Genomic DNA, 72,089 nt, shown 5'->3' on the forward strand with positions numbered 1-72,089 from the left:
TGAAATTAATTATTTGAGAAAATGACAGATAACTTGTCAAAACCGATTAATTTTGTTTTTGCACTGGATGTATATATATTAAATATCTATGCTTTTACTTAGAGGCTATTGTAATCTTTTTCAACACATGACATTGTAATCAACAACATCATTTTAACGTCACCCAACCACAAAATAAAGAAAGAAAGTTACACGTAATCAAGAGTTAAAGATAAATTTTGCGTGTCTACGGTCCACACACAACCACTTCAACTTATCTTAGCTTATGTCCCTAATAATTGTTACTTGCTCCGTAATTTTTACTTGTCCATTATTCTAAAAATTTTATTTTTACTTGTCACTTTTAACATATCAAGAGAAAATATATTTTTTTTCCTGTTATGCCCATAGTATTAATTACTCATTTTAAATTATTTTTCAAATCTATTAAAAATATGCATCAATTAATATGAATATCATGGTAAATTATGCACTTCATTTATTATTTTTTGATGAGTGTGCAAAATGCATAGTGGATAAGTAAAAATTAACGGACGAAGTATTTGTTAATTCGCCAAATGATTGACTAATTTAATATTGTATGCTAAGATAAGAGTTTAAATTAGAATAAAAGAGTTTTCAAAAGATAAAAGTGCCACTTGTCACTTATTCTTAAGTTTGAAGCTCTATTACGTTTACATGCTCCTTCCACTTATGTTGTTGAATAACTTAGACGACATAATTTCGTGAAATATATAATAACATTATCATATTTGTCTATTTGTGCGACTCTATGTTGCAAGATATCACCAAAGTCATTCTTATATACTGAGAAATTACAAAGTCATTCTTATATACTGAGAAATTACAAAGTCATTCTTATATACTGAGAAATTACAACAACAATAACAAACTCAGTTTAATTTTATAAGTGATGTCTCGAAAAGATAAAGTGTACGCAGACCTTATCCCAACCTTAAAAGGACGATAAGTGCTCAACCTGACAAAGTTAGACTATGTCTTAAACATAAGGGATAATTTTGGCTAAATCTATGTATTACTAATGCAAGTATTAGATATACAACATATTTGGTATTATCCTATGTATAACTAATACACAACAAACCATGGTATTAGTAATACCAAGGCTATTAATGCATACATTAGTAAGGTTAAAGACAAAATTGTCCTTAAAGTCCGTTAAAGCTTAATATGGAGGGTATTTTTGTAAGCAACTAATTTTCCTAAAATAATGCATTTTAATTTTTAATACACCACACCAAACAGTTTATAAGAAACAATTCCTTGCATAACTAATACTTGTATTATTAATCTGTGCATTACTAATACACCTTATTCAACACTATTCTTATACACCCTAACAAACGACCCCTATAAATCCTATTCTCGAAGAGCTTAACTTATACTATGCATTATACTATTAGTATTTATTCATTATAACATATTTACTTCATATATTATAAAGTTATGAAATTAATTTAGCATACTTAAACAGTTCGTTGTTTTAAGTTATGAAATTACGAAGAGAAAAGTAATTGACTGTACAAAAGTTATGAAATTGGAAAATGAGAATAAACAATATAAGACGAGGAGGAAAAAATATAGGGAAAAGGGCCAAATATATCCCTCTACTTTCGGATATTATCTACATTTAACCTTTGTATACTATTCGGCCAAACTTATCCTTACCGTTATATCCGGCCAAATTTACCCCTACCATTAGTAAAATTTTAAAAATTACCCATTAATTTGTTAAGTAATCCAAAATCTCCCAGTTTCCTTTTATTTAAATCACTTGTTGTCTTGTTCTTCTTGCTCCACTTTTCAGAAATTACTATTGATGTGAATGCTAAAGGTACTGAACTATACAAATTATTTATGGGTATTTTAAATTACCAATGCGCCCACTTCTATTCTTGTAATAATGAGTTTGGAATTGGTTTAAAATTTTATTTATTTTTCAATCACATATACACCGTCGAATTCAATGGGTCTATTAATTGTGTATTATATGCCGCTGATCATCATGTATGTACATGTATATTCGAATATATTTTGTTATTGTCTGGTTAGTATAGAGTTCGATCGACTAACTCAAGAAGAGTGCACAATGCGTAGACATTTGATTAAAGCAAAGTTAAATCCGACAATGTAAAGTCTCTAAGAAATTTCAACTTCTATCACTCATACTTGCAAAGTCTTCCTCCCTTTGGAGCAACGAATTCATTAAAGTTGGGATGTTGTAAATATTTTTAAAATTTATACAAGTTATCTAATTTAGATTCTTCAATTTCCTATACTTTATTTACTAACCGTTATATTATTTTGATATTTCTTTCTCTTATTTTTTGTTCCAATTAAGAAAGCAAGTAAATGTCAATTATTTCGAAAATAATAAATGAATAAGAATAAGTGACTTAATTAAAATAATTTGGGAGATTTTAGGACACCTAACAGACTAAAAGGTAATTTTTAAAAGTTTGTTGATGATAAGAATAAATTTGGCCGAATAGTATAACGATTGAAATAAATTTAGGCGGATAGTATAATAGAGGTTAAATATAAACAATATTCGAAAGTAAAAGAAGCATTTTGGCCCTTTTTCCAAAATTATAAATAGACATCGTGTTCAATCCTTTCAAGACAATCTTCCGCATACCACATAAAAACACACACCTTTTTCTCTCTCCTCTCTGTCTTCTCTCTCTCATTGGTAATCTGGACCAGCTGGTACGAGGAAGCAATTAAGGGAGAAATGTGATAAAAATCAATGGATTCAACCCGCGATTCTCTGGTAATTCAACAAACTCAATCTTCCCTTTTTGTTTTATATATAAATTTCTGGGTATTTATTGATCTGTTATGATTTCTTCAGAGTTCGAGTTCATTAACAATCTCAGAGAAAATATGTGCTGCATTTTTCCCAATAATAGCACTCATTGAAGCTCTAATCTACGCTGCTTCTGGTTGCTTGGAATGTCAGCATTTGTACCGTCCCAACAAGAAGAAGTTGGGTTATGATTATACGGACCTTGCTCGTCTTGCCACCGAATCTCGATGTATTTCATATTCCCCTTTTCCTTTTTCTTTTCTTCTTTTTGCTGAAAATTTGATTTTTTGTTATCATTGTGAAATTTGATTTTGCAGTTAATGTAAATGAAGTGGAAGCACTATACGAGTTGTTTAAAAAGTTGAGTTGTTCTATCATTGATGATGGTTTGATACATAAGGTGAGTGTGTTTCCTTTTTTCCTTTGCTTTTGTTGTTATTACTCCTTTATTACTTGATTTGAGACCTCCTTTATCTCAATTGATAGTTTGGGATAACAATGTTCTTTATTCCTTCTTTAAATATCAGTTCTGCTAAGTTTTTAGGTCTTTGAGTGGCCTTTCCCCTTTCCTTTTTTACTTTTTTTTTCTAACTGAAGTATATGCAGAAGTTTGAAAATATCGTTATGTTGTTTTAATCTTTTGCTTTCTTTTCAGGAAGAGCTTCAGCTAGCATTATTTCAAACTCCATATGGTGAGAATCTCTTTTTGGACCGGGTAAATGCTCTAAAACTTCTGTTCCTACTTCATCTCATGTTCTCTCTTGGAAAATCTCTCTCCTTTACCATAATAATAATGATAATGCAAGCACATTATATGTGGCTAATGTTAGAATTGAATTTCCTAAAAATACCACTTTAGGTGCACTTTGATGCTTCAGCTGAAAAAGACAGGTTACTGTTGTTGTTACAAACTGGCTATCTGCGGTCATGGATCAGTAAATCTGGATGCATCGGATTGATTATACTTTTCCTGACCACAAGCTGATGCCAAATAAACTGATAACTTGATGTTTGTAGTGTATTTTATTCACTCTGTAAATTTCAGTCGAACTCATTTGCATTCCTCATTATGTTGAACAGGTATCATTGTATGATTCTGCAGACAAACCCTAAACCTAGTGCTACATAAGACAATCATTCCGACCTTTTAGCAACCTTATTTGTTCCATCTGAATTTTGTCTTTACTCTAAATAAGTCAAGCAACTGTGTGTTAATTTTTGTGGTTCTTTAAGTGTAGTATCTTGTTCAAACTATATTGAGGACCCGCTCCTTTCTAGCGGTTGACATACAAATTGGAGAGAGCTTAAAAGTGAAGAAAGGGTTATAAGAAATCTGCCTTGCATCAACTTTGGCTGACCTTATTTCTTTATCAAGAAATGGTCTCTAGTTTCATGTTAATGAGCTTTCCAGTTCCTTTTCTGCAGGTTTTTGATCTTTTTGATGAAAAGCAGAATGGAGTCATTGGGTTTGAGGAATTTATCCATGCACTTAATATCTTCCATCCCTATGCTCCAATAGAAGACAAAATAGACTGTAAGGGGTGCAAGGCGTTCTCTTAGTTAATAGTAACTCAAGTCATCTGATGCTTGTAACTCATTGTAATCACTTTTTTTTTGGTTCTCTTGCAGTTGCCTTTAGGTTGTATGATTTACGACAAACTGGGTTCATTGAGCGAGAAGAAGTGAGTAAACAAGTTTGAAATTCTTTTTTAATTTACTCCAAAAATGTGATAGTACCAGATGCTTTTAAAATAACTACCTTCGAATTAAGTCTCGCAATAACTGATAACCTGCACTCTTTAGTGTTTAAGTTCTATTCAGAAATGCTGGGAATGTTTGGAATATAGATTTTTCTTCCATAATTGCACGCTATAAACTATATATGACTTCAACTAGTTGCCACCGATGTGAACCTTTAACTTATTAAAAGAAGAAATAAGTTGCCACCAATGTGAACCTAGAAAGTTGATTGGTTCTGAAACTGAAGCTAGAATATAGATCTGATGATGTCTCAAAAATTATTCTGGATGAAAAATGATTGATTTGTAAAGTCAGATGGGAATGTGATTGCAAGTGATTATTCATAACCTCAGAATAGATTATACATCTGAAAATATCAAACTATGGTTTTTTTCCCTTTAAGTGGGACAGAAGAGGGAGACCACACAAGGGTTCATATAGGATATTTACCATAAGTCAATTACTTCAACTTATTAAATGCTGTTATAGCTGATATATGAGAAGTACAAGTGTCGAAGTTGATAATATTTTGCCAGCAGTTAAGATGCTATGAGGACCAATTCTTGATAGCATTATATATTTAGAAAGTGCGTTGAACTTGCAAGCTTTCCTACACCTGCACCATCTGATGTGATCAATTCCATACCTGATAAATACTGATCCTAGACTTGATCAGAAGTCATCATTTATCCTTCTATTAAGCAAGAATGCCATCCTTTTTTCTTCAGTTGTTGAGTCAGTGCATTTGAAATAAAGACACTCAGTTTCATGCAGTACTAGTTAATATAAAGTACATATATGAATCATTGTTGTAGCTACTGAAAGTTTGTGCACATGTTGATGCAATAAAGGTTGCAATCCATAGATAGCGTTTGAGTTTACGGTAACTGAAATTGGGAATGTTTAGTCTAGGTTGTGAGTCCTTGGGTGGGGGAGAGAGAAGAGGCTGCTTCCAGAAAAGCGTGACCAATCTTTCGTTGAACTCCCTATGTATGCAACAACAACAACAACAACCCAGTATAATCCCACAAGTGGGGTTTGGAGAACTCCCTATGTATGCTTTCAATTATTTTAACTTTCAGCAGAATCTCCTTGCAGGTTCTGTATATTAAAGTTCACATCTAATTTAATTCTATAGTTCTATGTACTTTTATCAAAAGAATTGATCGGAAAGTTTCCTCATTTAGGTTAAGCAAATGGTAATTGCTATTTTGATGGAATCTGAAATGAAACTATCTGATGAACTGGTAGAGGAAATTATTGATAAGGTATGCTTTCGTCAAGGTGAATCTTTTCTCTGAACCTATGTCTGCAAAATCATAATATTTATGTCTCCATGTTTCTGACAGACATTTGCTGATGCTGATTCCGATGGGGATGGTAAGATTGATAAGAAGGACTGGCAAGACTTCGCTATTAGACACCCCTCATTGCTGAAGAACATGACCCTTCCCTATTTGAAGTATGTTTACTGTTCTTCTCTATCGTGGCGTCTGTGCTTTTATTATTGTTGATTCAATCTCCATGCAAACCACCGGATATTAGGTCTGAATTTGAGATCTTTACTAGTCTTGCTGTCTTTCTTTCTTCTCTCTTCGGTTTCTCTTTCACCATACTTGTTGTGCTAAGTAGGAAGGGAGGGGGGAAATAAAATGAAGGAGAAACTAAACCCCCAATGACCACTCAAAAAGAAAAAAAAAAACATTCTCATTTGGTTCGGAAGAGAATAATTGAAGGTCAATAGGGAAAAAAGATTCTGGCGTTTCGATCCCCAAATAAAAGAAGGAAGCTTGTGGTACCTACTCATTATCTCCTGAGCAGTCAAAAATTTCTGGACACAAGATATGAACATCCTTTATCTTTTGTATTCCTTTTCCTTTGTCTTTTGCCTTTGAACTCTATTCTGTTTGGTGGGTCATCTGATCGGTCAAATTCTCTCCTCTCACAGGAGGCCTTATTTTGTGGCCAAAATAAAATTGGCGTTGTTTTGCTTCATCTCTTTGGTAATAAATCAGAGAAGTAAAAATTTTTCCGTGTTCTCTTCCTACACGTTAATGCGCTTTCGTGAAAACCCTTGCATTTCCCAGTCAGAAGGAAACCTTCGCAAATATTGATTTCTTGTGCTTCATTTTACAGGGACATCACTACTGCATTCCCAAGTTTTGTTTTTCATACACAGGTTGAGGACTCGGAGAAAAGCCATTTGTTGTGACAAGTGGTGTACTAGATCATAGCGTTGCGATGTGATTGGAGCTGGGAATTCCTTTAATCTGGGTAAATACTTTCAGTCATTGCAAGAAATGTCCTCCATTATAGCAGGGGACATGCTGATCATCAAGTCTAAAGCAGCAGCCAGCGGCTTTTCTTCTGGTGAAATGGCCTAAGCTGCCATCGGCATCTCATTTATTTTCACAATCAATCTGTAAAATTTCTTGTATATGATGGTGTTTAAGAGTATTGATTAGTGAATCTTCAAATGTATTCCCCCCCAAACCTATGCAATCTAGTTAGAATATGCTGTGTACTTACCCCCACCCCACCCCACCATCAAAAGAAGAAAAAAAAAAACAATTTCCATGTATATATATTTTTGCCATTATTGTTTCTTTTGGTTATGAAATGCTGGTCTGTTCTTATTCTACACCACTGCTGTGTAGGAGATCTTGCTATTTTTCAATCAATTAGAAAGTATGTTCTTTAGTGTCAAGTGGCTGTTTCTTTATAGTCTTCACATGCTTACAGTTCAGAATCCTTCCTTTTCATGAATTGCCAGTTAGATGGCTTCTACGTGTGGTACAGTAATCTGACTGTCTGAGTCAGAACGTTCTATTCTTTTTAGAGTATTTATCTTTGACATGATCATTTGGTTGAGTTTTTTTAATGCCATTAGCTAAATGTACAATGAATGTAAATAAACTTTTAAAGAGTCACTGGTTCACAGACAAGATAAGATGGGAACATATAGCACAACATATTATAATAAGCATTAAGGGATTTTGTAATTCAGATCGAGTTAAAGATGTCAATCAGTATATGCCACCGAAAGCGTTTTCTGTAAATGTAATAAAACAAAATTAACAGGTACACTTGATTTTTAATATGTAAGAAAGACTTTTAAACAAAAATAAATTGTAAAATTCAGAACAATTAAAATATTAAGAGAGAATAGTAAAATAATTATATGAGAAAAATGTTATGAACTCTTTCATGACCCATATTGGTGAAATTTCAGTTTTCAACTTTTGTGTCTGAACTAATTATGGATCAACTAATGGCTACACTTATTAAAATTCTCTTTGCTTTTGCTAAAAGAAAAACAAAATCATGTTGTTAAAATATTCTGACTTCACTGGAGTTTTTTTGGCTCAGAAATAGATATTTAGAGACACATCCTTGCCTTCCCAGGAAGAAAGGTATGGGGTCTCCCTTACTTAAGCTCCGTTGTTTAATTCTTCTGGGAATTTTCGTCATTCATTTGATAATATTGACTTTGTACTTACTCTATCTAGTCAAATACATGGAACACCTTTGAAAACTTGTTGAACAGTATTATTCTATAATGGTGCTGTCCGGCCAACTTGCAGTTGCTGAAGCCCTCGGCAGGCAAAAGAGAACCAGACGAACTGAAGATCTTAATAGCCAGAGGAAAAGAAAGCAAAAGCGATTCCCGTTGCGGGCAAAATGGGAGTTGTCTAAATCGTGAAACGGGATTGTGGGAGAGCAATACAAGCGTCGTGCAACTAGGCGAAGCGGTCTGAATGCTGCACCCTAGATAGCGAAAGTCCAATAACCGCACCTCTATTAATCTACTAGATATCTGCTATCTCCCATGAGCATAGGTATTGAACAACTCTACCTACGAAGACTTGAGCAGATGAAAAGAAATCACCTAATATTTTTGTCTCTGCTAGAATTTGTACTGTCGTCTCTTATGATTTTCACTCACTTCATTGACTGCTAGACTAAAGTGTTGCTTGAATATAGTGTTATTCACAAGAATATTCTATGGTTCATATAAATGGATGGTTATGGCACTAATATTATGTGTCTTGTCTTTTTTTAAAAGATTTTAGACAGCAGGGTTCAAACCTTGTGATGTCAACAGATAGATTTCAATATGGTGGCCTTTAGGCAATGGAAGGCTACAAAATGTGGAGCATGATGAAGTTCATGAAAGGCACTGGTAAAAGCTCAGTATTAAGGGTAATTCGATAAGAAAGGAAAACAATTATCCAGAATATTAACTTATCATTTTGGAGGTTTCTTGTTTTATAAGGGGTCTGTCACGTCCCAAACTACCCCTAGACGTGACTGGCACTCAACGAACACCGCCCGCCTTTACTCTTGACCTTTTATATAATCATTGAGAGAAATACGAACAAGTTCAAACGTATTTAAAATTACTAAATACGAAATTATTATCCAACTAAAACCATAATCTATAAGCTAAATACCTACACGGTCCCTTAAACTTGGTCTCAATTTCTATTTAGACACTTTAACTAAGAGCAGTACCTATTAAACACTCCAACACAAGCAAAAGTATATCTTCTTTTTCTTTTTTTATTTGTTTTAAAATATTTCTTTTTCTCCACATATACAACAACCACCAACATTCACCGTGTAACCACCAGACTACCACCACTCTTCATCCATTACCGCCACCATTCACCATCATTCCCCAAAGATCGATCAGTCGCAAATATGTGACATCCTATTAAAAAAAATACACCATCTTCTTCCTCACCACATTCTACCACCACTCACCATTGTTCAAAGATAAAAGATTTTAAAGTTCGAATGCTAGAATTTGAGAATCTGAGACTCTTCAAAATTAACCTGCTTTATACCAGAAATCAGAGGCAAAACCACCACAATATTAAAGAAAATAGAGAGAAACCCAGCAACAAAAACCCACAATTTCACCTACTCAGAAATCAAAATGGATTCTTTATATCAAAATCAAGCAATTTCAAAAGTGAAGAGACATAATTTCGTGAATCACAACATACCCCACGAAATTGAAAAAAAAAACTTGGAAGCTCGAAAATAATACTGGCCGGCGAAGTCAAGCCAATCATTATTCCTCCAATAAGATCGATCAACTGGAATTGAAAAAAAAAAAATAGATTTATCTTCCAATATTTTCTCGTTTTCTCCTTAAAGAAAAAACAATCAAATGTTATCGACTTGCGGTAGTCTCACAACGATGGATATAGCAGGTTGTGGATTTTCTTGTTATTTTTGTTGGCCATAAAATTGGGTAGACATTTAAGATGGAATGCAGAAGAAATGGAGGACTTTAGAAATTGGGGGAATAATAAGTAAAGTAGAATCTTAACATATGGTACTTTTATTGGGTGATGAAAGGTGGAGAGAGATAAGGAAAGTAGACGGGGTGAGGGGATGTTGCTTGGGAGGAAAAATAATCTTTGTCTGTTTTTAGTTTTTAGTGTTTTCTTTTGCTGACATGTCATTTTCTTATTGGTCTTATTAGCATGGTCAATAGCAAGTAGCATCCACGCACTTATGTATGTTTAGAGTTGTCAAATATGTGTTTAATATGCACATATGGGATGAAATTAAAGTGTTTACTGGCCTAGTTAAAATGCCTAAATGGAAATTGAAGTCAAGTTTAAGGGTCCGTCTACGTATTTGGCCTAATCTATTTATAAAATCTAGTGAACACTCAAATAATAAATCTCTAACTCAAATTCCATACTAAGACCGTTGAGCATCTAATAGAGTGATAGAAGTTTAAGTGACAGGCATGCAAACTCGAAAGAAATAATAGATATAAGATAGGTAGAGCTGAAACAACAGCCTCCACGAATAATGCGGCGGCTCACCTCACCAATAGAATCCACTCAACGAACGCCTTACTCACTAGCCTCGTCCTCAGCAACAATATCTGTATGGACATGTAGGTAATGAGTGAGTTATACATAAATATAACCGAGTAAGATCCTCGACCCTCCACTCTGAATACCTCTGGAACAAGTGTTAGAAAATACAAACACACAACGAGCACAGAAATAATATGCACAGAAATCCTTCACCATATAATTACTCTATAAGGTCCAAACAATTATTCAACAACAATACTATATATATCTCAACACAATCTACACTAAGGACTTGTCATTAACGGCAGTGCAGGAAATTAACCAAACACCCTAACGAGTCCACGACAGAATACACAATGCCCCAAATCTACCACGGCGGCATACACAGTGCCCCAGACATATTACGGTGGCATACACAATGCCCCAAAAATATCACGGCGATGAAGAAATAATTTCTAACGCCCAACGCCATAGCGCGAGGCTACGCCACATCACACCATACCACAAAGTACTTATTAAATAATTTCAGCTTTTTACAAAATAATATATATTTGCGGCTGGTCAAAGACCACCGATTCTGCCAAGCGCATGCTCGTCCCAACACATGGATCAGACAGACAAAATATACTTTCAAAATGAATTTTGGAAAAGCAAGTATCAAAGCTTAAAGTCTCACTTACCTCGTCAACGACAAGTTTCCCAACCTTGCGACTTCTAGAACACCAACCAAACAACTTTCAATGGCCTCAATCTATCCAAAATATTAATTAACAATATCAATTATACTAGACGGACCAATTTCTTATATTAGAGTACAATTTGTTACTCGGCATGTGACCTATTAACTAGTCGACTAATCTTTTAGTTACACAGATATTCAAAAACACATTAAAGCTCATTCGGACTTTTATTCCTAAGTAGAATATGATAGTATCGGTTTCATAAACACATGTGAATCTGTCCATGAAGAATGAAGTGTAAGTCTATATTTCATGAATATATAAATACAATTAATCCAACGTTGGATGAAATTTTCTGGAACAGATTCCTATGCCAAGTATTCCGATTCCATAATACCAATCCTAAAGAGCTTTGTTCTTATTAAATAGTAAGGTTCCATTATAAGATTCTATGTATTTTCCCAAAGTTTTCTAGGTACGTATCTGCCATGGCCACTATGTATTCAAAATAATTCTTGTCATCATTACAAATAACTTTAACTACCCTTAGTTTAATTCTAGGAATATGAAGTTAATGTTATACCTGGATAGCAATTTGAGTTGCAAAAGCAGTCGACTCTCCTAGTTCTCGGTTTCGACAATGCTACTGCACCAAGAGACAAATTGTAACCTTTTCTTCCAAATTATGTGTGCGGCCGATTAGTGTATCTATAGATATTTAAAAACTGACTAAATTAATTGAATCGATCTATATGTTTCTTTTAATAAAATCGTAGATTTTTATATATATTTATAATCGTACCGATAATTAGAATAGATTTTTTATTTTATGAAAATAAACCGAAAAAAATATCGAACTGTACCGAATAAATTTACATGTGAAAAATATATTTATATATTGAGTTTAAAAATAATAAAGCATTAAATATTCCTTGGGTCTTGGAATTATGAAAACAGTTACAAGCTAACAAGTAATTAAACTCAAAATACTAATTCTCAAACCTATTATGCTACTCCTATTGAAACTAATTATTTTCAGCATATTAGCGATTATGAGTAGCAAACTACAATGTAATATGTTTCTTTTCGTATGATTTAAATTTATCTTTTTGAATATTTAATTTTCTATAGACTTTATTCTTGAGTCCTAGTCCCAACTTGGTTAATATCTTTCCACTCGTGTGATTTAAATTTACTTTGTATTAATTTGCTTTAGTTTCTTTTACGTTGTTGTATAATATTGATGGATCTATACTCTAACCATCTTTCATGCTTTCTTAGTTCATCATCCTTTAAAATATACAAAATGTCTAGAGAGTTTTGCTAAGTCCTATAAAAGTACGTATGTTACTCCATTCTACTTCTACTAGTGCCTTTTACATGATATTTAAGAAAAATACCGAAAATTAACCGAACCGTAACGATACCAAAGAGAAACCGATATGATTGGGACAGTTTCGAAAAGTCTAATTTTGGTTATACATAATAAAATAACCAAAAAAATTGATATGGTATAAAATTTATAAAATAACCGGCCGAACCAAACCATCGACACCCCTACCGCCGACTAATCCCTTATGTATATGCATTAGTTAATCACCTTACCCTCTAACTTAAGTCTTTGTACGTGGGCCAGCACGGAAATAATGTGGGCCTAGCACATTCTTTTTATCATTATTTATTATTCTAATTATTTTTATTACCCAACTAAATGTGTAATATTAGGCTCACTAATTATTTAATTAATCTCAATCTCACAAATAATAAGTATATTGTTATGAAATAAAAGCAATTTAGTAAAACATGAACAAGAAATGGAGATAGAGAGAAGGAAGAAATTTTATTTTTTCTTCAATTGTGTGTTTTTTCCATCTATTATAAGGCTTTAATATAGGCATGAAAAGTAAAAAATATGTCATTAAACATTTGAGATCATGTGGAGATTATGGAGTTACAATCATAACTCTATAAATATTATAGTAGTAAAAGTTATTGAGATAATGGAGAAGAGTAGTGAGCATTACTCCTTTGGTGGTTATGGACATCCACCATAATTCAAGATTTTATAACACTCCCCCTTGGATGTCCATAGATAATATGCCTCGTTAAAACCTTACTAAGAAAAAACCCCGTAGAAAAAAAATTTAGTGAAGGAAAAAGAGTACACATATCTGTAATACGTTTTATTTGTTGTCTCGTTAAAAACCTTACCAGAAAAACCTAGTGGGACAAAACCTAGGCTAAGGGGAAAAGAGTACAACGCGTATATTACTCCCCCTCATGAAAACATCACTTAATATCTCGAAGACGACGCATTCTAATCTTCTGTCTCAACTTCTCAAATGTTCAAGTTGATAATGCCTTAGTGAACAGATCAACCAAATTTTCCCATGAACGAATCTGTTGAACATTAATTTCACTATTTTGTTGAAGATCATGCGTGAAAAAGAACTTTGGTGAAATGTGTTTTGTTCTGTCTCCTTTGATGTATCCTCATTTTAGTTGAGCAATGCAAGCAACATTTGTCTTCATATAGTGTAGTTGGATTATCTTTTTTCATAAGAAAACCACATATTTCCTGAATATGCTGAGTCATTGATCGCAACCAAACATATTCCATACTAGCTTCATGAATAGCTATTATCTCAGCATGATTTAAAGCTGTGACAACTATTGTTTGTTTCATTGAACGCCATGATATAGTTGTACCTCCATATGTAAACAAATAACCTGTTTGATATAGGGCTTTATCTGGATCAGACGAAATCCGCATCGGCATAGCCAATCATTTCTAACTTGAACTCATTAGAATAAAACAATCCTATATCTAGAGTTCCCCGAAGATATCTAAATGTATGCTTAACACCATTCCAATGTCTTCTTGTTGGGGAGGAGCTGAATCTTGCTAATAAGCTTACTGCAAAAGCAATATCTGGTCGGGTATTATTGGCAAGATACATCAATGCCCCAATTGCACTAAGATATAGAGTTTCATCACCAACGAGCTCTTGATCATTTTCTTGAGGCCGAAATGGATCTTTATTTATGTCAAGCGATCTCACAACCATTGGGGGTACTAAATAGATGTGCATTATCCATATAAAATCACTTTAAAACCTTTTCAGTGTATGTTGATTGATGGGGGAAAAAATCCATTTGTTACATGTTCAATTTGTAGGCCAATTGCCACACATCTATTGTGTATTGAGGTACTTGTTTTATCAATTGTTAATATCTTGGCATGACTTGAACCAATAATTGACAGTCTTGTGAAAGTATAATATGGCAGTGCCCTCATATATAAATAGATTGTTTGAAGAATGAACTTCAGAAAATACCTGCATTTGCATAACCAACAAAACCTTGACAATATTTTTTAGAATAAACAAATCTATATCAATGATTCCTAATATTCCAATATCTTCATATATGAATAAAATTGTATCTCACTAGCATATTGTATACTCATGGTCCTAGCAAGATACATTAGTATACCAATTACAATAGATACAAAAACAAATTATGTACGTCACGACTGCTCTAATCCACATAAGAATTTGTTGAAGCTTTATTTAATAAATTTCTTGAAAACCTTAATATGCTTCAGAACAATTTAAATCCTTCAATGATTTCCATTATACGCATATCAAGTTTTTCATGTGTTGCCAGATTAAAATTTGAAATGACTACATCCACCATAGGAGAACATGTCTCTATATAATCAATGCAGGATCTTTACAAATCTTCTTGTGACACAAGTCGTCTTTATGTCTATCAACTTGACTTTTTTCGCACAAGAACACATTTATACCCCCAATGGCTTTATACTTTCAGGTGTTGGGACTATCCGTCGAACTTCACATTTTTCAGGTGAAGTCAATTTTCATTGCGTATTTTTTATATGGTCAATCATTTATCCGTCTAAATTTCATGACAGATTTGAGCTCAAGATCCTCGTCAATATTAATAATATCGAGCGCTACATTATATTAACAACATCATCGATGATCATTTTGCATCGGTTCTATCATCACTCAATAAAGACAAAACTTATCGAGATCTCATTATTTACAGGTACCTGAGTCTCTCCCGTGAGGTCTTATGAAGTGTTATGTCATGGTGCTCTTCTAGAGCACTTGCCTCCTTATTATGACCATCTTGAACATTTTCTGCTCTCCTTCTTCAAGGAGTTTTATCTTTGGAACCGATTGGTCTATTAAGCTTCCTGCGTGCTATAGACTCTGTCCCTTATGGACTTTATTTTATTTGAAGCATTAACAATTGAAATATAACATTTAGCTTTGGGTCAGCAAATACAACTAGCAATATAAATGAATTATCACTTGAACTTCAAGTGCACATTTTCTTATACGAGGATCTAGGTGTACTCATAATAATTCATTCCATGTATTATTTTTTTAAGCTGTCCATATTCTCCCCTAATATTGGGATCACCTACACATATCCTCAACCTTCTTTGGATACCCATTTTTGTGCATTGTGGTGGAACAATTAATTCTTATAGCACATTCATATTTCTAGATGAAAATTATTCGGTTCTTGACCCTGAACCAATTATGATAGGGAGAACGTATCATAACTTGGCTAGATGCGTACAAGTATTATTGTATATTAAATAATATATCGCATACCAAATTTTATTTTGGCAATTTTGTTCTCATAACCAATGATTTAGCTGTAATTGGAGGCATACAATTTCTGCTAAACTAACTTGGATTTAAACCAACATTATCAAGATAAATCATCATAATTTATATTCTGGAACTATACTCTAATAATTTGAGCAAGTAACCTTGCAAAAACCAAACTGCAAGTTGATAACAAATGCACATGTGACCATAGAATAGATACATCTATTAAAATCATATAATAGTAAACGGTCCACATGTCAGGTGACTGGATCCATATATTTATCACCTTTTATTCGTTCCAGAAATCAAGGGATTCAATCCCAACCTTAACTGATATATCATGAGAATAAGCAGCACAAGTGAATTCTTAAAGAATCTTCTATTTCTTCAATATATGCCAATGTAATTCTCAATTAATATTTCGCATCATAATTGAACCGGGATGGCCAACCGGTCATGCCTACTAATATTTGTTTCAGTAAACCTCTAGTTTACTTGTGACATGTGATTCCATCATCATGCTTATACTTGTGTAGTACAAATAGAAGAAAAGTCGGGTAACATTTTATATTTACCCGATATGAATTATAGTAATTTGAAGATATTCAATATTTCTTTCATTTATTGTCTCAATATGCCAATCACTATGGCTTGTACATTTGAAACTCAAAAAGTTTATTTTGAGACTTACTACAATTAATGTCATGAATAATTTTACCCTTCGGGTAGTAACAAATTAGCTCTTCCGGAGCTCTTAATTGATTTTGTACTATAAGATCTTTTGTCACACTATCCATATGGTGAATATATCCTTTACGGAGAAAATCATATAATAATTATTGTCATGGTCAAATCATCATATGCAAAATCATTTCTTGCTTTAATTTTGCCTTTAATAACTTTTATAACGCATGCCAAGATATTTTTGGCGTATCACATGTACGTGACCAAGGATATATTCATGTAACCACACAATAATATTTATTCTCTTTATTTCACTCAAACCTCCCTTAGAGGTGAGTTGAGAGTTGTGGGGTATTCATCCAATCATGCATTGTATGTCTTTATTCATTACTTTTATCACATATTTTCATATTCACATTCATGAATGGGTCTGCATTCTCAATATTTATCACAAGTCACATTCTCTTCAAAGAATGGAGTATAGTCATAGCTATGTGCTTTATTATTTTTCATACCAATTTGATGGTAAACATGGCCTTCACCTTTTGAAGGATATATTTTGAGAACCATTATTGTTCTCCCTTTTTATAATGACCATAATGATAACTATTATTATTTTTTCATTTGTTTGGCACCCCCACGTTCATTGGTCAATCACTTATCTTCATTTAGACTTATTATGCACCGCTACCACATTCACTTCAAGAATGGAGCAAATCAAGTGGGACTTCATGCTTTTTCATGAAAAATATATTATGTTTATTTAGTCACCATTATATCATGAATATGGTATATTGAGACTTAAACTCAATACCTTACCAATATAAAGGCATGTTAGGCCATAATAAATTGGGACTCAAACCCAAATCTTATCATCATTGAGCATCAGGACTCGAACTCCATGTCTTACTCTCATGGTGCGCTGGGACTTAAACCCACCATCTTACCCTTAATCAATGTTATCACAGTATTCCGTCATCATACAACTTTTAAGTATTACCCATTTTAATGGTTATAAATATAAACTCGGTCTAGTGATAAATAAAATTTAAGAATTTGCATCACTTTATCACATATTTAATTTGATGCAGCATATGAACTATATTATTAGAAGAGAAAGCCAATTAGTGGGTATCCATATAACCTAATAACTTAATCAAGATGTTAAAGCACATCAAATGCTATTGGTCACCCAAAATTGTTATTATTTTTTTTTAAAGATGATTTTCGAAAAATAATCAACCTAGATAGACTATATGTGCATCTAATTAATTAGTATGGATCATAATATAATTGACATTATTTTCATGTGCCCAAAGCAAAAAATTAACGTAATATATTGCCTTTGTCAAAATAGAAAACTAAGTGTATAGTTTTTCACTCTAAAAAGTTTTTTATTTCCTTCTCAAAGAAGCAATAGAATCATATTAGAAAGCCAAACAAAAATTGAAAAGTAAAATCTCAATCCAACATGATTATGTGACATAAGTATTATGAGTTAGAAAATCACCTTTTCCGGATTAACAGTATTTAGCTCTAACATGTTTGAAATTTAATTTCATGGAAACTCTAGGATATAGTAATTATTATATTCGTAATATACATATCTTATAGAACCACTAAAGTTTTTTTAATGAACTAAATATTAGCATCTGACGGGCCTACCTTGTTTCATCTACACCAAGCTAACATATAACTCCTTTTCACTTTTTGTTAATATCAACCAATAATAAAACATTAGATAGAGCTATTAATAAACCAAAATCACGGGTTCATTTGGTAAGAGCACGTAAGCGTATATTTTTGTTTTCTTTCTTTGGTATTGGACAGTGAGAAAAGCACAAAGAGAAAATGACAAATATCAAACATTCATTAAATTACTTATTAGCTTGATAGGTTTCTATTTGGTTCATGGTTGTCAGACTAAGAGTATTAAGGCATTAAGCAATATATTCTAGAGAAGAAACCACTCAATAATAAATATATATCACTTAATTGTCATCCTTATTTGTACGTTAAATAGAGCATGGTTATTATAAATGGGGAATCGGTAAAATCAAAAGAAGTAGATTTCATCTACACAAACACATGTTGCAATACCTATAAGCATACCTTATTTTGAACTTATGTTCTTGGTTGCATTACTTATTCTTTCGCAATTCGTGCTGATAACGTATTATGAAATAAAAGTAATTTAGTAAAACATGAACAAGAAATGGAGATAGAGAGAAGGAAGAGATTTTATTTCTTCTTCAATTGTGTGTTCTTTCCATCTATTACAAGGCTTTTATATAGGCATGAAGAGTGAAGAAATATGTCATTGAATATGGCATTAAGCATTTGAGATCATGGGGAGATTATGGAGTTACAATCATAACTCCATAAGTATTATAGTAGTGAAAGTTATGGAGATAATGGAGAAGAGTAGTGAGCATTACTCCTTTGATGGTTATGGACATCCACCATAATTCAAGATTTTATAACATTTATCAAAATATTTTGGGTTATTACAGGGTCAGAACATATTTAGGAACGTTTTCCAATGAAGAGACTTTCCCCACTCTTCAGGAATAACTAGAGCTTAATAATCAGCAATCCACATTTACCTTGTCATCTGTTTGTCAATTTTCATTTGGTACTGGAAATTTGGGTATCAAATGTACACTTTCTGTTCACAAGAAGTGTCATGATGCAGTTCTGCGTATCAAGAATTTAAAAAGTTTTAATCTTGTAGCAGGTGTGATACAAGAAATCTAGGAATCCAACAGATTTTTGACACAGTAAGTACCAAAAACAAACCATGCTAAAAGAAGAAGTGAGAAAGCCAATAGTGCTACCAAAAAAGGCAATCCCACCATGAAAATGCCAAAGCATACAACTAGAATAAAAGGTGAAAATGATCTCAAGATTGAGATGTTGTCAACCCAATGTCCTTTGAACAATAAAAGAGCTCCAACATTGATCATGTTCCAGTCCATTGATCCACCATAAGAGAGCCTGTTCAGGCAATTAGCGAGAAACGAATAGCTGTTGCATGTGAATAAGTTATACGATTTGTGCTCAAAATGACGGATACTTGATTGAATGGCATCATCCCAAGTAACTGCAGACCCAAACTCTGTGTGTTTATAGCCATGCTTGCATGTGTGCGCAGCAAGGTTTCGTGGAAAGCAGCACTGTCAAGGAATTCAACATTCAACAATTCTGTCAGTATTCTATTGGTAAGATAAATCAGCTCTATTGCTTAAGCAATGTCTAGCATGTGAATGAAAATACAACGCCAATGCACTAAGGGAGATAGGAGTGGTTAGTGCGTGGAATACAGGAATAATGCTACAACTAACTGTTGAAAATATAATGAATTAACAAAACAGTATGCTCTCTAACAATTTAAACTTTGAGATGAGGTAGTTACATAATATAACATGATATCCGAGTAGGCAAAGGTCCTGAATTCAATTATCATTGCCACACATTATCAAAACGAATTCACATGTTTAGCTCACACACGAGGGGGCGTACTGAAAACATAATGAATTAACTAAAATTGAGTTCTCTTATTGCTGCTGCCCTTCCTTTTATTTTTCCTGAGCCGGGTGGTCTTTCGGAAACAGCCTCTCTTCTAGAAAGGTAGGGGTAAGGTATACGTACATACTACCCTCCCCAGACCCAACTTATGGGATTACACAGGGTCTGTTGTGTTCTCTCTAACAACTTAAACCTTTAAATGTGGTGGCCACACAATTCAACAATAACAATTCAAAGGCTTAGAGCATGTCACAAGAAGTTATACCTGCTTTCTGTCTAGTTGAAGGTATTTGGCCACAGAACCGAATGCAAAATCATCAACATTAATAAAGTTGGAACCAGAAAAGCCGACAGCAGTACCATCCTCTGTGCATATTCCTACATGTCCAATGAAAGGTGCCAACCATGAGACCACTGGTAGAGGAGTCCACACTAAACAACAGGGGAACTTAGCATTCTCTGGATCTATTTCGTTAAGAGGCCAAAATTCATGCTGAACGTCTTCGACTGTTCTTCTGTTCTCCACTTTGTAGGCAGGTTCCAAATCCATTAAAGAAAGTCCTCCTGATGGCATAGGGCAATATACAGTTTTGCAGTCATGAAAAAGAGGTTTCTGTTGCAAGAAAAGGAGAAAAACAAAAGTCAGTTGAGGCAGCTATCAAACGACATTAGGTGTCAATTGTCCTATGTTATACAACTGCACCAACTGATCAGGCAGATGTAGCATCAACATCGATGGCTGATGATGGTTAAAGAAGTTTAAAAATGAAGATAAAACATCTAAAAATAATAAGAAACTTCATTGGATACAACTCGTATTCATCAATTCTAAGAAATGGGAAAGTTCTCTTCCATATAAAATGCGGTAACTGATACCATTCCTACAAGCGTACAGTTAAAGACTGGTTTCAGTAAAATTTCAATCACAGCTTAGAGAATTGTACTCTCTTTCTAGAGTTTTGAATGCATGGTCTCAGTGTCCCTACTTAGCATGGAATATTAAATCTTCACAATAATCTGCTCTACAGCTCACAGCAAACTTTCTGTCGATTCCCTTTCTTCCATAGTGATCCTTTGCACTCTTGCTATTAAATTTTTAAACCCAGGTTTGTGCTTCCTTATAAAAAAGGAACATGGAATATTAGATCTTCACAATGATCTGCTCTATAGCTCACTGCAAAAAAATTGTGTCGATCTCTTTCTTCCACAGGAATCCTTTGCGCTCTTGCTATTCAATATTTAAATCCAGGTTTGTGCTTGCCATTTGAGCTGCATATGTAGTATTTTGGTATTCTTGTGAAATGACTAAGTAAATCTTTTCTTAGAATTCTCTGAGTTGTTTCTTAACTTAAAAAAAATCAAAGTATTTCTCTGGTGATTCCGAATCCTGCTCTTTTGGGTTTCATTTTTTGGATAGTGAGAAGTGGCTTCTAGAAGTAGGCAACACTTGATCTGCTTATAGCTTTGAAGAACGACAAACAAATGACAGGTACTGGCAAAACGTATGTTTTGTATTCAATCACACTGGATGATTTCACACTACTATGTTTTCCATTGACTGACAAATTATAATTTTATTGCTAACACAACATCAAGAAAGAGCCTGAAACGTTACAAAAGAAAGCATGGTATGCTAGAAATGCAAGAAATCCAAGAATTCCAACATTTGATCTGAATCATATACAGCCTGTCTACTACACCAAAAATACTAGTTTTGTAGACATTTGAACTTTACAAAAGACGAGGATAACAGTTAGCCTATCACTTCTCCTTAACCATACTGTCCAGGATACATGTGGAGGGATGATTTCAGAGTATTTAACCCTAATAAAGTGTGCCAGTAGTGCAATGGAATCATCATCTAGATAGGAATCAACATTCCCTATCAACAAGTTGCCTCGAGCAAAAGATATTGTGTGAATGAATGACACTATACCTCTATAATTGAAGTCAAATATGAGCCACAAGAAGTGGTGCTTGGAAAACAGAAGAAGCATTTTTAGCATTAAATTACTAGGTATGTTCAATAGTCCATGACATTGTAGATCTGAAGTAGCAAGAAACTAAACAGATATAATACTGCCTCGGAATAATTTCCCAACCTATTTCAACTAACAGACAGGAAAAGAATCTGAAGGGGTTTTAACCTTTCTATCCCAGTTGTGTTCTGTCATACGCATTTCCTATTATTTAAGTTCCAAACTTCCAATACTAGTGTTCTTATAAGTCACGTGCCCAAACATTTATAGAGTCTCGAGTCAGAGGGGGATGGCATTACAACAGATCCGCAGGAAACGGGATGGGGAGCTCATTGGGTGCTGAGATTCAGGGAAAACCTACTGGATTGAGAAATAGACGAATTACAATGTTTGATTGACTTCTTTACAAATAGAATCAACACTACTAGCTAGGACACTTGGAGATGGAGATTGGAGAGAGAAAGAAGTGGGATGCTCTCAGTTAAATCATACTTCCACAGATTTTCTGGTGATAAATAGTCAGGCTCCCAATACCTATTGGACATGATTCCTAGGGCACCAAGGAATATGGCTTTTTTACGTGGTTTGTAAAGGGGGTCATCTTAACAGCTGAGAACTTGAGGGAAAAAAAAGATCATACATGTCAGTTGGTGCTTCATGTATTGATGCACAAACATGTGGACGGCCAACTATTGCATTTTCATGCTGTTACCAGATTGTAGTTGACGGAAACAGGGGCGGAACCACGGTGTTGCTTATAGATTCAGGTGAACCTAGTAGCTTTTGCTTAAACCTTGCATATACACATAAGAAATCCACCAAATATGTATAGATATTTGACTATGGACCCATATGTTATTGTAGTATGAACTTGAGGTCGTTGTAGGAACCCATAAAACTCAAATCCTAGATCTTCCTCTAGATGGAAACTGGTCCTGAGTACAGTGATACTACTACTATATCAATGCAAAAAAAATAAGTGTAAACAATAAGATTTTCTGCATTGTATTTTGATGAATTTTGCACTGATATAACTTCCTTTTGGCTTCTTACTGGACAATTTGAGAAGCTGCTAACTAGGACTTACTAAAATTATACTGGGTGATTTGGAACTCTCCGGGAGTCGTTGTGACTTTGGGTATTGTAGGCGGATTAGAGTTGATGAAGTTGAGGGGGCTATGCGTAAGATGAGTAGGGGCATAGCGACCGGGCCGGATAAAATTCCGGTGGAGTTTTGGAAGAATGCGAGCAAGGCAGGCTTGGAGTGGCTCACTAGGTTATTTAATGTCATTTTTAGAACGAAGAAGATGCCCGGAGAGTGGAGGTGGAGCACGATGGTTCCTGTATACAAGAACAAGGGTGATATCCAAAATTGCAATAATTATCGGGGTATCAAGCTGCTTAGCCATACTATGAAAGTCTGGGAGAGAGTGGTAGAGCTAATGGTGAGGAGGAGTGTGTCTATTGCCGAGAACCAGTTTGGGTTTATGCGGGGGCGTTCGACTACAGAAGCCATCCACCTTGTTAGGAGATTGATGGAGCAGTATAGAGAGAGAAAAAAGGACTTGCATATGGTATTCATCGACTTAAAAAAGGCGTACGATAAAGCTCCGAGGGAAGTTTTGTGGAGATGTTTGGAGGCTAGAGGTGTATCTATTGCCTACGTTAGGTTGATTAAGGACATGTATGATGGAGTAAAGACCCGAGTGAGGACGGTAGGTGGGGACTCGAACCATTTTTTAGTTATGACGGGGTCGCATCAGGGGTTGGCACTCAGCCCTTTTTTGTTTGCTATGGTGATGGACATACTGACGCGCCACATCCAAGGGGAGGTGCCGTGGTGTATGCTATTTGCAGATGATATTGTATTGATTGACGAGACGCGAGACGGTGTGAACACGCAATTAGAAGTATGGAGGCAGACCCTGGAATCTAAAGGTTTCAAGTTGAGCAGGACCAAGACAGAATACTTGGAGTGTAAGTTCAGTGGCGAGACTCAAGGAGGGGAAGGCCTAGGAGAGGGAGTTTTAAGTACCTTGGGTCTATTATTCAGGGGATGAGGAGATTGATGAAGATGTCACACATCGTATTGGGGCGGGATGGATGAAATGGAGACTCGCTTCCAGTGTTTTGTGTGACAAGAAGGTGCCACTGAAACTTAAGGGTAAGTTCTACAGAGTGGTGATCAGATCAATGATGTTGTATGGGGCTGAGTGTTGGCCAGTTAAGATCGCTCATGTCCAGAAGATGAAGGTAGCAGAGATGAGGATGTTGAGATGGATGTGCGAGCACACCAGGTTAAATAGGATCAGAAATGAGGTTATTCGCGACAAGGTGAGTGTGGCCCCTATTGAGGACAAGATGCGGGAAGCGCGGCTTAGATGGTTTGGTCATGTTAGGAGGAGGAGCACAGACGTCCCGATGAGGAGGTGTGAGAGGTTGACATTGGAGAGCCTACGGAGAGGTAGAGGCAGGTCAAAGAAGAGGTGGGGAGAGGTGATTAGGCAAGACATGGCGCAGCTTCAGCTGACCGAGGACATGACTTCGAGGATTAGGGTAGTATAGTAAGTAGTCTTGAGTGTTCATATCAGTAGTATTGGCATGTAGTCTCGCTTTATGTTGGTAGTAGGTTTTTATGACTAACCGTTGTTTTCTTTCATTGTTGATCACCTTACTGTCTTGTTGTTTTTATTCTGCTTTTATATGGCATTTTGGTATTGTCCCTTCTTGTCTATATTTTCATTAATGTGGTGCTTAATGCTTTTCTGAGCCGAGGGTTTATTGGAAACAACCTCTCTATCCTCACAAGGTAGGGGTAAGATTTGCGTACACATTACCCTCCCCAGACCCCACAGTGTGGGATAATAATGGGTATGTTATTGTTGTTGTTGTTGTTGTTGACCTAACCCCACTCCCCAGCCACCCCGATTAACTTTATTGGATGTTAATTGGTCACATTTTATTCATAAAATGGCTTGGATTGGTATTAGTTTGGATGCGGCAAATTCATTCTATTAGATCTAGGACGTACATTCGATCTTATAAGTACCTTGTGTTAGAATTGAGAACATCTTCTCCTTTTTGCAGCTTAAAATGAGAGAATCTTAACTTCATAGTTAGTTAAGACTGCATTGCACTCCCTCCCAAGAGTATCTCATATTTGCAGACTATCTGCCTAAATAAGAAATATACCAAATTCATATAACCAACGATTTAGTAGAGAATTCAATAGGTTTATTTCACTTGGTCACTGACTACAGTGCTTTGTCATCTTCCTCCATCAAAGCATGAAGGAAAAATAATTTATTATAAATCTCTGAATGATCTCTACAATTCTTTATTTCCTCCACAAAACTCGACACATAAAATAAGCTAGTAATACCTCTATTTATAATAGTACGAAACCTATGTCAACTAGAAACATGGAAGCCTATTCCTATATTAATTCTGACTACAAATCCTATTTAGACATGAATTAAATAAATCAAATCCTAAATAACTAAGGTTTCCTACTACAACTTTGAATTAGTTTTCCAACATTCTCCCGTAATTCAAAGTTGTATACGTCTGACTTGTTTGTATTGTTGTCTTGGAGAACTTTTTTCCAAATTCTACTTTTGTTGAAATATATGTCTCCAACCCTCGTTGATGTACTTTGCCACCAACAACCAATTTTGTTGAACCACTTGTCTTCAACTCTCGTTGATGCACTTTGTCACAAACACTCAATTTTGTTGAAGTACCTGTCTTCAACTCTCGTTGATACACTTTGTCACCAACACCCTATTTTTGTTGAAACACCTGTCTCCAACTCCCATTGATGCACTTTGTCACCAACGCCCGATTTTGTTGAATTACCTGTCTTCAACTCCCGTTGATGCACTTTGTCACCAACGTTGATGCACTTTGTCATCAAACACCCAATTTTGTTGAAACACCTAATCAACTTCCAACTTTTTAAAACCTTTCTCCAACTTTTAAGAAGAGTTTCTTCTTGTGCCATATTTCTTTACACCTCATTAAACTTGTTTTTTTTCTTGAATCTGTTTTGAAATTTTTTACCGAATAATCTACTTTTGTTGACAACTATCTATAATTTTACCAACATATTTTTTTTGGCCAGACGGGCAGCACGCATTGCCTAGTGCCGCCCGCCAACAGCGGAAGCTACTTGATTCTCTCCCAAGATCGTAGAAGTTCTGATACCAATATGAAGGAAAAGTATTTTATTATTAATCTCTGAAAGCTCTCTACAATGCTTTATTTCCTCCACAAATCTCCACACATAAAATAAGCTAGTAATACCCCTATTTATAATAGTACAAAACCTATGTCAACTAGAAACATGAAAGTCTATTCCTATATTAATTCTGGCTACAAATCTTATTTAGACATGAATTAAATAAATCAAATCCTAAATAACTAAGGTTTCGTACTACAATTTTGAATTAGTTTTCCAACAAAGCAACAGAAGATTCTCAAAGATGAAATCAAAAGCGTTTTTGATAGTTAGCAACATTGTTGATATGTTCACAAATTTAATCCATTTTTCTTACTTGATTTAAAATATCAATGAAACAGACCCAAGACTGACATCTTGATGTATACTGATAATAAACAAAGATGGAAGAATCAACTAACTAAATTTCAAGAATGAAAAATAGGAAAATGCACCTGCAAATAGTCGGTAAATGGGGCACGGAATTAAAATGATAAAACTCAGCAGCTGGTAATTTACAAGACAAGAAGATGATGAAACTATACCCGAAGAAGAAAGTTGTATAGTTTTATACTTCCAAATTGTTCTTGAAAATGGCAAATAGGAGTGATGAAGAAGAACGGCAAAATATTTGGCTGATTTCTTTTCGCATTTATTCATCATTTTAATATCTTCTACTTTCAGATATGGGGGGAAAACGGAAGTTGGGTTAGATACATGAACCTGGCAACCCCGACCCCCCCCCCCCCCCCCCCCCAAAAAAAAAATAAAGAAGCAACGTTCGCCTCCTAACTACCTGTGGTCCCCACTTTATCTGTGATACTTTTGATATTTTTTTGTTCATTTTTTTTATTTTGCCACATAAACAAAGTTGAATTCTTAATGGATTATTATTCTATCGTACTTAAGTTTGAGCTTCTATATGTTTTCCTCAATATTTTAATACAACATGCTTCCATAATTATTTTTCAAATGCCAATCTAAACTAAAGGGGAGATCAAGTGTTTCTTTAATCCCTATTTATATGACATCCTTGCTATTTTAACACATTCGAAAATATTTTGACTCATTCTCATTAGAATACCATTTCATAACTTTCATTAAATTAACATTGAACTATCAAACTATTATATTAGACAAAGTATTTGGTCAAGTGTTAGAATAATTATTGACAAAAATAAATTATTTTAATATTTTTTCTACCAACACTTATCTGTAAAAAATTAACATCTTAAACTCTGCATCAATTGAATAAAACAAAACTAAAAGAGTACTTTTACTGTGCATTCATATTTTGAAAAAGGAAAAAAGATGTGAACGACGTATTTGAATGTAGGTAAGACTTATGCTTATACATGAGGATTTAGGATATTTCAACTAGGAGAATTATGTATAATATCATCTCTCTTTGGCAAGTAACCAAATTAAAAAAACAATAAAATCTGATCTTCGAAAAAGAGGTCCTCACCAAATTTAAAAAGTTAGAGAGAGAAAAATGAGAAAAAAGTTCAATGAATGGGGTGAAGTTTCAACGGTGATATAAAAAATTGCAAAATTGCAACCACAAAACATGTATTTGACTTAAAGAGATTAACTATATGTGTAGTCGAATTAAAAAGTATTAATTAAAGGAACATAGACACAAAAGAAGCTTCCAGAAGGTGAACTTCCATCCTTGTGACATTTCTACTGTTACTTGGAACCTTCCTTAGGTTTCATACATTGAATATTGAATTATTGGTCATAATATCTTTTTATAATTGTAGTATTCTTACACACAACTGGACTAATTCTACGGCCACGAGCAACAAGTAAAACATATGAGATTTCTCAATTCACTTTATAATGGAAAATATTTTTCGTAAAAATATTTTCTTGAAAAATAAATAGTAATTTTATTTATTTATTGGTGTTTGGTACGCAAATTAAGAAAAATAACTTCTCAATAGTATTCATAAATAATTTAGATACAGTAAACATGAAGTCATAAACTTTCGAACCAACAATCTTTCGAACCCACAAATATCATAAACTTCCGAACCGCTAAACTTTCGAAATCGCGAAATTTCGAACCCGTAAAATTTATAATTTCTAAACCCGTAAACTTCCGAACACATAAATCTCCGAACTCATAACTTTGAAACTTGTAAAATTTCGAACATGTAAAATGAAAGATGAAAAAACTAAAACTGAAAATATATAAAAAAGGGAGGAGAAAAACAAAAAAAATAAAAAATTGAAATTACAAAAAAAAAAGTGAAAAAAAATGTGCGGGGTGGAGGGCAATGGGGTGGGGCGGGGTGGGGGGAGGGGTGGGTGGTGCAAAAAAAAATAGAAATTTGAAAATTACAAAAAAAAAAGTAAAAAAAAAACATTTTTTTGTGCGGGATGGGGGGCAGTGGGTGGGTGGTGGGGTGGGGATGGGTGGTGCAGAAAAAATGAAAAAACAGAAATTTGAAATTAAATTTTTTTTTTTTTGCGGGATGTAGAGTGGATGGTGACGAAAAAAAACTAAAATTTAAAAAAAAAAAAACTTTTTGGAGAGAGGGGGTAGGGTTAGGTGGATAGGTATGAGGGTGTGGGGTAGGTGGGTGAGGGTGGGGAAGGTTGAGAAGGAGTTTTAGAAAATATTTTTCCTTCTCTTGATAATATTTTCCTCGAGAAAAATGAATTAATAAGAAAAATATTTTTCAAAACATTTAACCCAACAAAATTGGAAAACATTTTCCATCTTACCAAACATCCTAACGTATTAAAAACACATCGTTTTGTTTGCGATTGTGGTCATCTATCTATATGCTTGATAAAGACAGTCTAATTTCTTCATCTTTTCCCTTTTTAACTTTTAAGTAATGTTTAAGAACAATTATTGCTATGTCACCAGAGACGAGAGGACGTGTCAATACCAACAACTACTTATTCGTCATAAATTGATCGTCAACTTATCGTAAATCCTTCTCTATTATTAGCTTCTCTTTCTTTATTTGAACTTAAGACTGACAATGTATGCAAGTCTTCTTTTTCTTTTTTCTTGCATTTCACATAAATGATCTTTCTCCATACACAATTAGCAAGTAAATTTCATGCTTGGGTTGGCACTTCCATGGAATACGACATATCTGGAATAAAATGTTTTTCTTGTTAACAATCTCACTTGTGTTTTAAGGTCACATTTTTTATATGGAGATCATTTGTTTGTGTTTGGTCAAAGATAACTGCAAGTGGAAAATAAAGTATAAAGATACTTTTTGATGTTTGACTATACAGGTGAGGTGAGGTAGACATAACATAAGGTACATGATAACATATACAGACAAGTAAATGAAGAAGAATGGGTAGCAGTTAGTAGTTATGAATTAAGGAGTAACAGGTTCACCACAGAATGCATCTGGTTCAAATGATCTTGCAGACTCATCATTGTATACTCCTGGTACTGATCTACCACCACCTTCTTCTGATGGTATATAAACATCCTTTTCGCGGTTCTCGACATTGACGAAAATGAGGACACACACAAGCAATGATGTGGCAAGAACCACCAATGTGTTCTTTAATCTACTCAGAACAGGCTTCACCTGCACACGAGCCCAGAAAAACGTAGAGTCACTTCACAATTCCATCGGTCACTCGGAAAGACTACCATCCCAGGGAAACAAATTTTACACTGAAAACCTTTTCCTATATTTCCTGGCTGTCAGCTTACAAGGATCTTTCGTTCCAAGGTTCAGAGTCAATTATATTAGGCACTTACGAGCAATCTGAGTCTTTTTGTATTGAATTGTGATGAATCAAATAGGGTAAAAAGTACTATCATTTGTGCTTGACAATGCATGGAACAAAATCTGCTGATTCAATTACTAAGATCTGCCGTCCTTACCTATGTTGCTCTGACTCTCCGAAATGTCGTGGGGTGCATGTCGGATCCTCCAAACGTAGGGTATTTTGGAGGATTCGACACGGGTGTGACAGTATTTTGGATAGTCAGCGCAACATAGGTCCTTATTAGACTATGCCAGAAGAAGATGTCATGACCAAGTACAATAGAAAAATCACCAGAATGCTAGCTGTTCCTACATAACTAATGCATCATATTTCAAGCAATAACCTAGGTCAATACCTTTTATTTAGAAAAGAAATATACCACAACGTTGCCGGACACTGAGATAGTTTATCCAAGTTAGCAAGTTTGAATTACTTACAGAGAAAGAACCCAAAAGGCGATCTCGTGCCAAAACTTCAGGAGTCTTCACCCATATCTGCAATGAAAAATCTCCTTCAAGTACCCCACGGATATCTCATCAGAAAATAATTTGGACTAGCCTAGTATACTATCAAATTGCATGCATGAAACAACCATTTAGCCTAAGCTATATTCATCAGCAAAGAAAAATCTCCTTCAAGTACCAAAGGATGTGGAGATCTTCCCATCCAAAATAGCTTATAACTATCAAACTATATGATGATATAAGCATTTCGCCTAAGCTATATTCTTCCATTCAACCCAAAGTAACTGTTTCTACAGCTCTTTCCTCTCCCCTGAATCACCAGATCCCATCCGAAGTATGGCGACATATATACAACAGATGATTCCGTTAACCATAGAACAGATGATTCCTCGGGGAACAAACAAGATTAATCACTGGAATATCAGCAAAGCAAAACAATTTTGGTCACAAACAAGACTTGCAGTTCTAGCCAGCAGGCAGTTCCTTCTAGGCTAAACTTATGTTTTAGGGCAACACTCAAGACCAAGAACTAGCTAGCTGGAAGGTGCAGCTGAACATATCAAAGCAAGGCCAGACCTTGCCACTCCTAGAACGGAATTGGACCTAAACTATGTTTGGTAAGGGTAAAATGAGTAAGAGCATGAATGGAAAAGGAGCTGGGACATTTTCTTTGCTTGGTTAAAAGGTAAGAGATAAGAAGTAAAATTGAAGGGTAACCTTTCACATCATCTTTTCAATATATTGAAATTATATTATAGGGGTCAAGAGAAGGTAATGGTTTTGGTTCACTAAGTCCTACCATAGCACAAAGTAAAGGATCAATATTTCCCCTGGAGAAAAAAAATCAACTAATCCGAATCCATGCTCATACTTTGAACCCATAGCGTAGGAATACCAGCTCATGTAGCAATACCAGCTCAAGCTAAGGTCCAAGAGAAATTCCACCAGTGCATTATCAATGGAGGTCATGCCTCTGGTTCGTTTTGTATAATTTTCCTAAAGTGGCCTATTTGATCTGTAGTAGCCTTGATGACCTTCAGATCGGCATAAAGAGCACAATAGCACCATCATTGCTACAATGCGTGGAACTGTATTCATATTACTTCCTCAACAACGTTACTGTTCACAGACGCCACTTATGGGATTTGTTGTTGTAACAATGTTATTGTTCAACATAGAATTATCTGCTCTTTACATCAAAATCCAACTTCCAAATAAAACTCTTCCATAATGAGAAAGTAAAATGATTATTAATCGATGCTATAATGTAGCTGCATATTTCTTGAACAAGATTTACTCAGGCTCCACTTTCTTCTATTCCTAACTATGAATTTGAGAGGTACTAATCAATATTTTGGTAAATAGAAATCAATAGGCAACTTCCAGTAAATCATTATATTAGACCCATCACCAACTACTACTACTAAATCATACCAACCCCACGGTAATTGGGATCATGAATCTTCTACATCCCTTTCGCTCCATTTAGGCACATTTCTTTCCAACTAGTACTGCTAATCCTAATAAAAATCAGAACTTTTCACAAAAGAGAAGTAAAATACTCTCTGCAGCTAAAAAGTGCTGGCAAAAAGCCAAGTATCATTCATTAAAGTATTAATTCATTAAGTCCAATGCCATTAGCTAAAGGTACTAACTTTCCAAATAAATAACAACTTCAAATGCATACATTCAAGAAAACTTAAGAATTAGTACCTGCCCATCGTACCATCCTGTCTCTTCATCTATCACCAAGCAAACCCAAAAAAGAAAATAATTAGTTGACACGACTACCCAAAATATATTAATAAAAACTCAATCCAACAAAAAAAGTACGAAAATTACATTCAACAGTGGCACTGAGCAATCTGTTACCAACATAAGCCCAACCAAGATACATTCTCACAACAGCCAAAGTAACCACAATAACACCACCAGAAACAGCACCCAAGAATGGTTTAAGGGGCTCGGGTTCGGGTCCAACCGACCCGAATAAGTTGACGGGCAGGCCCACAAAGAGTGCAAAAGCAAGCCCAGTAGCAAAAAGACGGGAGCAGTACTCAACCAAGTCACCGGAAGCCCATGAAAATGGGAAAGAATCAGAAAGGGCCTTGAATTCGTTAACGGGCTGCTGCTCAAGTGGGACCGGGCACTCAGTTTCTGGTAAAGGGTTGTTATTTCTGAAAGATGAAAAGGGTATTCTTGGAATAAATCTTTGGTTATGAAAATGGTGGATTTTAAGATTATGGGTTGATGAAAAAGGAAAAGAGACAGATGGGTTTTGTAAGAATGGTTTTAGGGGGTGAAGAACCAGTGTTGTTGTGGCCATTTGCTAAGTCCACTTACTATTTTTCTTTTTTGATTTGATTTTGAAATAGTTAGTAGTTATAATAAGGTTTATGTTGTGTACATTTCTTTTCTCTTTTTGTTTTTTTTGCTTGTGATGTTGGACTTGTGTTGATTCATCGTGGAAAAGTCTATGGTGATAGACTGATAGTGAATGGAAAAAATATCAAGAGTTGAGTGTACGTGGAGAACTGGAAATACCATTCTGCCCAAGTTAGTTCTCTAATAGATATAGGAGTAATTAACTATGGCTAAGTATGGTTAGGTAATGGTAGTGTATATAAGCTAAAAGATGTGTTATGCATTCATTGATTGGTACAAATAACAAATGTGAATAAATTTTTCCTTATCTTTTCACTCTTTCTATTCGACTTTATATGATACTATTACTAATTGAGAAGTTGAACAATGGTTTTTTTTCCCACAACAACATTTTTAAAAAAGTCTTTTAAAAATTTTAATTATAAAAAGTTGTGTTTGATAATAATTTTAATGCCGTTTCCGCTTATCGGATGTTCGAAATGAGACCAAAATTAGAAGATTTGACAAAATACTAATAGTACTCTGATGCTTTGTTTGCTTATTGTTGGCAATTCGTAGAATAACATTCAGGTAAAAGTTAATACCCCTAGTTAAGATTTTTTTTATCAGAATATGACCCTTCCAAGTGTTGGGGTCGGGGTTTCGGCTAGCTGGTGCATGGATTACTCACTTAACCCAAATATGTAGTATTGATTTAGTGGTTAACCAGTTAAGATTAAAGAACTAAGATCAGAACTTCCATTTTCAAAGTGATCAAAACATGAGTTTGTTGTTCTTCTTAATAGTGTGTTGTTGTGTACTAGTGAATCTCCAAAAGTTAAGACTATGTAATTATTACACTGATATTCCTACCACTTGACCAGACGAAATTACTTGCTCAGCTACAAGCTAACAATTTCGTAAACAGATTCAAATATCCGTTTGCAACAAATAATCCAACAAGTTAAAAGGAGTCAACAATTTGCAATTTTGAATTTGTAGGCACTTGCTCTCAATTTGGCTACAGCCTACGAAGTGTAAGAGAAAGTAAGCTTGTTCCAAAACCATTTAAACAATGACAACACAGCCAAAAGAGAAGAGTTCACCCACAAAAGTAGTTGGGGCATTTTAATACCTCTTTGGCAATGGGTTGAATCCGCAGGGGCATAAGCTCCTTACTCAAATTGGTGGCTCTACCCCTTAGCAAATAAGTTTAGCACTGTACAAGTATGACTATACACAAAACTGTCTTTAGCATATAAGCACAACAAAGAGAAGGAAGATGGTAATGCAGGAAATTTTCCTCATTTCCATTTATTCTTCTGTTGGTACACAACCTGCAGAGGCCGACTGTTTACAATTGCTTCCTTTGACGACCTTCACAGAATTGAGACTTCTCCTCTGCTGCTCGTTTTTTGAACTCATTACATATCTCAACGGTAGTACATTCATCAGCCTAAAATACTAACTAAAAATGATTTTATTTCCTTTTCTTTTCTTTTTTTTCCTTTTCCTTTTACATAGTTCAAGTCCCATACAACGATCCCTATGACCTAACTTCAACTACTGCACTTCGTGCAGCCATTGATTTGGAGATATCTGCTTGTTTCTGAATTGGTTGCGTTGAGTCCCCACTTCGAATGAACCAACTGCTTCCAATCCAGGGCTTTCTTGTGTGCTTCTTTGCATCTACAAGACTTTGCAATCAATTCTCAGTTGCTCTGGCTCTTTGAGCCTAGCAACAACCTTCTGTTATTATTACAACAATACCTAACCTGTCAACCTTATTGCTGATTTGTACAAGTTTCAAATCCCTGGACATTAAGACGCTGAAGACACTTGAGACGAGTTATGATCTGCCCAAAAGAAGGGCGCGCTTGAGAATTTCTGCAGGAGAAGAAGGACATTAGTCATTTAATACAAAGAAAAACTGCAGCAATTCTCAGACTGTGCACATCTCAACACTCTTGTGGACACGAACAAGTCTGAAAATCTACTCGTGAAATTATATCAGAGTTGAATAGACGCACTGATTCCAACAGTCGCTTATAATCTCTGCAACTATGGGATCAACAGTTGCAGGAATATCAAGGCGTCTACCCTGAAAACCAACAGCTCCAACGACCTGCATTGAGTTCATCCCTGACCATGGCACTTTAAGAGTTGTCAACTCCCAAAATATTACACCAAAACTGTACACATCGGATCTGCAAACCAGGCAATCAAACTCATTTAATAAAATTCAAAACTAATAACCATAACAAAGTTGAGCACCATGACGGATATGAATAAAGAGCAAACTTACTTTTCATTGGATGGTTCATTCCTTAAAACTTCTGGTGCCATCCATTCAGCCTGCAATTAATGGAATGCCATTAGCAAATTTGAAGATTTCAGTCCTCTTTCTCACCCTATTTAGCCATACTTTGTCAGCTTTTTGTTTTTGTTCTAAATGGGTATGGAGCAGTAGAAAAGAGGCCTGGAAAAGATGGCATAAACTGAGTCATAAAAGTGAACATGCAATCACCGTTCCGGCCGTTGACTTTGAAGAGAGAAATGTGTGGTGCTTCATGCGAGACATCCCAAAATCACAAACCTTCAAGCATGGCAGAAGCATGGATTGTTGTAAGCAAAAGCTTAGTTCTCACAAATTTTATAGGCTATTATTTACAAGATTCAAGGCAGACGCACCTTAACAACCCAATTTTTATCAACAAGAAGATTTGGAGTCTTCAAATCTCGATGCACAATGACAGGGTTGCTTGTGTGCAAGTAATTCATTCCTTTGGCCTACACGAAGTTGATAATTAGCAAACAGGTAACTAAAACTGAAACAAACCCAGGGATTCACTACCCAATAAATACCACATCAAGTGCCATCCGCATACGCCTTTTCTCATCAATTTGGATATTTGGACGATGCAGTAACCTATATAAACTTCCCCTGCACCAAAAATACAGGTATCAGATACACTTAAAGACAAGAAGAGAAAACAAAATTGATATATTACTTAATAGTAACAAACACGATATACTAAAAAGTATCTTGGCATCACTAGCAATACAGCTATAGATGATATAAGAGCTTCTTGCATGTTTAAACTATATACCCGTTTGCTCTCCAAAAAGCAAAGAAATAACAAGAGCATGATTTCGTGAACGCATTACAAAGATTTGAATGCACACAAGGAAAAAGGTATAAGTCACAACTGATCCGGCAACAATGCCCAAAATATCCTGGGACGAGAATGGCTTGAAAAACGTATCCCATGAGCCAAGATTAGAAAGCCAAGGCTAAACATTTAAGAGATGGGCCAACTTTCAACCGTAGCATGTTAGTAATGTGCAAGTAGAAAAGAGTTCTCAACCTTGGCAAGAACTCAGTCAGTATAGAGAGATTTGGGGGGCGAGTTACAGCTCCCATGAAGAGAACAACATTAGGATGTCTCAGCCTCAACATAATTTCAATCTGCAAAACGAAATGCACACAGGGTCCTTAAATTTCAGGAAAGCTCATAAAGCACTAAGTACTACTCCACATCACATCTTTGTCTATGTACAACTTACTTCACATTTAAACTGTGCAAGGGCATCACTTGTAATATCCTGATTCATGAATTTCTTCACGGCAACTTCCTGCAATGCGGTAACATTAATTACGTTCACTTAAGTTTACAGAAAAAGTGTGTTAAATAACTATACAATACTACAGTCAACATTCCAGACCACTCTCATGCTACTTGCACAGAGGTGCTGGATGCTAGTCTATTTCTTTCATTACTTAAACTATCAGTTCAAAGTAATGGATGGACAGTGGGTGAACCACATGTCAACTTTCAAGGACACCTCCAACCACAAACCAAAACAAAGATTTGACATGATACCAGAGAACACAGAGACTACGAAAAAGCTATATTATTCAACTTACCATCTACATGATTGTTAGAGAATGTACATGTCCCACATTGATTCTGTAAACATTTCAAAAGGGATTTATAAAGGCCGTTCGCTATTTCACCAATTACCTTTGTATTTTGAATTGGGTGCTCCAATTCTTTCACATGGTGTTAGAGACATATTTTGGTAAACCCGTTATTAGAACCTATGTTATCACTCTGCGCTTCTTTCAACTAAACCTATTGAGCCACTCTGGACTTATCTCTTTCAATCCAATCCACCGAGCCATTATCTACTCTCTGTTGTAGGCACATTCCTTAACATTTGAGCCTTCTCTTTCAACCCCATGTCTATTTCTCATCCTGACGAGCTTACTCTCTCTGATTCGTGCATTCTCTTCAGCCTGTACTCGGCCTATTTCTCTGCTCCAAACCTACTCTCTAGTCAGTCAAGCAATTTTAATTTCTCAACAGTTAAACCCGTGAAAAAGAAAATCTTCAAGTTGACATGCAGACTTAGGAAACATGTCTCATATTGGTCGACAAGGATTCACAATGGAGTTTATATATGTCTTAGAACTCTTTTTAATCCAACATTATGTCACTTGAATTGATGTTTTCGGTCCAAAAACATGAGATTTGGAGACTTGAGTGCCCTGATTATTTGAGAACCTCAGTTGGAGGTTCTAACAACTTAGCTTGGCTTCTTCTGCTGTAAGCGTCACGGTGTCCATGATCACCTAACTAAACAGGCTAGATTGTGGATGAAAAGGCCCGAGCACATGGGGTAAATGCTGATTTCTAAATTGTGCAGTTATTTTTGTTGACGGACATGTTTCGACCATTCCAAACTTGTTACTTATAGCCTGTTTGGCCAAGCTTCTAAAATCAGCTTATTTTGAGAAGTGCTTTTCTCAAAAGTACATTTTTAAAAAGTGCTTTTTAAAAAAGTGTTTTTGGTGAGAAGCAGTTTGTGTTTGGCTAATTAATTTGAAAAGCACTTTTGAGCAATAATTAGTGTTTGGCCAAGCTTTTGAAAACTGCTTCTAAGTGTATCTTTCTCAAAAGTGCTTCTCAGAAAAGTGCTTTTGGAGAGAAGCTACTTTTTTTTGCTTCTTAAAAACTGCTTCTACTTCTCCTCAAAAGCACTTTTTTTCCTTCCAAAAGCTTGGCCAAACACCTCAATTTTTGGCCAAAAGTGCTTTTGGCTAAAAAAAGCACTTTTGGCCCAAAAATAAGCTTGGCCAAACAGGCTATTAGTTTGGGTTAAGGCCCGTGCTTAATATACTAAAGATGTTCCCCACTTTTATGATATTTCTAGAATGAGTAACTTGAAAAAGAAGGAATCAGACATGTCTACTTATTAGGCACAAGTTCAAGCAGTTATGAAGGATTTTAATAAGTTGATGCCAGTCACCGCCAGTGTTTAATAAGCAATTAGAACAGCGACAAAAAGGTTCTTAGTTCTCATACTTGATAGGCTTCCAAATGATCTTGACTCAGGGCAAGACCAGATTTTGGCTAGTCCCAATATGCCTCCAGTGGATGAGGTGTTCTCCCGCTTATTACCTCTTACTGCTCCTAGCCACACAGTGGTCCTTCACCATTTCTAGCATCACAGACGGTAGAGAATCTAGGTGGAGGTTGCTTGGGAAATTCTTGACCTAAGTGCACTCATTGTTATAAAATTGGTTATACTCGTGAGAAGTGCTTTCTCTTTACATGGTCAACCGCCAAGGAAGGCTCATGTTGCCCAGACTAATTCCATTGGTAATCCGAGCAATCAGACATTCTCTTTTTCTAAGGCAGAGTTTGAATGACGTCCTCCAGTATCCGGTGAGTGAACAGAACCATGGCCTGTATCTCTCAGCCCTCCACTCTTAGACCTTGGGTGAGTGACTCAAGTGCCTCTGGTGATATACTTGGTAATGAATTACTTTTTCTACTATCTCCTTTTCAGTCTCTTCCAACAGTCACAGGCTACTGGCACACCGACTATGCTGGAATTGGTCAATCACCTACAACTATGCCTACTCTTTTTCCAAAAATTGTATTCTATCCATTCTCCCTAATTCTTCATTATTATCTAGGATTCTTCATCTTCTACTGAATTTAGTTTGAGGGCATTTAAATAGCTAAATTAAAGAATTAAGTTCTATTTTTCTTTTGTTTTGCTGGAGAAGGATCTTAGAGTGTCTAGGCTTGGGCCAGGAGGGTTCTCAATAAGTTCTTCAAAAAATCTGATTCAGGCCCTAAAATCCTAAAATGAAGAAGATTCTGTTTTTTCGTTTAAGTTCTTTTCTTTCTAAAAGAATATATCTGATTAAGTTTAATTTGGGGAGCTAGGCAAAAGAAGTTGAAAACCCAAGTAACAGAAGGGAAAACTTTTAACTGCCCCTTCTTTTCTCCTTGCAATAGTTTCTAAACATCAGGTTTCATATGCTACTTCCATTTTTGGTTTTATACTACTTCACAATCTCTTCAATCTTAAGGAGGATAAAAGTAGCTCACAAAATTGAAGGTGAATTGGAATGCATGATCTAAGATAAATGGAAAATGAAAAAAAGTGGTTAAAACGTTAAGCTAGGTGTAGATTGATTTGGCATAGAGAAACCATCATTACTACATGTACAAGATATTTCCCGTCATGTGAATGTATATGTTTGCATTCTTATCCAAAAAGAAAGTGTATATGTATGCAATCAGGAGCAAATGCTCAACTAGGGTCTGGCTGAACTAATTTTAGACGTTGTGAGGTGCTTAAGTAAGGAGAGAAGTAGGAAAGAGGAGTAATGAAGTGCATAGGTGAGAGTTAATTTGCAACTTAGGGACTATGGGAAGAAACGAACTCGTGAAGAAAATATCAGCTTATCTATTAAGCTACATATAGAGACCAAAAAAGAGATCTTATCTTTACTGCATACTATTATCTGAAGGAACAGTTGGCTTGAGTGCTACTGCAAGTCCAATGACTTCTAAATTAGCTTTATCATCTTCTATTCCAAGCATATCACGTAGGAAAACAGATAACTTTATGCAGCAGTGCTGCTAAAATTATAGACTGGAAACCCTAACTATCCTTCCCCTTAGAATCATGAGAACCACATACGATTCCGTGCTGCATTACTTTTTGTTTCTCTTTTCCTTTGTCATTGTCCTTCACAAATCACATCTTTTGAAATATCTTCGATGAGAAGTACAAGCTACCTAAATATTTTGTCATGTCATTGATTATACAGAGTGCACTAAGAAGCGTGTATGCACCCAAATGTAGTGTTAATAGTTCCTACTGTTTCAGAATACAAGGAAAAGATTGACAATACATATATGAATTTTATAACACTCTCCAATTTGAAAGAACTCTTCAGAAAATTAGAAAACTAATCCATGAAAAAGACAAATTCATTTTGCTTTCTTAGGAAAATGGAACATACAGAAAAGGGACTTGTCAAATAGAGCTGATGCACTATGGTTCTTATTCTACTCAGGATAGACGATAGATATACAAATCAGAAATATGACTTACTGTGCCATTCCATTCTGCACGGTATACCTCGCCAAATGACCCTGAAAAGTCACCTCAGTGTTATTATGTTGAGCATTCCATCTTAAAGATATTCAGTTTTTCACATTCACTTCAGTCAGAGACAAATAACTAATTTACATGGTAAACTGTAGAAACAAATAATCTGCTTCCTAAAAGTAAGCAAATAAAAGGACTTCAATCCTCATAGGTGAGGGAAGGGGGAAATCTGTAGCAAAGTACTAAAAGTCCCTACTCAAACAATATTACTGGAGGCACTCAACCCAAAATTTTGCCCTGTGAATGAAGTTGTGATAGTTAATTGGTAGTGGCCAGTGACGACAAAGTATACTTCTTATAGAATTGGAGTGTTCATAATACAAAAAAGGGGTACTATGATAACTTTCGGTAATATGATTTTTAAAAGACATTGACATATATAACACCATTCTGTTTCCAGAAATTGGTCCAAAAATGAACTGAATTTGGAATGGCAGTAGTGTATTGATCATGTTAAGAAAGGTAATGCATTCAGCTATTATCAATTAGATGGAGGGGATCTAAAGCCCCAAGAGTTGGCTAAGTAACTAATAGCACATACATAAAATAAAAGATCTTATCACCTGCCAATTCACCCTAACCCAATGTACAAGTTACAATTTGCCAAAAGAATAAAAGCAGTTAAACCAACACAAAAGACAGTTTTGACAAGTACCTAATCTAACAAAGTCATCTAAATACGTCTATTTTACACCTTATTATTCATATAAATTCACATATGACCTATTACCAGAAATATTCTCAAAGTAGGAAATTCTAAAATGAATAAGCCTGAAAACACATAAACTAGGACAAAGAAAATGACTGACTTTTTTGTTTATGAACAAGTTTAACAACATCAATAGAAATGGTTTTTTACAGAGCATAAAAGTATGATGCTGCTCTATTATCTGAAAACATACTAAATAGCTGAGCACACATTAGTATGTACACAGTTTTATTTTTATTAAAGGTAATGAAGAATAACAGTAAACCTTACATCATTTGGTAACTGCATATGAACTGTCAGCTACATAGTTTAAGAATAACATACAAAACTATTCCGTCTGCCATTTTTCTTCAATCATTTTAAAACAAGATAGCTGTACTCATATGTCTACTACAGAAAGGCAAAAGGTGTAAGCTTAAATTTGATTTTAGATATAGCCACAGAGACTTTTTTCCAAGGTTGCACTGCCCATCCATGTACAATCACAGAAAATGAACTTAAAGCACTGGGTCTTACCAATACCAATACGTTCACCAACATGGAGATCTTCCCATGGAATTTCCCACTCTGCCACCCCGCGTAGCATTGGAAGCTGCTCCTTCTGCACCGTGTAAGACTTGGACTGAATGCAAGTAACTATTTCCCTTGCTTTACTAGCTGATTCTTTGTCTTTGTATGCACAGTTGTTATCTGAAATATTTCCAAACTTCTCCCTATAGCATTTATCACCTTCATCAAGCAAAACAACTTTCAGATTGTTCTTTTAGAATGGCGATAAGCAAAGAAATCCACAAAAAAGGAAATTGAATCTAACTAGGCTAATTTAGGGGATGGAGAATAAAGATAGGGAATAGAGACTATCAATTCTTTTCCAAATTGGAATCCTTATAAGAAGTCTATGGGATCATATGGATGCTTGTCCCCATTTTGACTCTTGTATGAGGAATCACAATAGGTGTACCAGTAATTGTTTGGTTAGAAAGAGAAATATTTGCAGGAATACAACAACGTATCGGCATACGTTGTTAAATAGAAATAAGGAATGTCAGTCGTTGATAATTTAGTCATCAGCCCGTTGTTTTCGAATGGGGCCATTCAAGGATGTAAAATATCACAGTGTGATAAAGAATCAATTAAAAAAGATTCCCTAATTCCAATTAGGAATTCATTTCACGAAGATGGATAAATTAAAATCCAAGAAAAGCTCCATCACCAGTTTGGATTGTTTCATCCATTCTACTTCTAACAGGTGGGAAACTCTCACCTGAAGTATCATTTAATGCATTGTCTCCAGGTGCAGTAACAGTATACTCCTGTTTGGGCTGCAAAATGCCGGTTTCATAGGTGATGCTGTAAGGGAACTGCATCCCGGTGAAGGCTATAAGAGACTGATTGTTATTTTCTGAACTTTGTCTAGTACCAACAACCCTATTCTCTGATAATTGATTTTTTCCAGCAACAACTCCTAAAATCAAATCTGATTGTAAATACATTTGACTCTCTGGAAAAACATCTCGAAGTTTAACATCTGTGTTTTCTGCAGGACAGTTCACATGCTCATAAGCTTCTCTAGCTTGCGTTATCTGTGCCATGGATGTATTATCATGGGAAACTGCTGAAGTGTCACATAATCTAGCTGATGATGGAAGGAGATTTCCACAGTCATGCTCAAACTTCGTGCTTCCAGTTCTAACTGAACTATTTCCACTACCGCCCTTTGCTTCAATGCAGTAGAAAGCTGGTTCAGCCCTTGAAATCCATGTATTGGCAGTTCCATGAGCAGCAGTAACTGAACCTGATTCCGTCCCAGTTTGTGTGTCAAATACCGGAATTGAAATGATAGTACCACCAGCAGGAAGTGGTGTAACACTGTGCACGTCTACTGCATAACTTTGTAACTGACCACTTGATGCCTCGGTGGGAATCAGGGCACCCGGTGCACCCATTAAATCAATTATATATTCACTGCACGTTAAACCAATAATCAGTCAGATCCTACTGGAAAATTTCCTAAATTTTCATGGTCGTAATTCTACAGAGAGAAGGTTAAAGAACTAAACAGAAGATAAAGGCAAACGAACTGACAAATAGCAAATATCCTACATGAAAATAGCCAGCCGACAGTAAACTTTTGACTAATTACTTGGCAACAGAAAAGAGATTGTACAGTGGGAAATAAACAGTACTAGTTTTTATTGACAAGTATAAACAGTACTTTTTTTTGACAAGTATAAACAGTACTAAATTTTACAAAGACGAATTTGGGTATGCCTTAACTTCATCTACTTGATAACCGAAACAAGAAAGAAGAAAAACTAAAACGGTTATTCTCGCAAAATAATATAAATCTGCAAGTATTTAAGTATAGCAGTAGTCTCAATGCAGAAAGTTCAACAAACTTGTTTCAAAATCAAAAGCATATCTGCTCAGTCGCTCAAGCAGCTCTATACTTAAAATGAGAACAGGCTAAAAGGAGTGCAACATCTTTTTCGAAGCTAGCATTTACCCATCTAAAACCCTCTAAACCTTACACCTGCGCTGTATGATTTTCAACAGGGTGTGTGAGAAATAAAACAAGGAAGAAGGAATTGAGAGTGTTAAATCCCACATTGGTTGAGGGAATGGATTGTGGACTTGGGTAATCCCCCGTCATGAGCTAATTTTTTGGGTGAGTTAGGTGCAAGGTCCATTTCTTCACGTGACATCAAAGCCACACCCATCAATTCATGTTGTTGTGAATCTCATGTTGGGCCCTTGTGTGTTATTCATGCTCCAATTGTCCAGTTTTGGGTGTAAGGGGGGATGTTAAGTGCCACATCGGTTGAGGAAATGAGTTGTGGTCTCCTTATAGGGTCCTGAGCAATCCCCCCCCCCCCCCCAAAGCTAATTTTTGGAGTTGAGTTACGCCCCAAGGTCCATGGATGAAAAGATTTAAAAGAGAGAGAGAGATCAGAAACTCGATAGCCACTGTGAAAGCTTTTCTTAGAAATACTACTTTTGAGAAAGCAAAACAAAATTTACTCTTAAAAAAGTTCAAAACACAAACCAATATTTTCAGCAAACACTATAGTTCACATATACATCCAGGAAATATGCCCATCAAAAAATTGTTTACCTTCCATTGTCAAATTTGATCAAATTAACAGCTCCATCATCAGTGCCAGTATAGTAACTTCCCTTAACGAGCTTGCATGGCAAGTTGATTCTATCAGCAAGTACCTATCAGCAGATTAAATGATCCATATTGGTTAGAAGCATGAGTCTGGGAAAGACACCAACAGAAATCAGAGAAAATGGTGACTTCTTTAGAAAAGAAAACAACCCAGCAATGAACTAGTACAGAAGAGAAAGTCAATCATTTACCCTTGGAAGTCAGAAATTTTCCATATTTTCCATTCGATCACAAAAGGAGTAAATACATTGAAAAACAATAGAATTAGCGCTGCTTTTCATTTTGAATAAGATGCCTGATGCCCTTATGCTAAAGCATGAATTTCACCACTGAACCTAGACAGACATGCAAAGATCTATTTGAAGTAAATAATGGGTGCTACAGATGATAAAAATGTGGAAGTTAGCCCAGGAATACTTCGATTCTGAATACTTAAATGGTAATGAGTACCAAATCATTTGATACTGAATCCAACACCGATTTATCCTAAAGCAAGTTAATCATCCATATCAATCTAGTAAAGAAATGTAAGGGAAGATTGAAGCTGTTGTCACCTTAAAGAGTAAGGCCCTATGTCGTGAATGTCCAATATCAAGACAGCCAAGAGGAAGAATGATAGAGTTCAACGAAATTCTTAGCTCATAACTCCTTGCAGTCCACCTCTTCGACATCTCTTCTGCGTCATTAACAGGACCTCCCATTCTATTAGCAACAAGCTCAGCAATTTTCTCAACTAAAAAACTTGTAACCGGGACCTTCTTCAAAGCTCGGCATTCCCGGGACATGAAGTACACTCTCTCCTCAAGCTGCCGCAGTTCCATATCAGCTGCACGGTTTACTAAGATAACTTCGTAATTAACATTATCCAAAACTGAAACTGCTTTTAGATCCACTAATAAAGGCATCTTCCCCTGAACCACACCACTGGAATTAATTCCATAAACATCATAGAATCCATCCACCACTTTCTCATCATAATTTACGACATTATAGTTCTGCATTAACACCAAGTAGGAGGTTTAGTACCAATTGAAACTTAAGATGCAAAAATTAAGTAAAGAATACAGGAAACAAAACGCTAAATAGAGACAGCCCTAATTCTGCTAAAAGTTAAACAAGCAAGAACAGCATGGGATCTTGAAAGTGTTTTCAGCAAAAATATAGGTAGCAGGATATTGTCAAGAATTTTAAGGATCTAAGCATATTCCTCCCCAGAAATAGTCCAATTTTGAACACAAGGATATAATCATGTGCAAAACGACACTTTAACATGGCAACAGTAAGTGAAAATCTGTTTCTCTGGTGTTACGAACTAAACTTAGTTCAAACTGGTAACGGTAACTGTTTATACACACACGGCGACTGTGTTTATTAATACTTTTATACTGCGGCCTTTGTCAGCGTTGAATGTTCTAATTCAATAGGAGATAGGGTCAAGGTAAGAACTAAATATTAAGTGAGTGTGGGTCCAATAAAGAGATAAACTTTAACTTCTTGGTGCATTTACTTCAAAATAATGTAAACATTAATCCAATCCTACCTTTCACTGACATGAAATTAAACACTCTTTTCATTTTAAGAAAGTAAGAACTTTTGGAATGACCTATAAAGCAAAGTTGGAGCAAAAGAACTGTATGTTATCATCTGCAGAAGCAGCAACTTTTAGAATACTACTATGACACTAACCCGACACTTCAATTGGAGAAGAAAAAAGTCTTAAATTATTCATCACTATTGACATGCATACCGCTCAGTTTAGGAATAAAAATACCTTTTCTCCAAAAATTAGACATTAAGTTTAGATTAGACATATTTATCAAAAGAAAAAGTTCAGATCAGCCATAACCAATATGGAGGGACTGACATAGTAAAGGAGGCTAAACAAAGCTATCAAAATTCAAAGGGATGTGCCAAGGCTCGGAATATCCTTCTTTAAAGGAAAATAGGACAACTAATTGGAAAAAAAGGAGTACATGTTTTCGTCCAGTCACTACCTTTAATTATGTCCCTGATCTTTTTAATCTTTCTTTTCCCCAGTTAGACCCAACTCCATGAACACCATGTTTCTGATTGTGGTAAAACATCTACACTTCTTTACACAACAAATACATGCATGCCCGTCTAGTAAGCAATGACAAAAGCTAAACTGGAAACAAACAGAAGCGCTTAATACATGTCTCCTGAGTTTACAGACATCGTATCTGAACTCCTTAAACTCTTCATGCTTCATAAGTGAATGTTTTTTAACAATCGAGAAATCCCCGAGGGCCAAACCGGGGCACGGTTTGAAACTCAATGGATAATTGGCCCACTGTGGTGGAAGATGGCTACTTGAGTTATAGGGTTTGGTTGAGCCCTGAATTTCGCCCTATCTTTATGCCTGTGATAGTGGCGGAAAAAAAGGGAAGGTCAAATAGAAGGAAGGGGAGGGGAAATCAGTCTCTGAGGGAGGGGAAATCAGTCTCTGAGGGGAGGGGAGGGCTCACCGGATCACTGGACTAAGCCGGAATCAGACGTTAGATCGAGAAGAGACGGGAGGTTTGAATTTGGGAGAGAAAGACAATTTTAACAGGAGAAAAAGACGTGAATGGGTTAGTGATGCGGGCTGGAAAGGCAGAATGGGCCGATCCTCTTCTAATTATCATAGGGCCGGGCAAGTTTTCAGCAAGTATAGGCATGGGCCTCCTCACATGGGCCCAGCAACTTTTCCCAATTCTATTAGAATTGATCCTAAGGGGCCCAGATTATTTCAAGTTGCGCCTGATAAGGCTCCTAAGCATATGGGAACAGTCGTTCCTCCTTCTTCTACCAATGGTGCTTCACATAGTGGCACTTCTTCACCAAGCTCTAGTGACTTGCGACCCTCTTCGATGGCCGCTGCTTCAGGGGCAACACCGGCTAAAGATGGTGCTGTTATTCCACGGCCTCCCGCCTCTGATGGACCCAGTTCCATCGCCCACTCACCTGCTCCTGGGCTTAGTTGTGCTGAGGTTATACTTTTGGGGAGATTGTTGAGCATGCCCCAATTGATATTAGTGCCTGACCAGTATTTTCAATTAATATGCCGCCAAGGGTTCCATGCTCTCTTCCTCCCTGCTACCCTACTGGTGTTTCTGGACATTCCTATATCAGCAGGGTGTTAATTTCAGAGGTTGCTGCCCCTCAAGGAAATGGCGAGATCCTTTCGGCACCTAAAATTCCTAGTGCTAGCAATGCTATGGTCTTGTATTCCTCTGGTAGGAGCAAGGAAATGGTACATATATAAGACGTCTGCCCAATTTCGTCACGGATTGGAGGAAGGGATATGTCTTTCTGGATGGAGGATAAACTATTAAACTTTGGGAAGTTTCTAGGTGTTTCTTTTGAAGGGAAGGAAGATAAGGTGTTAGAACTGTTGAGGGAGATTGAGCAATAATGTCTTTATGATGGTGCAGGGAGGGAGTTGGGTCAAGGTGTTAAGCAAAATAATTTAGGGGATGTAGTGGTGTACCAGAGAAGGGGCCGGGTGTGTGACAAGAAGGAAGGGAGGAAGCTTGGCTGGGGGGGTGGGGAAAAGGGGGATATTGTTACTTATGGAAGTTAAGATTCTTTCATGGAATGTGAGGGGGATGAATGACCCAAACAAAAGGGCCATCATCAAAGTGGGAGTTAGAGGTGAGGTGCTAACCTAGTTTGTTTTCAGGAGACAAAAATGAAAGTTTTGTCGGATGTGATTGTGAGGATTGTTTGGGGAGGTAGTTGGGTAAAATATGACTGGGTCCCAGCAGTGGGAAGTGCCGGGGGCATTCTTCTAATGTGGGATGATAGAAGCTTGGAGGTAAAGGAGATTAAGAAGGGAGTTTTTTCTTTAGCAGCTCCTATCAACGATAGAGTGAGTGGGGTGGAGAGAGGGATTTGGGGGAGTGTACGGACCGATAGGAGAAGGGTCCAAGGAGTCTTTCTGGGAGAAACTGGCCATTGTGATGGGGGAATAGAACATTCCATGGGTTCTAGGGGAAAACTTTAACACTATTAGATTCCCGGAGGAGAGATTAGGGTGTAGTCTGATTTCGAGGGCCATGGAGGAGTTTTCTGACTTCATCAATGATCACTTTCTCATTGACCTTCCTCTGTCAGGGGAAAGGTTTACTTGGGCCAGGGCGCAGGATTCCAACTCAAGGTCTAGACTTGATAGATTCCTGATATCGCCCTCATGGGATGAGCTGGTGCCGAATGTGCTGCAGATTCCTTTACCTAGGCTGACTTCGGATCATTTGCCTATTTTGCTAGATGTATGCAGAGGGAGGGGGGTGCGTGCTCCCTTCCGATTCGAGAACATGTGGTTGAAAGTGCCAGGATTCGGTGACAAGGTGAAAAAATGGTGGACAAGCTACGGGGTATCAGGGACACCTTCATTCCGTCTTTCGAAGAAACTTAAATTGCTCAAGGGAGATATTATTAGGTGGAATAAGGAGTTTTTTGGGAGGGTAGAGGTTAAAATGAGGGAGCTTATGCATGAATTGGGGGAATTAGAAAGAGGGGAAGGGGCGAGGGAATTAGATGAATCTGAGAAAGCGAGATTGGGGGAGGTTAAGAGGGAAATAGTCGAGTTAGCAATAGCTCAAGAGACTAGTTGGCGGCAAAAATCGAGGGCGCTATGGTTAAAGGAGGGGGATTCGAATACCAAGTTTTTCCACAGGGTGGCGGTTGCAAATCGAAGGAGAAACTTCATAGAGTCCTTAGTTGTGGATGGGGTGAGGATTGAGGGAGAGGAGGGGGTAAAGGGGGCGATAGTGGGGTTTTATGAGAACTTATACAAAGAGAAAGTTAGTTGGAGGCCGACTTTGGGGGGAATAGAGTTCAACCACATAGGGGAGGGAGACAGTGAGTGGCTAGAAAGGGCTTTCGAGGAAGAGGAGATGCACGAGGCTGTGTCGAGTTGTGCTGGTGATAAGGCCCCCGGGCCTGATGGTTTCTCCTTGGCCTTCTTCCAGCTCTTTTGGGACACCATCAAGGGGGAGTTGATGGAAGCCATTGACTACTTCCATGTGAATGGTGTTTTCGAGAGAAGTATCAATGCTTCTTTTATTACTATTGTGCCTAAGAAAGAAGGTGCATCTTGTATCAGAGACTACAAGCCTATTAGTCTCGTGGGGAGCATTTACAAGATTATTTCTAAAGTGCTTTCCAACAGACTTAAGAAGGTTCTTGACGTGACTGTTTCGTCCTCCCAGAATGCGTTTGTGGAAGGTAGGCAGATCCTTGATGCTGCTTTGGTGGAAAATGAACTTGTAGACTCCAGAAGGAAAAATAGAGAACCCGGCTTACTATGCAAGTTGGACCTTGAGAAGGCTTTCGACCATGTCAATTGGGAGTTCCTGGACTTCATTATGATGCGGATGGGGTTTGGGAAAAGATGGAGGGGATGGATCAATTTCTGCATTTCCTCAGTCAGATTCTCTATCCTGGTTAATGGTAGCCCGTGTGGTTTCTTTGGCAGCTCCAGGGGTCTCAGGCAAGGTGACCCTCTACCCCCTATGCTATTCATTCTAGTGATGGATGCTCTGAGTAAAATGATGGATCGTGCGGCGGGCGGAGGCTTCTTGAGAGGATTCTCAGCTCTGATCGGGGTGCTCAGTGCCCGAAGAGTCTCTCATTTGCTTTTTGCGGATGACACCCTGATTTTCTGTGATGCCGATATGGATCAGTTGACCTACCTGAAGCAGGTCCCGCAGTGGTTTCAGATAGTATCAGGACTCAAAATCAACCTCGGCAAGTGTGAGATTTTTCTGGTGGATGAGGTTGCTAATATTGATGCTTTGTCTTATGTTCTCAGATGTAAGGTGGGCTCCCTTCCCACTACTTACATGGGTCTCCCATTGGGCGCTTCGCATAAGGATACTACGGTTTGGAATCCAGTGATCGAAAGGGTTGAAAAAAGATTAGCAGGCTGGCAGAAACGGTATTTGTCAAAAGGCGGTAAGGAAGTACTTATTAAAAGCACTTTATCGAGTATGCCCACCTATTACTTGTCCTTGTTGCAAGCTCCGGTGAGCATCACAGAAAAACTGGAGCGGCTTCAAAGGAATTTTCTTTGGGATGCGGCGGATGGAACTAGAAAATTCCATCTAGTGAATTGGCAGACAGTCACTTCCCCAAAGAAGTGGGGTGGACTTGGAGTAAAAGATCTTAGGGTATTCAACAGAGCTTTATTGGGGAAGTGGCTGTGGAGATTCGGGGTAGAAGAGCATGCTCTATGGAGGGAGGTCATAGTAGAAAAGTACGATTCCACGGGAGGGGGTTGGAGGACCAAGGCAATCACAACACCTTTCGGGTGTGGCATGTAAAGGAGCATCATGAAGAATTGGGAAGCATTCAGTGGCAACATCACTTACGGGGTGGGAGATGGAAGGAGAATCAGCTTTTGGAATCATAGGTGGTGTGGAGAGGATACTCTGAGGGTCTCCTTCCCCCGCATCTTCAGAGTTTCAAACCAGAAGGAATTGATGGTCCAACAGATTCGTAAGAAGCATGAAGGGGGGTAGTATGGGACCTCTCATTTAGAAGGAACATGCAAGATTGGGAGATTGCGGAACTCCAAAATTTGTTGACACTGCTATATGGGCAAGACAGGCCCCAGCCATCTTGTGATTCTTGAAGATGGGGTTTGCGTGGCGATGGTTTGTTCACCGTAAAGTCCTTTTACCAGAGTATGTTGGTGAGAGAGGAGGCCATTTTTCCATACTTCTCAATCTGGATTCCTAGGGCGCCCACGAAGGTGTGCTTTTTTGCATGGCTAGCGGCGAGGGGAGTGATCTTGACTGCTGAAAATCTTCGAAAGAGAGGAATTACACTTGTTAGTTGGTGCTACATGTGTAAAAGCTTAAGGGAAGAAGTTGATCATCTTTTGTTGCATTGCCCTGTGTCCTCGGCTTTGTGGAGGGCAATCCTAAATCTTTTTGGTGTTCAATGCGTGATGCCAAGCACTGTAAAGGAAATGTTATATAGCTGGGCCGGTTTCCGTAGAAGAAGAAAGCAAAAGGCGTGGAAGTTCGCCCCGTTAGCTCTCATGTGGATAGTTTGGGGGGAGAGAAATAGGACAGCTTTTGAGGGGATTGAGTCTCCTTTTTCACATCTTAAGAATAGTCTTTTATCTTTGATCGCTTTTTGGTGCACTCATTTAGCCCCTACTTGTATAGAAGATCGGGCGTCTTTTGTAGAGAATCATGTCCTGATGTAAATTCTCTACTTTTTGGTATACTTCGTGTATACGGGAGTTCTCTCCCTTTTGATTAATATAATTTACCTTATCAAAAAAAAAATTGGCCCGCTCCTTACTGCATAAGTGAATTATGGTCACGGTAAGAAGGGCTAATGGAACTAATGGAACTGGGATATTGGCTATTGGTGGTGCATTTGGCTAGAGAAAAATGGCAGTATTATAAAGCAAGAAACCTGTTCAATCACCTCTGTGACAAACTAAGTGGATTTATGTACGAAAACAACCTTTTGTGCTTGCCTTAGGCTTTGCTATGCCTTTTAGGCTGGTCAGGCTAATGTTACGCTAGCGTCAATGAGAATGATTATACAATGTGTTGAGATGTATGATCATCTCATCAAAAAGTTTAAACTGTCAGAGAGAGCGCACTTTAATTACTTAATTATATCTTCAACACACTCTCTTACATACAAACCTAACTCTTTTTGTTGGTCTAAGTGCCTGAACATTTTGTTAGATAATGAGTGGAGGTAAGACTTGAACTCAAAACCTCTGTCTATGAAACCATGTAGAACTGTGTTATCATCTCATCTAAAAATGTAAAGAAATGAACCTTCGCCTAACTCAACCATAGAAGTTAACTCATGTGGTGAGGATTATTCAAGAACATATAAAGAGACAAACAACTCATTTCCTTAACCAATATGGGACACTTTAACACCCCTTCACACGCTCAAGATTAGACATCTGGAGCAAGAATAATTGAAAACGGGAGCCCAACAGTGGGAAACACAACTACAGGGATGAGTTTGGCTCAAATACCATATTGAAGAGTGTGACTATCTCATCTAAAAGTTTAAAATGTTAGAGAGAACTCACTTTTAATTACTTAATTGTGTCTACAACATAATAAATTTGGGGAAAGAGTGAGAGAATGTAGACTTTGAAGACAATACAAGGGTGACAAAGAACAAGTTTGGATTTATGCTCAGTAGATTATAACATAGGCTATATTTTCACTAAGAAGATTTATCATAACTCATAGGGAGAGTAAGTAGAATCTCCAAATGATATTAACTTACCCAAAAGAAAAGTACGAGAAAGTGTCTGAAAAAGTCCTCTAGTGGGTACTAAAGAAGACATAATTTCATGTTAAGCACATAAATATCATAAAGGTTTTGTGCAAAGGGGTTGTCATGAGCGCTACAAGTAGCAAAAGTGGATATATCATATACGTGAGTTCCCCATAACCTTTGGTTTAAACCAAGAATCTATTTTGATCTCACACTTGTTTACTCTAGTTATGGATGAACTAACCAATAGTACAATATGGTTCCATCATTTTTACTATTTGCATACAATATTGTGTTGAATATGATCAGTGAAAATATATATAGCCGTCTCCAACTTGTTTTGGACTGAGCATAGTTGTTTTGTTGTTGCAAACAATAGCGTGTTAATTGATGGAAGTAACAAGGGAGTCGATCAAAGGCTTGAACTCTAGGGAAACACTCTAGAGTAAGAGTTTACGATAAGTAAAAGTACAACAACAACAAACCCAATGTAATCCCACAAACTCTAGAGTAAGAGTTTACGATAAGTAAAAGTACAACAACAACAACAACAAACCCAATGTAATCTCACAAGTGGGGTATGGGGAGGGTAGTGTATACGCAGACCTTACTCCTACCTAACAACAAAATAATAAGATAACTGAAGCAAAAGAAGCAACAGGTAGTAATAGAAATCTAAGAATAAGGAAATAAGAGAAAATTACTAATACTACTGGTATGAAAAAAAATATGCTTAACTACCTACTAACTTTCTATCATAATTCCCGACCTTCACACCCTCCTATCAAGGGTCATGTCCTCGGTAAGCTGTTGTAGCATGTCCTGCCTTTCACCTCTCCCGATACTTCTTTAGCCTACCTCTACTTCTCGTTTGACCCACCATAGTCAATTTCTCACACCTCCTAACTGGGGAATCTATGCATCTTCTCTTCACATGCCCGAACCATCTCAGTGTTACTTCCCGCATCTTGTCCACCACGGAGGCCACTCTCATCTTATCCCGCATATCCTCATTCTTAATTCTATCTCCTAGTGTGCCCACACATCCATCTCAGCATCCTCATTTCAGCTATTTTCATCTTCTATACATGAGAATTCTTGACTGGTCAACACTCCGCCTCATACAACAAGTAGGTCTAACATCTACTCTATAGTACTTACCTTTAAGTTTTGGTGAAACACTCTAGAGTAAGAGTTTACTATAAGCAGAAGTAAGAAAAAATATATGCACTGGAAGCTTAGCCAGCATGAGAAGAACAAAATTAACGTGAGATTAGATAAGATTGCGATCCCCGAACGTTGGTTGGTTTTGTTTAGGCAGACGCCTAAACATGGTTAAGCCTTCAATGAAGCGCCTTCTAAATGAAGGCTTAAGGGCATCTCACGGAACCTCTGACAACGCTAATTTATACAAATGGGAGGAACTATGCATATGACATGATGGAGAATATTACCTGTAAGTATTTGGTGGACAATTTGAAGGGAAAGAAACTCAAGATGTTTTGAAGGGAGTACCAAGCAGCCCAAATCAGATAATCACGATGAGTCAGAAAATCACAGTGAGTTGTCTGTTCTTTTTTATTTTTGTTGTAAGGAATAAATCATGGAAAAGGCAGAATCTTTATTAGACATTATTGAATCCTTGTAAGAAGATTAAGGATTACTTTTGCTTTTTGAACTGTAAATACCGTTCACAGCACAGTCTTTGCGCTAGAGATTTATAAAAAACTTACCTTTCTCAAAAAAAAATTGTACTAATAATCTAAACCTAGGTATTAGTAATATCACTAATAGCCCAACTAGCTTGAGATATATCCATAATTGTTGTCATCATTGTATTAGAAGGATTTATCACTTCTGACAAAATAGAGTCAATTGGAGTTGTGTTTACCTAAGTTAAATAATGAGAGGAATCTAGCAGGCGTTCAAATTTCACAATATGCACATTAGGCATATGAGCCAAAGTCTTATTCTCTGCCACGGTACTAAGTATGTAATCTATATATATTAAAAAGAGAGGCAAAGACATCATATTAAGCCAAGTCGCAGCATAGTAAAAAGTCATTTGACAATTTTAGGACAAAAAAATACTTATTCATAGGATTAAGCTAAGTGTCAAGATACTATAAAGCTACTTAATAAATTTCATAATTATTCATGAAAAACTTTTAAACACCAAAAATATAACCAAGATAAAATTATAAAGTCAGTAAATAATAGACAAAAGTATTATTTATAAATTTAGACAAATTGAAGAATATGAATAATAGAAGGCTTCTCTATTTAGACTTTTGAACAAATAATAAAAGGCTTCTCTCTTTATGCTTTTGATGAATTCAAAATTACAATTTAATAAAAAAAATAAGGGTATTTTAATTATAAGTAAAATACTAAATGAGAAAATTAATCATATAGCAATAGGAAAAAATGTACAAAAAGAGGAAATAAATATAATATTTGGATTTTTATAATTTGAATTGACTGAAAAAATAAAGTAAATAAATATCACTCATAAAACTTATTGATAAATTTAGACAATTAAAGAATTTTGAATAGTAGACAAAGATTTGATACTATTTTGATGAATTTTGTGCCAAGTGTCATCACTATAGCATATCAAGTTTAAAATTTTAGGACAAAACTCCAACAAAAGTTTCAAAATTATTTTAAAATAGAAGATAGAAAATTAAAATAAAAAAATTAAACTTGCCAATTTTAAAAAATTAATACTTCCTCCCACATTTGTTTGGTAGTTTTTTTGATTTATTTATTAAACCTTTCAATGCAAAAAGAAATTAATATTCTCCCACATTTTTTGTGTTGCAGTTTGTAATTTATTTATATACTTAATATTTTTTACACAGAAACAAGAAAAAATGGACGGAAAAAACAAATCACCAGAAAATTCAACCCCACTACTGATATCTTCCCAAATGCGGGCTTGGAACAACAATTCTAACCTAACTCCATGATTGATTCTTATCCACGTTCTCCTATGCAAATAATTATTTATGCGATTTCTTCTTTCAAGTATCCACATTAAGCCAAGTGGCAACCTAATAATAAGTCACTTGGCATTGCTCAAGACAATTGGCAATATTAGGAAAAGATAAATAAATAATATAATAAAATTAGTTAGTTTAGAATTAGTGTGGTTAATTTTGCTAATATAGTTGTGAAATGTGGCATTTCTAATTACATAGGACGTGAAAGTTCTTTTTATGATTTTTGTTGCTAAGTTATGTGGAAGTTGGATGTAATTTTGTAACTATCAACACAAAAATCTGTAAAAATTATCCAAACGGCAACATGACTAAAAAATTAATTTAACATTTAAATTCTAAAAGATAAGTAATTAATCTTATCCCTAGAAAACACCTAACCCCAAAACCCACGTCTTTTAAAAAAAAAAGAACTATTGCCCTTAACTCCATCACCAGCGTCTTCTTAACTAAAACCTATTATTCTCAGAATTTATATCTGAACCAAAATACGCCAGCAGATTTCAGCATTCTCGCAAACAGTGACAATTGGTACGAACAATGTACAAATGGAATTATGCACCATAGCAAGGTTTCCTGGTCGGCCAAAATGTTCTCCAAGGGATATATATCTATCAAAAGAGGCAACTTTTCAACCTATTAATTATATTATTACTGATCTGTTTTCATATTTTTACACCAACATTTATCAGTTGACGGGTTTATATAATAATAGTATCTACTAGTTCATGAAGAAAACAAAAAGATGATAAATATTTTTAAACATTTTAAATGCAAACTTTATCCTGACTTTTTTTCAGTTTCTTCAAGTACTTAAATAATAATATTGTATTTCAAGAAAAAACAGTAGAATTTGAATAGACTTAAATGTATGGATATCCAGTGCATTTACACATTCATAAAATAATATCATTTACATGCTTCTTTGTGTGTATCGTATTTTTCAAGTAATATTTTCTCATGAAAAATTATATTTAATATTCTCCGTGCAACGCGCGGGTCTGAATACTAGTTTCAATTAAACATAGACCAAAATAAACTCCAGTTAACAAACCATGCAGACACACAAAATTAGACATCTCAACTAGAGCATAGGTTTCAACCTTTGCACACCCCTACCATTTTTCTTCTTATTCTTTTTGTTCTTTTGGTGTAGAGGAGCAGGTTGCCCTGCAGGTGGGTTGATGCAAAAGTAGAAGGACTAGTGCATGGCGAAGATGATATGAGTGCTTTAACTGATATGAGTTCATAGCCAAAAGTAATATAACACAAGTTCAGAACTAAATTAAGTTTATAGCTAGATTTTCCGCAAACTAATTCTTTGGCCAATAAGTTTTATGTTTACAAGGTAGAGCGTTTTTAATGAGGTAATCTAAAACTTAAAAGTAACCGGATCCCAATTGATTGATGCATTAAAAGGGACATATCACTTTTACAGAGTGTAGCCACTTGAAATAGCCAATTTAGCCTAAAGGCTTTGGACGAAAGCAATTATAGCAACTAAGAAGACTCCAAAGTTCATCCACTATATTAGTAGCGCTATCCCATGATTTAAATGTGGTATTGCACTTATTAATCTTGAAAACTCAAAAATAGTACCTAAGGAACTCCTAGAAGCATAAGACCAACTATGCAAAAGGTTGAACATAGAAATTTTTATATCAATCTTCTAGTGCTTACTTGTGATGACTCAACCTGCAAGCACCAATGTTTACCATATCCATGTACCATAAACTTCAGAGACGAGGATCAAGTACATCGACATGCACCAATACCCAACACTTGTACCTATGTAGATTACAAATTGGGGTCCCAAGGATTTGATTGAAGATCTTTGAGATTATTTTAGATTATCACTACCTAAACCAATCCAAAATAGTGAGTAGTAAACCAGCCTTAGGCTTGGGTAATATGTTTTTAATGTTCAAAATTTTGAGTTTCAATCAAATTGAATCATTTGAACCTACTTTACAAAATTCATTGCTCCTAATAGATCAAGCCAAAAAGACTAAGGTAGAGAATGCCATATGTTTAACATAACTAAGTCAAACCCACATGCCCCTAGGCTTTGGTCGTAAGAATACATCATGTGATGCAGGTTAGGCGCACATCACGAGCTTGAACTCTTCCACAATTTCACAAATAAAAGCCTAATATTTAAGTGGAGAAGGGTAGAAAAGTGAGCCCATTATCCACCGAGTTTCGAAATGTGTGCCACTGGCCCTGAGATATTTTTCAGTTATCAAAAAGATAAACTAAGTCAAACCCACATGAAGATACTAGGGGTAGCTAAACATAAATACCTAATAAATTCTACATTCTAGATAACGCCTAATTAAAATGGTGCAGAAAGCATCTATTTAGTTCCATGAAATGATGGTGTTGTTATGAAAGATGAAGAATGTAATTTGAATTGACCTCCAAGCTTATATTGTTAATTGTTTTTTTATCAGTATATTTTAATTGTTACAAGGAGCTGTTTGACTATACTAAAATCTGAAATAACCTCTAAAGGTTCATATTTAAGAATACTCAAATGATCTAATTTCGGAGCTGAAACATTAAGAAGCATTGGCTGAACATTACTTTTGAATGTAAAGTGTAGGTATCTCCTTCTATGACAAAAGGAAACTCGGAACCAAAATGTTAAGTTTTGTTCACTTCTTAATATCTGACATACTTATAAGCTTTTAGCATCTGTTTATTTTCAAACAATCTTTTAAAAACAATAACATATTACTTTACTTTAAAGACATGTTATTTTGTTAGACTGGCTATTTTTAATTTTAGTTATGAATCAAGTTGGTTCACTTAAAATTTGTAAAGCATTTTTAGTGGAATGTAATATATGCAATGGTAAGTTTCAAATCGGGTTAATAAAACACCACCAGTGATAGTCAAATAGCTAGAAACTAGACTTTTGTTGCTTTATTGCAGAATTCCCAATTAAAGGATACTTTATCAAAACAATATTTGAATCCAACCGAAAAAGAGTCGTGCACGGGTGGGGGTTCTCATTAATGGCTCCATAAAATACAAAATGTAGGTGGATGGATAACGCTTCAATTAACACGACAACGGTTACAAGATAGAGCATTTATAATGAGGTAATCTAAAACTTAAATGTAACAAGATCCAATCGATTGATGCATTAAAAGGGATATCTGTCTTTTGTGGAATCTAGTTACTTGAAATAGCTAGCTTAGCCTAAAGGCTTTGGAGGAAAGTGATTAATAGCAACTAGATCAACCCCATAGTTCATAGTTGGAACCTACACTCACTGTCTTCTTATAGGGGATACTAAAAGATTTTATACGAGGCGATATTAAAGGAAAATAGATTGAATTAAAAGGTTTTTAGAACAAGACACGTACGCAAAACAAAAATTAGATGTTGCTCCAAGAATGTAGGTTAAAATCCATTCAAGATGCATTCCCCGGGGTCGGTGGGATTGATGGTTACATCATACATTTAAGCAAACACATGGAACATGTGTAAGGTGGAGATGAGGACTGTCTAGCTAGAGCACTTACAATGAAATGAATAGAGCTTCAAATATAAAGCCTAATTTCCAATTTTAAGCTAATTTAATTGGCTGTCAAGTTGAAATTTCTGAGATTTATAGCTTGATCCTATTACCAGAGGCCTATGATTTAGATGCTATCTAGAAGCAAAAGTTCAAGCAGTCCAATTATGAAAGACGTGTATAGCCGTGTAGTATCGGTGGGGGTCTTTTGTTCAATAGGTGTGAGTTGATTCTCACTATCCCCTTACCTTGTCCCCTAAATAATAACAAAAAAGGTCAGGCAGTCTAATTTTAGATAATTTATGTGGCCAAATAGGATCATTTGAAGCAAAGTTTCAGTATTTTTTCCATCCATAAGCAAAAATGTTGAAATTAAACCTAAATTGAGAATTTGCAAAAGCAATAAAGTAAACCAAAAGGAGGATTGATTCATACCCAATAACGAAGTGAAAGGAACTCAACAGGATTTTCCAAAGGGGAACAGCCCAAGCTAATCTCTTGTGCAGCTTTGATCTGGGCCGTTTCTGGATCTTCACGAGAATTCGGGTCAGAAACACTGATCGCCAAAGCCAATTGAACCTGAAACTCCTCCTCGAAGTAATTAAAGTCAGCAGAATCCGAAACCGAACCGGAATTCGACTCAGCCGCGGCTCTCACCAATGCGGATGAAGTTGACCCAGATTGTGTCGGGGACACAGATGAAGTTGACCCAGATTGCTCAAACCGGTTCGTCGTTTGCTGATTCGGATCAAGCAAAGGCGGAGGAGAGTGATGAGGTGGAGGAGGAGGGGGGTGATGAGGGGGGTGGTGGGGATGCTGATCGGCTACACCACCGCCGATATGAAGTTTACGGAGTAAATGCTTCATTTTGGACATGGTGAAGTATCATGGAAGGGAGAGAACGAAAAAAGACTCAATTTTTAAGAGAATTTGGGGATATGGGTTAAAGGGGTGGGTAGAAAAAGGGGGGTTGGGTGGGGAGGAGAAGAAGGAAGATTCGGTTAAATTTGTACAGTTATTGGGTTGCTAGTACTAAACTCAAATTCTTGTTCTTCAAGCTAAGGGGAGAGAGAGAGAGAGAGAGAGAGAGAGAGAGAGAGGGGAAAGGGATGGTGGTGGAATTAAATTAACTGCTCCGTATTTTTTTTCCTCTTCCCTCCAATAAGAGTTACAACTGTAGTTCGTACATAGTCTGTCTTTATTTAAAATTGAAGTCAATACACACCTGTTGTGGGGAGTTTTGGTTTTGGAGGTTGCGAGAGTGGGGGGATGGTGTTTAGATGAGGACAAAAAAAGGCTTGAAGGTAGAGATTGTGGTTGATGGAATTTCATTCATCTATCCAAGTAGTAGTAATAATCTAAGGTCGTACATCATTTGAGTTTCTCTATGTTTTTTATCTTTTTTCACCTTTAGGTCCCATATTTGTGCCCAAAGCCTTTTTTTTTACTTAACTAGTATGCGTTGTTACAAGGACTCTTCGACAATCTCCATAAAATTAGAACGAAAAAACATGTGTTGCTATAAGATCTCATAACTTAATTTAGAGCATGTGTCAACTCGAAGTTAAATGTTAGGACGTTACAAGGAACGACTTAGAGTAAAATCTGAGCTCGTTTGGCCTTGCAAACACTCATTAAAATATTTTTCTCTCGTGTATTTCCTTATTCATGGTTGATATATTCTTGCGTCTTATGTGTATAGGAACTTGTGATGACCCAAAAGATGATCTTTAAGTTTAATAATTAATTCTGTGTTCTAAAACCTTGAAAAGCACTATCTATTATTCCTCAACTTGTGTGCGCAGTCTGTATAATTTTTCGAAAAGTTTTTATGTGAAAAATGAATTAAAATGTGAAATAGAGCCTTAAAAACTCAACTGAGTTGACTTGAATTATTGATATTATTTACCGGTCTTACTACTATTCCCATTATTATTATTATTATTATTATTATTATTATTATTATTATTATTATTATTATTATTATTATTATGTACAGGTTAATGTAAACGACCTGCCTTAGCCTGGTCACTACTTCGTCGAGATTAGGCTCGGCACTTACTAGTACATTGGGTCGGTTGCACTGATACTACACTCTGCACTTCTTGTGCAGATTTCGGAGTTGGTCCCAGCGGCGTACTGTAGATTTGCCCGGATACGGCTACTAGTGGAGACTTAAGGTATAACTGCACGGCGTTCGCAGTTCTGAAGTCCCTTTCTATCTTATCTCAGTTGTGTATTATATTTCAAACAGGGTGAATTTTATTCGGACCTTTATTTGTAGCATTCTATAAGCTCGTGCACTTGTGACTCCAGTTCTGGGATGATATTTAGATATCGCGATTATTATGGATTATTCACTTTAATTCAGACTTTATTTTCATATTGTTTCCTTGTTATTAAATAAATTTAAAAATTTGTTAAAATGGCTAGTTGTATTCTAACGTTGGCTTGCCTAGCAAGTGAAATGTTAGGTGTCATCACGGTCCCGAAGGTGGGAATTTCGGGTCGTGACAAGTTGGTATCAGAGCACTGGTTACATAGGTCTCACGAGTCACGAGCAAGCTTAGTAGAGTCTGAAGGATCGGTACGGAGACGTCTGTACTTATCTTCCATAAGCTACAGAGTTTAGGAATAATTTCACTTCTTCCATTCCTTATCGTGCGGCATTGATTTAGCTTGAAACATATATCTCATATTCCTTTGTATCCACTCGTGTATGACATTGCGCACTCTGTATCAGTTGTGCGTCGACGGTTCGTGATGCCGCAGATGGACTACGAGGGAGCCAGAGATGCTCAAACATTACCTCAACATGTGGTTCCGACTGAAGATGCGGACGAATTGAGAGATCATCCAGTGAATCATGTGGGAGGGGTGCAACGGACCTTGGCATATGGTTGATTTATACGAGCTGTAAAGGTTAATATTGTGGATCATCGGACATTGTGACCTATGACTTCGCGCCAAGTAGGGGAATCTACTATCAATAAATGGATTACGGGGTCATGTATTATATTAGTTTTGGCCTGAAATGTATATATATGGTACTGAAAGGTTCTCCAAAATTTACACATGTTTAAGGCCTGAGATTTTGTAGAGGATAAGGTTAAGACTTGCAGTATGTCCGCCTCCTTAATAATACTATACTTCATCACCAAAGGAATTAGAGAAACAACTTTAAATTTACAGAAGGTCTACTCAGCGTGGACGTCACAGTTACGAATTTTGGGATGCTTCGGAGGAAGTATAGTGGTTGACGAGATTCTGGATTATGTGGTTCGTGCCAAGATTTGTCTGTATGGAGCTCTACTTTTGTGATCGTTGTGTATAAATAGGGGTAAAGGTTATCCCAAAGAAGAATCGAAGAGTATGTTAAGAAATGGGTCAGCTCAACAGTGTTGAGTCAGCATAACAAAAGAAGAAATTGGCCTTGGGAGAGATAATTTTCCACCGGTGTTCGTGGCAAGCCTACAAAGGGGGCAGACCAGCCAATGCAACACTGCCCACTTGGCCCAGTTCTCAGAAATACTTTTGAAAGAGTTTGTTTCCCGGACTCTCCGTAATGCGTAACATATAGGGTTTGAATGGTTGCGTCAGGTCACCATGACGGTATCAGAATATGCCATCAGGTTCAATAAGTTAGCTCGTCATACTCCTACTCTGGTTCCTATAGCCAGAGAGTGAGTCCACAGACTCATTAAAGGACTCAATTATGATCGTAAAATTTTGTACGACTAGGGAGATACCGGCTGATACTTCATTTCCGCTAGTGGTAGAAATTGCCAAGATATTAGAATGTGTTTGGGGTGAGGATAAAATAAACTAAGGAGACCAAGAGGTCTCGAGGTTCTGGAGGATTCAGTGGATCATTATGGCGGGGGCTCAGGTAGTCGGTCAACCCAGTCCGCACATCAGATTACTCGGGTGCTCCAGTAAGTTCTTTTAATGCACCGCTCACATGAGTTTCCTACAATGGTTATTCCAGTTATCTTGCACATACTCAGTATGAGCAGTCAAACCCACAAAGAGGTTATTATGAATGCGGTGATACTAGGCACATCATGAGAAATTATCCCATACTTGGGAGAGATATATTTCATCAAAGCACTCAGGCTACGTGCCCCATTGTAGTTACTACACCACCCACACGACCAGTTGGGGGTGGAGGACAGGCGGGGTAGAAGGCGTCCTAGAGGTGGAGGCCCAGCCGTTGATACATTTGTTTTATGGTATAGCGGAGGTCGCTACATCAGATGGTGTCGTTACAGGTATGACCACGATTTAATATAAAGGAATAATTTTCCTAACTTGATTCGGTTCCGAGTATCGAGATGAGTCCTCCTATTGTGCTCCACTTATGATGAGCTTCGTAATTCTATAATCTACTTATGTGTTTACTCTTGTTGGGAGATTCTATGGAGATAACTACGCTTATCTTTCCATGTTGGTCACTAATAAGAGCTGCAAGCCTAAATGTGGCTTTTTGTTACTCATTTCGGTAAGTTTTGATGTAATTTCCAGATAATTAATTATAAATTATGAATTATATGCCCTACCGGTGTGAGGTTCATTATGTGTTGTGATTTTGTTTAACATAAATTATTTAAAAGGAGAAAAATGGAAAGTTTCGATTGGCACGATGTGCATATTACTTGTGATTCAGAACTGAGAACGAGATCCTCGTATTTTAATATAAATTGATATATTTAAATCGGGCTACGAGCTGCGGTGGAAGTTATATAAGGACGAGATCCTTGTGATAAAAATTCTTGTGTTTAAGTTCTCCCTTGTGAAATTAAATTTGTACTATAGTACTAATAGGGAGTCATGCCTGTTAGGCTTATTTGAAAATTCTTGTATGAAATTCTCTGTGTATACTAGCCAAATTCGTGTTGTAATTATTGAGTTTTAACCTACGAGCTGGGCGCCCGCCCAGGTGACGTTAAATGTGACTCGTTAATTTGGATAAATAATTATGAGGTCTGATTACCGTCAGTTGAAGATTAGGGCATCTGATGTCCCTAAGACAGCTTTTCAGACTAGGTATGGGAATTACGATTTCCTAGTGATGTCATTTGGGTTGACAAATGCCCCAGCAACATTTTAGGATTTGATGAATCGGATGTTCAAGCCCTATTTGGATTCTTTTGTGGTTGTATTCATTGATGATATCATGATTTACTCCAACAGTCGAGAGGAGCATGAGCGACATCTTTGGAGTGTGCTTCAGACTTTGAAGAATAATCAGTTATATGCTAAATTTTCAAAATGCGAGTTTTGGTTAAACTCAGTTGCCTTTTGGGGTATGTTGTATTGGCAGGAGGCATAAAAGTGGATCCTAAGAAGATTGAGGTTGTTCCGAATTGGCCTAGACCTACTTTAGTTACAAAGATCCGGAGTTTCCTGGGTTTGGCAGGTTATTATCGTCGGTTCGTGGAGGGGTTTTCATCTATAGCAAGCCCATTGACCAGACTAACCCGGAAAGCTGTTCCATTCGGATGGTCAGACGAGTGTGAGTTGAGCTTTCAGAAGCTCAAGACTGTTTTGACTATGGCGCCAGTGTTGGTATTACCCACAGGTTCAGGATCTTATACGGTGTATTGTGATACATCTCGCATTGGTCTTGGTGCAGTATTGATGCAAGATGGCAGGGTGATAGCATATGCGTCGCGGCAGTTGAAAGTTCACAAGAAGAATTATCCTGTTCATGACTTAGAATTGGTAGCCACTGTTCATGCGCTGAAGATTTGGAGGCACTATCTTTACAGCGTATCGTGTGAGGTATTCACGGATCATCGGAGCTTGCAGTACTTGTTCAAACAGAAAGAGCTCAATTTGCGGCAGAGGAGGTGGTTGGAGCTATTGAAAGACTATGATATCACTATTTTGTATCATCCCGGAAAGGCCAATGTGGTGGATGATGCTTTGAGTAGAAAGGTTGTGAGTATGGGCAGTCTTGCGTATATTCCGGTTGGTGAGAGACCATTAGCTGCAGATGTTCAGACTTTGGCTAATCAGTTCGTGAGGTTAGATATTTCAGAACCCAGTCAGGTTCTAGCTTGCACAGTCGCTCGGTCTTCTTTATATGAGCGCATCAGAGAGCGGCAGTATGATGATCCTCATTTACTTGTCCTTAAGGACACGGTGCGGCACGGTGATGCCAAACAGGTTGCTGTGGGGGAAGATGGAGTTCTGCGAATGCAGGTTCGCATTTGTGTACCTAATATGGATGGGCTTCGTGAATTAATTCTGGAAGAGGCCCATATTTCCAGGTATTCTATTCATCCAGGTGCCGCCAAAATGTATCAAGAATTGAGGCAACATTATTGGTAGAAGAGAATGAAGAAGGATATGGTTGCATATGTAGCTCGGTGTCTGAATTGTCAGCAAGTTAAGTACGAGCATCAGAGACCTGGTGGTTTGCTTCAGAAGTTAGAAATTCCTGAGTGGAAGTACGAGCGTATCACTATGAATTTTGTTGTTGGGCTTCCACGGACTCAGAGAAAATTTGACGCAGTTTGGGTCATTGTGGACAGGTTGACCAAGTCAGCACATTTCATTCCAGTGGCAGTTACCTATTCTTCAGAGCGGTTAGCTGAAATTTACATTCGTGAGATTGTCCGCCTTCACAGTGTGCCCGTGTCTATTATTTCAAATCGAGGTACGCAGTTTACCTCACACTTCTGGAGGGTTGTACAGTGTGAGTTAGGTACGCGGGTTGAGTTGAGTACAACAATTCATCTACAAACAGACGTACAGTCAGAGCGCACTATTCAGATATTGGAAGATATACTTCGCACTTGTATTATAGACTTTGGAGGTTTTTGGGATTAGTTCTTGCCACTTGCGGAGTTTGCCTATAATAGCTACCAGTCGAGCATTCAGATGGCTGCATATGAACCATTGTACGGGAGGCGATGTCGTTCTCCAGTTGACTGGGTTGAAGAGGCTCGGTTGTTGGGTACTAATTTGGTATAGGATGCCTTGGATAAGGTCAAGGTTATTCAGGATCGTCTTCGTACAACTCAGTCTAGACAAAAGAGTTATGCCGACCGTAAGGTTCGTGATATTGCATTCATGGTTGGAGAAAGAGTATTGCTCCGGGTTTCACCTATGAAAGGTGTAATGAGGTTTGGAAAGAAGGGCAAGTTGAGCCCTAGGTATATAGGACCCTTCGAAATTCTTGAAAGGGTGGGCGGAGTAGCCTACAGACTTGCATTACCACATAGTTTATCAGCAGTTCATCCGGTGTTTTATGTGTTTATGCTTCGAAAATATCATGGTGATCCGTCCCATGTATTAGATTTCAGCTCAGTCCAATTGGACAAAGATTTGACTTATGAAGAGGAACCGGTAGCTATTCTAGCCCGGCAGGTCCGGCAGTTGAGGTCTAAGAGTTATCTATCAGTTCGAGTGCAATGGAGAGGTCAATCAATTAAGATAGCTACTTGGGAGTCCGAGTCGTACATGCAGAGTAAATATCCACACCTTTTTACCAGCTCAGGTACTTTTCTAATTCCGTTCGAGGACGAACGTTTGTTTTAGAGGTGGAGAATGTGATGACCCAAAGGTTATCTTTAAGTTTATTAAATAATTTTGTGTTCTAAGACCTCGAAAAGCACTATCTATTATTCCTCAGCTTGCGTGCACAGTCCGTATAATTTTTTGAAAAGTTTATATGTGAAAAATGGATTAAAATATGAAATTGAGCCTTAAAAACTCAACTAAGTTGACTTTGGTCAATATTTTGAGCAAAAGAACCCGGATCGGTGTTTTGACAGTTTCGGTAGGTCCGTATCATAAATTGGGACTTGGGCGTATGCTCGGAATTTAATTTGGAGGTCACTAACTCAAGTTATGGCCATTTAACGGAAACTAGTAATTTAAAGGCTAAAGATTTGTAAAATTTGACCGCAGAGTTGACTTTATTAATATTTGACTCGGATTGAGATTCCAAAAACTGGAATAGCTCCGTTTATATTATTTATGACTTGTCTGCTAAATTTGGTGAGAAACGGAGTTGGTTTGACGTGATTCGGACGCCCGATTGTTAAAACAGAAATTCTAAAGTTTTCTTAAAAATTTCATTTGATTTGGTGTTCGATTCGTAGTTCTAGGCATTATTTTGGTATTTTGATCGTGCGAGCAAGTTCGTATGATATTTTTGGACTTGTGTGCATGTACGGTTTAGAGCCCCAGGGGCTCGGGTGAGTTTCAGATAGCATACAAACCTTTTGATCTTTGGAAAAATCTGGTTTTTGAGTTTCAGCTGTCATCTGGTGCTTCTTACCCTTCGTGTTCGCGAAGATAGGCATGCGATCGCGAAGGGTTAGCTCCCAGTACATCGCGAACGCGTAGAGTTGATCGCGTCCGCGAAGAGGAAATGAGGCACAAGCTAGGGCGCTCAAATTTGTTCTTCGCGTTCGCATGAAGCGGTCCGCGATCGCGAAGGTCTACGAGGTTATGCTACGCGTTCGCATATGGGATGCCGCGTTCGCGTAGTGCAAACTGGCTGCCTGTGCAAATTGTGCTTCGCGATTGCGAAGCTATTTTTCGCGATCGCGAAGAATAAAATGGACCTGTGCAGAAATTGTTCTACGCGATCGCGAACGAATTCTCGCAATCGCGATGAGTAAAAATCTGGACAACAAAACTTAAGTTCTAGAAATAGGATTTCGCCCCATTTTTCATTATTCACGATTTTGATCTCGGATAAGGCGATTTTTGGGCGATTTTCATGGGAAAAAATTGGGGTAAGTGTTCCTTATCCTATATTGATTATATTTCATGATTCCATACTCATTTACATCATGAATCCGTGAATTTATGGAAGAAAAATCAGATTTTCATAAAAACTTCCAAAAATATGAAATTAAGATTTGAAGGTCAATCCGGTGTCGGAATTCGATAATTTTTATATGGTTGAACTCATATTGGAACAGGTGTTTGGATTTCGTGAGTTTTTTCGGAATTTGGGACGTGGGTTCCACTGTTGATTTTTGAGATGAATTTTGGATTTTAATACGGAAAATTAGTAATTTCATACGGAATTAATTCCTACGATTTGTATTGAGTATATTGAATTGTTTATGACTAGATTTGAGGATTTTTGACACGAATTTAATGGGCAAAGGTTTATTAGAATCTTGAATTTGGTTGCAAATCGAGGTAAGTGTCGTGGTTAACCTTGGCTTAAGGGAATAGAACCCTTGAATTATTTGTTATGTGAAATTCATGTGAACGACGTATAGGCGAGGTGACGAGTGTCTATATATCATCAAATTAATTGTTTGTATAATTATTTAAAAATTATAAATCATTTTAAATCATGAATTAATTATTATATTAATTGTTTTTCTCGTGTTCTTTGCTCAATATCATGCCTTGAATCCATGCTATAATTGCTACGTGTTTATTTGATTTATGTGACTTAATTGCCACTTGACGTTTAACATACTAATTATTAAAATGTCTATTACATCCTTAATTTTCACAATTAATTGTTACTTGTCATCACTTATTTCTAATAAATCATAATTATGGTATGCTTGTTGTCTTATAATTTCATATTAATTGTTGCATTTATTGGAGTAATTTCTTTTATAAGAATTGGTAAGTGAATATATTGGAGGAGCGGGTTGTACGCCGCAACAGAATTGATTGAAATGAATATATTGGAGGAGCGGGTTGCACGCCGCAACAGAATTGATTGAAATGAATATATTGGAGGAGCAGGTTGCACGCGTGCAACGGAAATAAAAATAAATATATTGGGGGATCGGGTTGCACGCCGCAACAGACTTATCCGGGTTCGTTTGCTCAAAATGTTGACCAAAGTCAACTCAGTTGAGTTTTTAAGGCTCTATTTCACATTTTAATCAATTTTTTACATAAAAAATTTTCGAAAAATTATACGGGCTGTACACGCAAGTTGAGAAATAATATATAGTATTTTTCGAGGTCTTAGAACACATAATTAATTATTACACTTAAATGTGACCTTTTGGGTCATCACAGAACTACACCAGTCTATTATGAAATTATTAGTTAAACTCTACTACGACAATGATACTATAGGGAAGGCCCGGCAAAAAAATAGCTCGAGCAAGATGATAAAAAGTTTAACACCTTCTTATTTCTCTTTTTAATATGAAAACGAAAAAAAAAAATTAGAATTATTTTATTCAAACCTCTAATCAAGCATCTTTTTTTTTACTTCACATCTCGAATCATTGCATGGAATTACTGTTTAGGATGAAGTTAATATACCTCCTAGGCTACCTTTGCATCATTGCATGTTATGGTATACATTCGAGCTCAAACACAACCATCACAACTCTTATTGATGTCGATATTACCACCAAGAAAAATCATGTGTGGTCAAGTCCACTTCGACAAGATACAACCATCACTGCTCTTGGCCACTGTTATATGCTAACGACATGTTATAGTTGTGTCATTACCAACAAGGCCACATCACTCTGAAGTACAAAAAAGGAGAAATAAGGAGACTTGGGAGCTTTCACTATGTAGAAACGTAAAAGAAGATAGAAGAATAAAAAGGAGAATGAAGGCCACAACTAGTCAAATCGTGATTTGCATGTACACTCATAGACAAAGAATAATGCAGAGATACACAACTTTTATTTCTCATCTTCAACTTACTTCCCTAGGGACGGCATTAGAGGCAGCTCAATCAACTCACAAGCTAGCTCGAGCTCCCACAAAATTGATCTAGAAATTCCTTGGACTTGGCACACCTAAGATGGCCTTAAATAACAAGGTGGATCCCAACAAAGGGTCAAGCCATGGTCCACTTGTTTGCGATGCAGGTTGAATCATCTAACTAACTCACATATCAGCCTCTAATAGATGTCGTTTTCAGCCTAGAAGTAAGTAAAAACAAGATCCTTGAAGTCAATACACTTGAAGGGGGTTTCGCTTTGAAGGTTGCGAAGGTAAGAGGAAGTTGTCTGGATGAGGATAAAAGGAGGCTCGAGGGCGGAAATTATGGTTGATGATATTTGATCATTCATCTATCTAACAAGTAGTAAATGATTTAAAGTCAAACATCATTTGAGATTCTCTTTACTCCTAACATTTCATATTCGGGTCATATTTTTGTGCCAAAAATTTTATTTTAATTCTTTCTTAATCTTAGTTAGTATGATTTGCTATAAGTTAGGTAAGCACCCCGAAAAATTTCAAAGTACTTAAGCACTATTAAGAAAGTTGATGTGTGCTAATTATATTATTTTGTGTGCAGAGGAGGACTATTAATATGATGGCTATCAATTGTATATGATAATAATTGTACGAGGTATATAATAAGTGATGTGGGGTCTAAGGAGATCCCTAAGTCTAAGTCAAGTTGGAAATTACATGATAGACTAAAGTTCCAAATAAATACGCACAAGACCAAACTTTGGACGAGTATATATACATATATATAAATGGTTATATGATGTAAAACCTATCAAATGAAATATCTTCGAGTCTAGTTTCTAACGCTTCAAACCGTTTGTCATTTGGACATTCCTACAATAAGTTATGACCAAATTACCAAAGGCTGGCGGAGGAGTTTGCGGATGCGAAGCATCCGAGGCCGCGTCCGAAAGAGAGGCTGGCAGTGAAGTGCTGCCATAATGTCCAGGTCGGCATCCGAGCTTCAAAGAGGAGTGAAGTGGGGATGGAAGCATCCAGGTCCGCATCCGAAACCCAGAAATCTGAGCCTATAAGTACAAGGTCGGGGGAGGGGAGTATTTTATGTATTTGGGGGTTAGGGTTCTTGAAGTGAAGGGGCGATTTTGAGCTCAAATCAAGTCCAATCAACCAAGGTAAGTAGTTAATGATATTTTGTGTTGATTATTACTCAATATATATGAGTTCTAACATCATTATTACATCCAAATACTAGATTTCTTCATCAAATCCTCAAGAACACAAAAATCACCAAAGTTGTGATTTTTCAAGATTGATCTACTAGAGGTAATTTCAATGCTTCAAACTCGTTTATTATGAGTAGTTAGAAGTATTTGAAACATTTGTTACAAATTTTAATGGTTGAAAGATTGGATTATAAAACTCTAGTTCATGGCATGAATAGTACTTTTGAGAAAATAAGGGAGAAGATGAATGGTAATCTTGACGATGAAATTTACGAATACAATGAACCTATGGAATTATTTGTTAGCAAAAGATGAAAGTGATCAACTAAGTAATCACCCGAATTGTATATTTTGCAAGTGTTGATTATGAAAAACGATGAATAATAACTTGGTGGCAATGGACAATTGACGTAGTATCATTAATGACTCCGAATGGGTATTAAAACATAAGCATGAAGTTGAATGGTCTAGCATGTAAAACTATTTGGCGATTTGAGTTGTTGGAGGCTTGTAACCAACTTGTGAGCCATATATGGATGTTGATCAATATCCTAGGTCATATTCTGATGTAATTAGGATATCTAATTATAGATATCGATATGTTGGTGATGTTGAGCATTTTAATCAATATTGGAATGATGTAGGAGGATTGAAAGTTTGTGAATGTTAATAAAGCTAAAGCGAGGTAAGTTGATTAAAACTTACTCTTCTTGAGGGACTTTCTCTAAAAGCATGTTTTGAGTTAATACTTAAGTTGTTTGTAAATGTGCTTTCATGCTTGTGGAGACAAACAAGTACGGATGTCTCCATGTACTAGAATATTATGTTGCATATGTAGTGTCATGGCATTTTATAAAATTTTATTTTAAATCTTGTTGGCAAAGTGACACTTAAGGTAAATGTTATAAGTTTTTATCAAAACTTGTGAGCACCTAATATTTGACTATATTTGAATTTTTATCACCTTCTACTATGTAAATATTTTTAGAAATTTAATATATATTTTTAGCTTTGTTACACTTTTTTTATATAGGGTAAAAATTTAAAATAATTTAAATAGGTCAATTATTACTATTAGTATTATTTTTATTTTTTATCTTTATTTTAAAATAAAATAAATTAAAAAACAGAAAAAATTATTTTTTTTTAATTTTCGGATGGAAATAAAATAATAAAAAAAATTAAAAGTATGGAATTAAAAAGTAAAAGTAAAAGTAGGTGAAAATTATTTAATAAAAAAGTAAAAGAAAGTGGAAAATTAAAAAAATAAAAGTAAAAAGAATGTGGAAAT

The 72,089-nt window shown here is 36.4% G+C and overlaps 4 protein-coding genes across 6 annotated transcripts; 1 reads left to right on the forward strand and 3 right to left on the reverse strand.

Moving 5' to 3' along the window:
• Positions 1-2,635: 2,635 nt before the first annotated feature.
• Positions 2,636-7,211, forward strand: LOC104111445 (calcineurin B-like protein 10). The gene is made up of 9 exons (XM_009621148.4): positions 2,636-2,794; positions 2,876-3,059; positions 3,148-3,230; positions 3,486-3,545; positions 4,256-4,364; positions 4,460-4,512; positions 5,758-5,838; positions 5,920-6,032; positions 6,707-7,211. The coding sequence occupies exons 1-9, from the start codon at positions 2,771-2,773 to the stop codon at positions 6,780-6,782; spliced, it is 783 nt and encodes a 260-aa protein (XP_009619443.1). The 5' UTR covers positions 2,636-2,770; the 3' UTR covers positions 6,783-7,211.
• Positions 7,212-19,114: 11,903 nt separating this feature from the next.
• Positions 19,115-26,862, reverse strand: LOC104111444 (protein REVERSION-TO-ETHYLENE SENSITIVITY1-like). Of its 3 annotated transcripts, none has more exons than XM_033660062.2 (3): positions 26,704-26,862; positions 20,226-20,573; positions 19,115-19,608 (listed from the first exon to the last, which is right to left on the reverse strand). In XM_033660062.2, exons 2-3 carry the CDS (start codon positions 20,532-20,534, stop codon positions 19,186-19,188), a joined length of 732 nt encoding a protein of 243 aa, XP_033515953.1. In that variant the 5' UTR covers positions 20,535-20,573; positions 26,704-26,862; the 3' UTR covers positions 19,115-19,185. The 3 variants fall into 3 exon arrangements, with proteins under 3 accessions (XP_033515953.1, XP_033515952.1, XP_018631562.1); XM_033660061.2 differs by having other exon boundaries at positions 26,614-26,847; XM_018776046.3 differs by lacking the exon at positions 26,704-26,862 and adding an exon at positions 24,989-25,189.
• Positions 26,863-29,380: 2,518 nt separating this feature from the next.
• Positions 29,381-32,809, reverse strand: LOC104111443 (uncharacterized protein ycf36). The gene is made up of 4 exons (XM_009621145.4): positions 32,227-32,809; positions 32,098-32,126; positions 30,358-30,414; positions 29,381-29,733 (listed from the first exon to the last, which is right to left on the reverse strand). Exons 1-4 carry the CDS (start codon positions 32,708-32,710, stop codon positions 29,515-29,517), a joined length of 789 nt encoding a protein of 262 aa, XP_009619440.1. The 5' UTR covers positions 32,711-32,809; the 3' UTR covers positions 29,381-29,514.
• A 1,228-nt stretch (positions 32,810-34,037) lies between these two features.
• On the reverse strand, positions 34,038-60,173 carry LOC104111442 (probable serine/threonine-protein kinase SIS8). Its single transcript, XM_070182533.1, has 14 exons — positions 59,343-60,173; positions 44,663-45,103; positions 44,052-44,155; positions 42,201-42,901; positions 41,453-41,665; positions 40,171-40,211; positions 36,316-36,384; positions 36,117-36,217; positions 35,614-35,692; positions 35,440-35,538; positions 35,276-35,344; positions 35,054-35,103; positions 34,779-34,955; positions 34,038-34,635 (listed from the first exon to the last, which is right to left on the reverse strand). Exons 1-14 carry the CDS (start codon positions 59,781-59,783, stop codon positions 34,533-34,535), a joined length of 2,688 nt encoding a protein of 895 aa, XP_070038634.1. The 5' UTR covers positions 59,784-60,173; the 3' UTR covers positions 34,038-34,532.
• Positions 60,174-72,089: the final 11,916 nt, after the last annotated feature.

Source organism: Nicotiana tomentosiformis, chromosome 8 (genome assembly GCF_000390325.3).
Source record: "Nicotiana tomentosiformis chromosome 8, ASM39032v3, whole genome shotgun sequence".
Lineage (NCBI taxonomy): Eukaryota > Viridiplantae > Streptophyta > Magnoliopsida > Solanales > Solanaceae > Nicotiana > Nicotiana tomentosiformis.

Coding starts and splice junctions, on each gene's coding strand:
- LOC104111443 (XM_009621145.4), bottom strand. CDS start 32,710: ATGGCCACAACAACACTGGTTCTTCACCCCCTAAAACCATTCTTACAA. Junction 32,127..32,226: donor GCTCAGTGCCACTGTTGAAT/GTAATTTTCGTA, acceptor GCTTGGTGATAG/ATGAAGAGACAGGATGGTAC. Junction 29,734..30,357: donor GCCTTTTGGGTTCTTTCTCT/GTAAGTAATTCA, acceptor GCTCGTGTGCAG/GTGAAGCCTGTTCTGAGTAG.
- LOC104111444 (XM_033660062.2), bottom strand. CDS start 20,534: ATGCCATCAGGAGGACTTTCTTTAATGGATTTGGAACCTGCCTACAAA. Junction 19,609..20,225: donor TTCAACTAGACAGAAAGCAG/GTATAACTTCTT, acceptor ATTCCTTGACAG/TGCTGCTTTCCACGAAACCT.
- LOC104111442 (XM_070182533.1), bottom strand. CDS start 59,783: ATGTCCAAAATGAAGCATTTACTCCGTAAACTTCATATCGGCGGTGGT. Junction 40,212..41,452: donor TGGTGAACGTATTGGTATTG/GTAAGACCCAGT, acceptor GTGACTTTTCAG/GGTCATTTGGCGAGGTATAC. Junction 36,218..36,315: donor TTGCACAGTTTAAATGTGAA/GTAAGTTGTACA, acceptor TTCGTTTTGCAG/ATTGAAATTATGTTGAGGCT.
- LOC104111445 (XM_009621148.4), top strand. CDS start 2,771: ATGGATTCAACCCGCGATTCTCTG. Junction 3,231..3,485: donor ATGATGGTTTGATACATAAG/GTGAGTGTGTTT, acceptor CTTTCTTTTCAG/GAAGAGCTTCAGCTAGCATT. Junction 4,365..4,459: donor AATAGAAGACAAAATAGACT/GTAAGGGGTGCA, acceptor GTTCTCTTGCAG/TTGCCTTTAGGTTGTATGAT.